The sequence below is a fragment of the Cannabis sativa genome, chromosome 9 (assembly GCF_029168945.1).
Source record: "Cannabis sativa cultivar Pink pepper isolate KNU-18-1 chromosome 9, ASM2916894v1, whole genome shotgun sequence".
Lineage (NCBI taxonomy): Eukaryota > Viridiplantae > Streptophyta > Magnoliopsida > Rosales > Cannabaceae > Cannabis > Cannabis sativa.
This window is the reverse complement of record NC_083609.1, coordinates 5,394,839-5,465,458: the sequence shown is the minus strand read 5'-3', so window position 1 is coordinate 5,465,458 and position 70,620 is coordinate 5,394,839. Positions and strand designations below refer to the sequence as shown.

At 31.9% G+C, this 70,620-nt stretch overlaps 11 protein-coding genes across 16 annotated transcripts in view; 3 read left to right on the top strand and 8 right to left on the bottom strand.

Moving 5' to 3' along the window:
• LOC115722753 (phospholipase D zeta 1) overlaps positions 1-3,966 on the bottom strand; it is a 9,234-nt gene extending 5,268 nt beyond the window's left edge. For 2 of the 4 annotated variants that reach the window (XM_030652054.2, XM_030652055.2), the window contains exons 1-7: positions 3,298-3,966; positions 2,636-2,737; positions 2,400-2,506; positions 2,152-2,293; positions 1,041-1,211; positions 623-796; positions 1-26 (exon numbers count right to left, since the gene is read on the bottom strand). The exon at positions 1-26 is cut by the window's left edge and continues 217 nt beyond it. In XM_030652054.2, the coding sequence (XP_030507914.2) occupies positions 1-26; positions 623-796; positions 1,041-1,211; positions 2,152-2,293; positions 2,400-2,506; positions 2,636-2,737; positions 3,298-3,513 (938 nt within the window). In that variant the 5' untranslated portion in view covers positions 3,514-3,966. Of the gene's footprint in view, positions 27-622; positions 797-1,040; positions 1,212-2,151; positions 2,294-2,399; positions 2,532-2,635; positions 2,744-3,297 lie in introns of those variants that run through there. The other 2 variants (XM_030652056.2, XM_030652057.2) reach the window with 2 other exon arrangements.
• A 660-nt stretch (positions 3,967-4,626) lies between these two features.
• On the bottom strand, positions 4,627-6,452 carry LOC115722755 (large ribosomal subunit protein eL19y). Its single transcript, XM_030652059.2, has 5 exons — positions 6,198-6,452; positions 5,559-5,681; positions 5,154-5,467; positions 4,977-5,029; positions 4,627-4,890 (listed from the first exon to the last, which is right to left on the bottom strand). Exons 1-5 carry the CDS (start codon positions 6,307-6,309, stop codon positions 4,866-4,868), a joined length of 627 nt encoding a protein of 208 aa, XP_030507919.1. The 5' UTR covers positions 6,310-6,452; the 3' UTR covers positions 4,627-4,865.
• A 2,493-nt stretch (positions 6,453-8,945) lies between these two features.
• LOC115724187 (uncharacterized) lies at positions 8,946-9,891 on the top strand. The gene has a single exon (XM_030653661.2). It carries the CDS (start codon positions 9,064-9,066, stop codon positions 9,661-9,663), a length of 600 nt encoding a protein of 199 aa, XP_030509521.2. The 5' UTR covers positions 8,946-9,063; the 3' UTR covers positions 9,664-9,891.
• Positions 9,892-11,872: 1,981 nt separating this feature from the next.
• LOC133031191 (uncharacterized) lies at positions 11,873-13,700 on the bottom strand. The gene is made up of 3 exons (XM_061104629.1): positions 12,847-13,700; positions 12,187-12,632; positions 11,873-12,081 (listed from the first exon to the last, which is right to left on the bottom strand). The coding sequence occupies exons 1-3, from the start codon at positions 13,698-13,700 to the stop codon at positions 11,873-11,875; spliced, it is 1,509 nt and encodes a 502-aa protein (XP_060960612.1).
• Positions 13,701-13,766: 66 nt separating this feature from the next.
• LOC133031190 (uncharacterized) lies at positions 13,767-14,222 on the bottom strand. Its single transcript, XM_061104628.1, has one exon. It carries the CDS (start codon positions 14,220-14,222, stop codon positions 13,767-13,769), a length of 456 nt encoding a protein of 151 aa, XP_060960611.1.
• Positions 14,223-32,400: 18,178 nt separating this feature from the next.
• Positions 32,401-34,063, bottom strand: LOC115723033 (ethylene-responsive transcription factor RAP2-3). The gene is made up of 2 exons (XM_030652431.2): positions 33,396-34,063; positions 32,401-33,300 (listed from the first exon to the last, which is right to left on the bottom strand). The coding sequence occupies exons 1-2, from the start codon at positions 33,610-33,612 to the stop codon at positions 32,588-32,590; spliced, it is 930 nt and encodes a 309-aa protein (XP_030508291.2). The 5' UTR covers positions 33,613-34,063; the 3' UTR covers positions 32,401-32,587.
• A 10,103-nt stretch (positions 34,064-44,166) lies between these two features.
• LOC115722525 (uncharacterized) lies at positions 44,167-46,804 on the bottom strand. The gene is made up of 3 exons (XM_030651757.2): positions 46,454-46,804; positions 45,044-46,335; positions 44,167-44,598 (listed from the first exon to the last, which is right to left on the bottom strand). The coding sequence occupies exons 2-3, from the start codon at positions 46,316-46,318 to the stop codon at positions 44,425-44,427; spliced, it is 1,449 nt and encodes a 482-aa protein (XP_030507617.2). The 5' UTR covers positions 46,319-46,335; positions 46,454-46,804; the 3' UTR covers positions 44,167-44,424.
• A 1,763-nt stretch (positions 46,805-48,567) lies between these two features.
• LOC115721907 (multiple organellar RNA editing factor 3, mitochondrial) lies at positions 48,568-51,602 on the bottom strand. Of its 3 annotated transcripts, none has more exons than XR_004012715.2 (5): positions 51,179-51,602; positions 50,996-51,093; positions 50,680-50,745; positions 50,139-50,582; positions 48,568-48,656 (listed from the first exon to the last, which is right to left on the bottom strand). XR_004012715.2 is itself a non-coding variant. In XM_030651010.2 (4 exons), exons 1-4 carry the CDS (start codon positions 51,538-51,540, stop codon positions 50,464-50,466), a joined length of 645 nt encoding a protein of 214 aa, XP_030506870.2. In that variant the 5' UTR covers positions 51,541-51,602; the 3' UTR covers positions 49,941-50,463. The 3 variants fall into 3 exon arrangements, 1 of the variants encoding a protein (XP_030506870.2); XR_004012714.2 differs by lacking the exon at positions 48,568-48,656 and adding an exon at positions 49,435-49,879; XM_030651010.2 differs by lacking the exon at positions 48,568-48,656 and having other exon boundaries at positions 49,941-50,582.
• An 885-nt stretch (positions 51,603-52,487) lies between these two features.
• On the bottom strand, positions 52,488-56,189 carry LOC115723504 (exopolygalacturonase-like). Its single transcript, XM_030653000.2, has 5 exons — positions 55,555-56,189; positions 53,738-54,052; positions 53,365-53,654; positions 53,030-53,252; positions 52,488-52,938 (listed from the first exon to the last, which is right to left on the bottom strand). Exons 1-5 carry the CDS (start codon positions 55,768-55,770, stop codon positions 52,708-52,710), a joined length of 1,275 nt encoding a protein of 424 aa, XP_030508860.2. The 5' UTR covers positions 55,771-56,189; the 3' UTR covers positions 52,488-52,707.
• A 4,205-nt stretch (positions 56,190-60,394) lies between these two features.
• On the top strand, positions 60,395-61,102 carry LOC133031189 (uncharacterized). The gene has a single exon (XM_061104627.1). The coding sequence runs from the start codon at positions 60,395-60,397 to the stop codon at positions 61,100-61,102; it is 708 nt and encodes a 235-aa protein (XP_060960610.1).
• Positions 61,103-61,236: 134 nt separating this feature from the next.
• Positions 61,237-63,858, top strand: LOC133031188 (uncharacterized). The gene has a single exon (XM_061104626.1). It carries the CDS (start codon positions 61,237-61,239, stop codon positions 63,856-63,858), a length of 2,622 nt encoding a protein of 873 aa, XP_060960609.1.
• Positions 63,859-70,620: the final 6,762 nt, after the last annotated feature.

Here is a 70,620-nt window from a genome sequence, read left to right as displayed (position 1 = left end):
CTAATATTTCGATTTCCACAAGTAACCTTTAGAACATATTCATTATTTGTTAGAAAATATCCAACCCACAGGAAAAAGTTAGTTTACGTAAAAGTTCAAACCAAATAAATAATTAACTACTTGCCAAGTTCCATTGTCATTCATGATGCAGTTCAAAGTTTCTAAACGCATAATAATAGGGTGAAAATATTAGCAGCCATACTGGGAGTATAAAATTGGGACCTAGTTAATATTTTCAACAAATACCTGACATATAGAACAATAAACCAGTATTATCTCACAAGAAACAGACTCAAACCCTCTCTTAACCAACATAATTTACAACTTGAGGCTTCAAATCCGCTTGACTATTCTTAATTAAAAATGTACTCTAACAGGAACTTGTAACCATGAATCAAGTTTAAATCCAAGAAAATTAGGGATCTATTAATATCATCAATAGAAACAAGGAATTCATTAAACCTACAAAGAGTGCAAGTTAATGAAAAAGCCTAACCGAGATGCACATTAACTTGTTTAATAATTTAGAGCAGACATCAATATGACATTTCAAATTCAGATACCAATACCATATGTAAGGCACTACACGCAAACCCAAACAGGAATTATAGATGTTGCTAACCTTAAATGAATGCCGTAGTGGATTAGGTTCTTTTATTTCTTTTGCCAAAGATACTCGACCATCGCCATTCCCATCCGATGCTGGCAGTACTTCAAAAACAATTATATCTAATGGCTGAGTATCAAAAGGATCTGCTAGTAAAGCCAAAAATCCAGGTTTTAGTACAGCCCAAACCTACACAACACCAAATCCAAAACGATGTCAAAGGAATAATATTTGCTTCTTTGGAATAACGATAGTATCATGCTTACAATTAATATTAACTTAATTAAACAATATATCTTATTGTGGTAACAAATTATACATACATCGACTAAAATGAAGCTTCTAAGCTACTAGCCACATGCAACAATCCTTCAGAAGAGTATGTCTAAAGGAGGAAAAAAAACAAAAACGACTTTCAAAACAGGATTATTACCTTTTGCCAGTTATCATTACAACAACTGAACCAATCACATGCACAACATTTTCTTGAATCATCATTATTTGGAATTTTTGGTAGATGTTTTACCATCACATAGTCCTCCTTTAACTTAGGACCATATTCTGGAGCAAATGATAACTTAGAAACCTCCAAAAATCTGCAAACCTGCAGTATAATATGGTTATAAGATCCAAATGTCATTCATTCATAATAATATCAATATTTTCATATGAAAGTCTTCCATAATTATGGAATTGTAACAAAATTTAAAGTATGTTGTTCATAGCTCCTAAAATTCTATTCTGCCTTAGAAAAGAATACATATATTAGAAAATGAAGCTCTCATATCTAGAAGATTATCAAGAAGTTCAGTATATATTGCTTTTTACAATAATTTTTTGTCATAAACAATACAACATTATGTTCAATCTAAGATGATATTAAATATTATTCTGAGTATTACTATTAGCATTAGTAACAGTATTGAACCGCTAAAATGCAACTTGGTCCTTTAAGATTCACCATTCGAGTCAACAAAGCCAATCAATGTACTCTAACTGCTTTATTTTTCTTTTTGAGCTAAACTTCTTTCACCATGAAAAGATCTTTAATTATCTTTTTGTTATTTAGGCTTTAACCAAAATAGGACCACAGATCACACCCTAAAAGAATGAGTAATGATAGACACATTCTTAATTTACACACTATGATGTGTATCTAATCTCGACCATAAAATTATATATGATGTTGTCCCTACTATCTATGGTTAAAATTAATTACACATTATAGTGTGTAATTTGATTATGCAAATTGGGAGTGTCTATCATTACTTAAAAAAAATACAATAGTTTGTGAATCCATTCTACCAAAAGTTCATCGCACCAGTATGAAAATTGGGAAGTGTAATTCTACCAACAATTACAACAATAGTTAGTGTGTAATTTGAGTATGCAAATTGGACTTTGCTAATGCATGATGTTTGCTGCACTAGTTCAATTTATCAACAAAATCGAATATAAGACAGTCATAGACCAAACCAAAACCAACATTTACAGTTAAACAAGAATCAGAATCCACTACCAAAAAGAATCAAACACAAGCATACCTCTCTAGAATTAACAATGTCCATATTTCCTAGAAAGTGATTCAAATACCCTTGCATTGCAACCTTTGATCGATCAGAAATGGACTCCTGCCTTCCCAAGGCTGGCCGAATGATTGGCAGAGCAGCACTAGATGGAACATCTCTGAACCAGGAACCAACTTATTAGTTCTCTACAATAAAAATTCCATAACATAATAGACATAATCATAGCATCCAGTTATAGTAATAAAGTTTAAGCATATTGTCACCTATTTTTAGCACTTTCATCATTTTGTAGAGGAATGGCCTCATCTTCATCATCTTGCACCACTGCTGAATGATCTCCTATTCCTAGATTTTGAAGCCATTCTTTAACCTTTAATATAATGTTCCAATGGAAACTACATCAAAATCCAAACCTTCACAGATAAATATTTAAGCTGGCCAAAGTTTTGCAGATGACTAAAAGAAAAATTACACCTGTTCACTTGTGAAAAGCACACACCTGTTCCTGCTTCTCCTGAATTTCCTCAATAAAAGCACGTTTCTTCAACGCAAAATGTAGGTAAAATACATGTGCAGCTTTCTTCAACAAGCGCCACGTAAACTAGTATACAAAAAGTAATATTAGTACAATAAAAAACACAACATGAACCTAATCTAACAAGGAAGAAGAACATTCACTGCAGAAAATCTCAAATCATAATTTCCTCAATACAACAAACAAGCCCATAATTATAATGATAAACCTCAAAAATAGATATCATCAAAACCAAATGCTTCAAAAAAAAATTAATAAAAAAAACTACTAAAACAAGAACAAATGCAAGTGCAGCCTAATAATTAGTACAAACTTCAATCATTTTGCATTCATTATACCTATTTTGTGGCAACACAAGTCTATAAATGGATAATTCTACCATAATGAAACAGTGATCTCACTGTGTCACCAGAAAGTGATGAGAACATTACCGCTAAATAACATAATGATATAAAATAGAAAAACATTATTTATCAAATTTCACTTATTTTATTCACAACTTTCTCGGCATCCAAAAACACACGTTCAAACCTAACCGACTACATCAAATAACCGAATTCAATCACAAACTGGAATAATCACTACGGATCTCGCGAATCAACAAAAATCAAGAAGGAGATCAAAACCTGTTTGTATTGAAACTCAATTGTGTAAGAGAGAAGCATGGGGCTAATATCACCAGCGTCAGGGCGAGACACGTCAACGATGATGGCCTTGGGAAGCTCATCGAAAATTCGAGTAGGTTCGGGACGGAGCGAGAAAGAGAAAGACAAAGCCGGCTCTGGTTGCATTTGGAAGTAGCGAGAGCCACTCCCGGACGTGATCAACTGCTCCGATTCCATATGATCTCTAGTCGAATTTGATTGTCTTCGTGATCGGTGGTTCGAATTCAAAATAAGAATTTAACAATAAATGTGAGATATATAAATATATAAATATATATATGTAGTGGTTCGAATGAAGAAAAGCGTTGGGTTGGATCGTGTAACTTGAAAGAAAGGAAGAAGAGAAGAAGAGTGAGGAAAGCCAACATTAGCAAGCAAAGACAGATATATAGAAATTGGAACTGAAATCAGAATTAGAATTCGTTGGTTTTTATGGAAAAAAGAAATACTAGTGTGTTGATGTGGCGTTCTGGGTGGTTCTTATTAATACAATGACCTTATTTAAAGTGTGTTTTTGTTCACTTATTATTTTATTAATTTTTTTTTTGTTTTTTTTTTCTTTATATATAATTCTTAGACCCTAGTTTTTAGTTTTGACAAAAATGGTGAATTCTCAAATGAACAAAAGAAGTAAAGAGCTTTAAAATGTTCAAGGGTCAAAGATGTTTAATTTGGTTTTTTTGTATGGAGAATTTCTCAAACGAAAATAATACTATGAATGCTGAAGAAAAAACACTGATCAATATTCATTTTATGTGTAAGCTTAGAATGTAGATTGTATTGAAAAGAGAAGAATGTACATATTGCATTCTTTTCATAATTTTGATGTGGTGAGGTTATAGGTGAAAATCCAAATTTTCAGTGTCTAGTTAGTTAAAAGATGACACCCATATCACATGTAACATAAACGAGGCATCGTTCTTTTTTTTTTTCCCTTAAAAACCGTTACATAAAAACATTAACAAGAGTAAAAACATATTAGTAGCAGAACTAATAAGAAGCCAATTCGTCCATTTTATCTTTATTCTTTAATGAGTACACTTATAACTAGCCGGTTTTTGTATGTACATCCATATTAGAGATCGGGATTCGAATTGGGCTAAAAAAACCTTATCCCAATAAAAGAAAAATGATTTAACGTGTACCATAAACAAGAAACGTGTCTTGTTAACATTTTTCCTTAATAAAAAAAGGCCATCATACCAAAATTTACTAGTTAGTTAGGAAGATTGAGTTAGTCTTTGTTCACTTCTATTCATAGAATCGTAAGTTGTTGTCAAATGCATAAAATCCCAAAATCAAAGTAGTAATTCTACCATTTAAAGAATCCATATCATTCTTAAAATCTCAAGAACACATAATCAAGCAGTTGTGAGAACAAAAACAAAATCACCAGACTTCATTAAGTTATGGTTTACATGAAAATAAACTATGCCATAAAAAAAGAAAACTTCTACTGACAAAAGTCAAGAGCGTTTTACATGTAAGACTTATATTCTTCAGTGCTCATATTAGGTGACTTTCACTAATCACTTCTTAGTTTTCTTGGAAACCCTACAAGAATCGAAATTAAAAAACCAATGTTAGATTGGCACCAAAATTGATAATATAACCAAATTCAAATCCAAGCAAACACTTACTCTGTTTGTTGGGGTGCAGGTGTGGGTGCAGCAGGTGCCTTTTCTCCAGGTCCCTATCAAATCCAACACAAATTTTGAATCAATAATTCAGATAGAGTTAAGAGTTAGAACATACACAACAAAGACCTAATGTTGAATTCAATCGAGAAGCAATTGGTTTTTTGAAATTAAGGGTACCTGTGCCAACCGCTCCTCACGACGGGCAAGCTTTCTCTCCCTGCTTGCCTTGTTCTTGGCACGCTTAGCCTCGAACTGATCAGACAGAGTCTTCTCTCTGGCCTTCTCAGCCTTTGACTTGTGAATACTCTCCATGAGCACTCTCTTGTTCTTAAAGACATTACCCTTAACCTTCATGTACATGTCATGGTACATGTGCTTGTCAATTTTCTTCGACTCACGGTACTTGCGAAGCAAACGCCTAAGTACACGCATCCTCCTCATCCAGAGGATTTTTGTGGGGAGCCTAGCCTCTCTGGTACCCTTACGCTTACCTAGAAACAATTAATAAGCAAACCATAAACCTCTCAAAATGTTACTCAAATTATTGAAAGAAACCAAAAACAGAATAAACAATAACCATACCATATCCAGAATGACGACCCTTCCTCTTGGCCTCCTTCATTCTACGAGCACGAGATCGAGAATGAATATTGGTTGGCTTTCTAAGAATGAAACCATCCTTAACAAGCTTCCTAACATTTTGCCCTGTAAAAATGGTAGTAAAAAATGGTTTAATCACAGAAACCAAAATTGCGAAATGCATCTTCAATCAGCACAGACAAAGATCCTAAAACTTCATAACTTACCCATGTTGCACTTATATCATAATATAAAAACAACATTAGACAACCCACTAACCTAAAGAAAATACCGATACCGAATTCTATCATAAACACGATACAACATCATATTCATATGATATAAACGAAAACAAAAGGGTCAAAATCTACAGTCCAAATTACTTATCAATGAATCTAATCAACGACCTATCTGAAAACACAAACCTCTCATTTCAGAACATTAAGCAATATACACCAAAACATTAAACACCATACTTCCTAAATAATCCTTCTCCAATAGCACAAACCACAGTTTAAAGGATTCTAAATCAGCTAAACAAGTACTCCATAAACAAAGTTCTTTACAGGTTTCAACACAATCCAGATCCAATAAAAGATATGACAAAAACCTAAGGTATAGAAATGAAGGAGAGGTACTCACTGGAATTGGCCATGGAGATTTCGCTGACTTCATTAGGGTCGAGCCAGACCTTCTTCTTTCCACACTTGAGGACGCTAGCGGAAAGCCGCTTCTGGAGCTTCAACGACACCATTGATACGATTCTGTGTGTCCTCTCTTTCTTCTTTCTCCGAAATGGCAACTGGAGGGTGCCCTTATCGCGAAGCGGAGATATTAGAGATTATATATTGAGCTTAGAGCTAGGGTTTTGAGCGACTGAGTCAGCCACTGAGTCCACGAACGATTTTGCCGTGTTAGAATGTTGGCTTAGTATAGCTGTGGCCCATAATACTGTGGGCTTTTTCCTTCGCCAACTTTTAAAGCCCAATTTAGATTTGAAGAGGGAAACTTACAAAAATACTAGAATTTTGGTTAACTTTTACAAAAATAATATCACACAGACAAGTTTTCAAAAATACGGTATTTTTATAAAATACAAGTAAAACACAAAGCAGAACAACTCAAAACAACAGTAGAACAACTAAAAAATATCAGTAGAATACTAATGAAAATTTAACACAGTATAATGCAGTATGAAACTTATAAAAAAATACAGTAAAAAAGTAAAAAATATTGCTTGGTAGTATTTTTGTAAAAAAATGACAAAAGTTAGTTTACCATCTAAATTTCCCTTTGAAAAACTTCATTAATAAGGGGGAAAGCATACCTCTTTTAAAAAAAAGGGAAAAGCATACAGAAATTTACACCCCATACTGTTTTTTTTCATTTTTTTTTACTGCGACACGGTAATGTTTACTTTAATACTATTTTTTTTTATTGTTATTGTAACTGTCATATATGTGTTAACTTGAGCATCTATTAAACAAATTTTATTATTTTTTTTAAGTTTAATAAATACATGATGTGACTTTATATTGTCACTTTTTTTCTTTTAAATAAAATTGTATAATATTTTAGAGATCATATAAATTTGTGATTTGATTTTGATAGATTTTTTTTATTTTTCTTTAAAAAAAATTGATGATAAAAAATTTGATACCATAAATATTAATACCCTTTCATTTCACTTTACTCTTACGTCCCCATTATTCTCTCTTCCTATTCATCATCTTCTTTTTCTTTTTTTCACTCTTTGCTTCCTCAAGTTCTCTCTATCTTTCTTTAATATGTGTTGTGGGCATTCTCTCTGAAATGGTCGAGAACGGGATAGGAGACCTCATCCTTGATTTAAAGAACCTTGGAAGTATCTAAAAGACAACATGAAAGCTTAGAAAAGAGCACCAACCACCGAGGTTTACATATGGCTTGGTGCGCTAAGCTTTGTTTATCCAATTCTGATTTTGTCTGGACCATTCGTCTAGTTTTGCATAGTGACTGAGAGCTATAAAGTTAGAAAAATTAAATTCACAACTTCATATTTTCACTTTTCTAGTAAAGTGACTTATTTGGAAATCGGGTACTTTCGAGTCTCCCATTTTCACAAAACAACATCTCAGAAAACTGATGACCAACTTTATCAAAACACCAAAATTGGCTAAGTGATGTCAATATATCACTTTTTCTTCAAAAAGTACATCCCACACACTATTTTTCCTTGGTCCAGCATCAAGGTTGACGTCACATGTCAACCTGAGCATTGGATATCCAATTAGTAGAGGTACCACATGTGTATTTTAATAAAATATGAAGTACCAAATGAGTATTTTAAAGGGTGTGCATAAATCAATCCAATCCAATAACAATCGATCGATTCAATTACAACTGACCGCAAAAGATTGGATGTCCAATTGTGATTGGATGGATAGGATGGGGTGTTCAAAAATCCAATATATCCAACATTCAATCAAATTACTTAATATTTTTATTTAGTTTAAATGAGTAATTTGATTTTATATTGTTATACATAAAAAAAATATATGTATATATGAAAATTAAAACGGATTCGATTTAAAAAATACTAAGTCTAAAATATTTGATAAACCCAAATTACTGCAATAAATATACATGAAATAACCAATCTAATCCAACATCCAAACGGATGCTGGATCGATTGGATGACTAAAATGAATTGGATCGAATCAGATAATAAAATCTAACATCTAATATATAATTAGATTGTATCTGGAGAAGCCTAAAAACATTATGGCATGTTTACTAATAAGTAATGGGAATCAATAGTAAGGTAATCATTCCCTTACATTTGTTTACTTGCATTATTAAAATTAGGAAAGGGAGAAGTTGATTAAATAAGGGAGAAAAGAAAGGGAGAACTTCTCCCACCAATTTTGTAAGGAATGCCATTAAGGGTAATGAATTTTTATTATTTTTATTTTATTTTTTAATATTAAATATATAATGACAATTTTGTCCTTTAAAATATGTCTTGCAAAATAACTACCATATAATATAGTTTAACTTAAAAGGGCAATTTAGTCAATTTAAGCATTCCGATTACGTTTCCTAATAAAGTAAACAAGATAAATCACAACTATTCCATTTCTAAAAAATTTTAGTAAACAACATATTACAAATATTGATTCCGATTATTTTTCATTTATTCCGTTACATTTCTCCATTAATTTATTCCGATTCTGATTACAGTATAGTAAACGTGCCATTAATGTAGTCCAATAAACACCCGTGACTATTTACCCCAAAATGAATGAAACTTTCCAATGTGTGGGCTGACTATTCAGCGGTCAAAATATTAGGCGTGCAAAACACGTGACTTCTAGATTTTTTTTGTTTATTCTCTCTCTCTATCCAGTATTCAGCTATTTCTTGAATTTTCCTCATTTTTTTATTCTACGTTCCATTTTCTCTTCTTATTTTTATTTCTCCCAAGACCTAATTATTCAATTTATTCCGATCTTAAATTTTCCCGATCATGGACATTACCATAATCACCGATACCGCCTCAATCGCCACGTCTCAGTATCTAGGGTTTCCGATTCCCCTCAATTTTTCCACCTCCAATCATCAATTTTCCCTTTCGGATTCCTCCTCCGATCAATCCTCACCATCCACCGGAACTCTCCAAATCTCCGCCGTAATTTGCCCCGTTGACGCCCTTGCTCCTCCGCCAGTGAAATCCAATTCGTTCAGAACCACCTCGCGTACGCTTCTCCGTAAGAAGAGGCGTATTAGGAGGAAATCCTTCAGCGGTGGAGACTCCGACGAAGGCAGCGAAGGGGACGATGGGTTGTTCGGTGGCGATGGACCTTTTTTCGGCGGAGGCGGCGGAGGTTTTGGAGGTAGCGGTGGTGGGGGTTGGAATTTCGATAGATATGGAGGGCATAATTGGGATGAATCGTGGTCTTCTTCGCCATCTGATCCAGCTTTCGATTTCGTTTATGAGGTAATTTCTTGGATAGTGCTTTCGAATTGCGTTCATTTTGCGTTCCAGAAAGTTTTTCGAATCGCTGCTGATGGAATCGGCGATGCCGATCGGGAAAAGGTGCCATTGAGACTGACTTCAGTTTGTTGATTCTGAATTCCAAAAATAGTTTTAATTCTCAAATTCAACGCTTAACAAATCTTTAAAAATTGGGAATTGATTCATTTGCCCATGTGGGTACTATGACATGATGATTATGATCTCGCTATCGAAAATTTGTATATATTATATGTAAATATAGATATTACTATTCCTGTTGTTCTATTTTCAATTTACATTGTATATTTGTTATATATTATGTGTTTTTAGTTCTTCTAATTTGTTTATTAGTCAATTCAATTACGTTAATGAGCTTTCTTACATATTGTTCGGTTTAAGTATATCGTGGTGAAAAGGAATTTAGTTCCTTGCACGAAAGAGATTTAAGATCTATAATAATGATAAGGAAAGTACCAATGTATGAGATAAATTGGCAATAACATAATGTTAATATGCTGTGTTTGTTCAATTGTTCTTGTGAGATTTTGGGTTGGATTGATTCTCATATTCTAATATGCTGGAAAAGGTAAGTGCTTCAATTGTTCTTGTGGGATTTTTTTGACTTGAAATTTTAAGATTTAGTATACAAATTATTAGATACCGATATTTCAAAAATAAATTGTCTGTGCTGTGAAAGAGATTGTTTAGTTTAGAGTTAACAATCTTGGTCCAATTGAGTTGGATTAAGGTAATTGAGCTGGATTAAGCTGTAGAAGATATGGCCTAGAAACACTATGATATGGCTTTTTTGTGTGGAGGGGAACTAAGATAGGCCTTATGTCTGTATTTGGGCCTTTTGACAAACACTATTGTATTTGGATTCTTCTTACATCAGTTTCAAGGTCTGTTTGGTTCATTTCGTTTCATTTTTTAAAGGAAATTTTGATACCAGTTATCGTAATTAATTATAATTTTGACTAACAAATTTATTAAAACACACACACAAAAAATTAGGAATTTTCAATATTTTTACGATTTTTAGATTTTTTTTTTTTTTTGAATGAAAGCAATCTTTATTAGACACATCCGCTAATACAACGGACTGAAGAGCAAGGGGAACATCGCTCTTAGTAAAAGACGATGTGACCAATAACAAGCACCACGTGTCATACAGTGTGCGGCTTTGTTAGCAGACCGTTTAACATGACCAATAGAAACATTACTTAAAGAAGATAAAATAAATTGACAATCATGAATAAATAAACCAAAAATAGAAGGCATAGAGACCGAACTAAGAATAGCTTGAAATGCAATCCGTCTTTAAAATGACATTTGACTTGTTATTCCTCTTTATCCAACTAAGTGCCTCCTTGACGCTTAGAATTTCTGCAATTTCGGGTCGGCAACTAACAAAAGAAATAGTTAAAAATGCCTCAATTATTCGACCATCACAGCCGCGTGCTACAAAATCAGTACCGATCTCATTTGTGTCTTAAAAAACTGCCCCATCCACATTAATTTTTATCTGTTCAGCAGCCGGTTTGGACACGTATTCTCTCGTGTCAGTACGATTAGACGGCAGGGAACCCGAGTCCAACCGCTTAGCCTGAGCACACAACCATTGTCGAAGAGTGGTACGAGCCAGCCAAACAACATCAGCAGCACTACAGCTTTTACCATTCCAAAGCATATCATTCCGAGCCTTCCAAATTGCCCAACCAACCATGACAACTTCTTCAACCAATCCCATATTTCCTACTGTCAACATTTCCATAAACCAGTCAAAGAAATTGGTTGATGCAGAGTGGCCAACACCTAACGCAGAGCGGAGCCAACAAGAATGAGCAAATGAGCATTGAACCAAAATATGGAAAATTGACTCTTCCCCATAGCTGCACAACACACAATGTAAATCCACAGGAATATGTTTACTATGAAGTTGAGTACATGTAGGCAAACAACCCGAAAGAGCTTTCCAAACAAAATGTAAAAGCTTGGGAGGGGCTTTAATCTTCCACAACATCTTCCAAACATCATCCTTCATAGATGAGTTCCAACTACCATTGACCGACTGTAAGTGATTATAGGAGCTTTTGACAGTAAAAAAACCAGTTGGATCCTTGTTCCAAAACCAACTATCACTCACAAGATTAACACTCAAATGCACCTGTTTGATGAGTTCAACATCACGGGAATCAAACAAATCCTCAATAAGCTCCAAGTCCCATTGTCTACTATCTGGCTTCATGAGTTGAGACACTTTGCAATTGGTCAAGGCCGGATGATTAGATACCACACAAGGATTAGCCTCAGACAAGAGCTAAGGTGTGTTAAGCACCTCAGTGTATGAACCAGATCCTATTCTTCTACGGGCACCATCTATGAGTAGCTTTTGTGACTCAAGGACATTGCGCCATATGAAGCTCGGATTGCCACCCAACTCAACCTCCAAGAATGAACAGTTAGGAAAATATCGAGCCTTATATATCCGACCCACAAGGGAATCCTGGTACAGAAGTAACCGCCAACCTTGCTTACCCAACAAAGATAGATTATACACACGCAAACTCCGAAAACCCATCCCACCAGAGTTCTTAGTCTTGCATAGTTTCCTCCAACTAAACTAGCTCACACCTTTCCTACTACTCGAACTCCACCAATACTTAGACATAAGGCTCTCCAGATGTGAACAAGTTTTCAAAGGCAATAAGAACACAGACATAGCAAAACTTGGCAAAGCTTGTGCTACAGTTTTTAATAGGACTTCACGCCCAGCAGTAGACAAGAAACGACCCTCCCAGCTTTGAATGCGCTTCTGCATCTTGTCTTTCAAAAACCCCAAAATGGCATCTTTATTTCTTCCCATGACACAAGGGAGGCCAAGATAAGTACTATGTTCATCTGCATGTCTCATTCTAAGGATCCCACACAATCGGTCCCGAGTAGCATTAGGCACATTAGTACTGAAGAAGACAGAGGACTTACTGAAATTAACTTGTTGAGCAGAAGCGATCTCAAATAGTTGAAGTAGATGTAATATATTCGAAACCTCTCTATCATTTGCACGACAATAGACATAACTATCATCCACAAAAAAGCATATGAGATATAACCAGAGCACCATTAGCAACCTTGCAACCTTTAAGCCTACCATCCCGCTCAAACTTCCGTATCAAAGATGAAAAGCCCTTAGCACAAATAAGAAATAAATAAGGTGATATAGGATCACCTTGTCTAATACCCCTCTCAGGAACAATTGGACCCAGCTCATGTTCGCCATGAATTATTTTATACCTCACAGAGCTAATTGTAGCAATAACAAGATCAATGAAACGCAAATCAAATCCCATCTTACTCATCATAGCTCGAAGAAAGCCCCACTCCACACGATCATAAGCTTTACTAAGATCAAGTTTGAGCGCCATAAATCCTTCTTTGCCTTTACGCTTTCTTTTGAGATATTCCATAACCTCAAACGCTATCATAATATTATCAGTAATAAGGCGATTTGAGATGAAAGCCAATTGGTTTGAAGATATGATCTGAGGCAACACTTCTTTTAAACGACTCGCAAGCACCTTAGATACTATCTTATACAAGACGTTGCACAAGGATATAGGCCGAAGGTCACCCATCGAAGTAGGTTGTTTCTTCTTCGGAATCAAAACAATATTCGTATCATTCAGTCCATCAGGAATACTACCATTCGCAAAGAATTGACAAACCTGGTTCACAACATCGCTATTAACTATTTCCCAGTATTTTTGAAAAAAGCTAGGGGTCATACCATCGGGACCAAGAGATTTATCAAGATGCATATTAAACAGAGCACTTCTAACTTCTTCTTCCAAAACCGGCCTAAGTAAAGACATATTCTGATCCATGGTGATCGACGGAGTAATCTCCTCTACCACAGTTGAGTAATCGGCCACATTTGAAGTAAATAAGTTAGTGAAATAATCAATCATAACATTCGGCAACTCATCCTCCCAAGTAACCCAGTTACCGACATCATTCATAAGCCGAGTTATAGTATTGTGTTTCTTTCTAGAAGTAGTTTTAGCATGAAAGTACTTACTGTTACTATCACCTTCTTGAAGCCACAATCGTTTCGAGCGTTGACGCCAAAACACTTCTCGTTGGTTCATAACTTCACTAAGATTCAATTCAGCCTCCCGAAACTTATGAATGGATATAGCATCACGCCCCTTTTTCTAATACTGAATTTCCCGCTTGCAATGGCTAATTCTTTGCTGAAAATTACTTGTATAATCTTGCCCCCACGCTTGAAGAGATTCCCCACAATATGAAATTTTCTTCATAACATGCTGACCTTCACAAAGGTCCCAACTATCTTTAACAACTTGGCGGCACAACGGTTCACGGAGCCAGGCATTTTCAAAACGGAATTGACGAAATGGCACCGTCACAGAACGTACCGTCGGCTCAAGAAGCAGTGGACAATGATCCAAAGCAGAGACTTCCAAGTTATGTAGCTGAGCCATACGAAACCTCTGGAACCAGTTAGAACAAACAAGAGCACGATCAAGACGAATTTCAATCCATGAATCAGTGCCTCTCCCACACTCCCAAGTGTAAAGATACCCGATTAACTCCATATCAACAAGATCACAGTCGGACAAAGCTTGATTAAAACTATCCACCAACATCTGTGGATATCTATTTCCTCCTCTTTTATCTACATGACTAGTAGTATTGTTTTAATCTCCAATGATGCACCAAGGAAGAGAAGATTCCGACTTTAACGATCTCAATAAATCCCATGTTTTATACCGAACAGCTCTATTAGGTTCTCCATAAAGACCCGTTAAACGCCAAGGAGAAGAAGCTACGTCCGAGATCTGAACATCAATGTGATGAAAAGAATAGCTAAGCAGCTGCACATCTCCATTATTACGCCAAAGCATGGCCACCCCACCACTATGTCCTCTCGTATCAACAGAATACAAACCATCGAACTCCACCGCAACCCGTAATCTTTCCAACTTGTCCTTACGACAGAGAGTTTCACACAAAAGTAGAAAATTGGGTTTCTTTTGGATAATAAGATCCACCAGGAATTGATAAACCCATGGGTTCCTAAGCCCACGACAATTCCAGCTAATGATACTCATAATGGGCGGTGGGTCTGGATCCCAGCACCCATCAAAGGCCCGTTCTTGGAGCCCGATTCTTGATTAACTTCAGCCACAGTCACATCCATACTACTATTATCCTTCTTGACTAGATCAATACACGACCCAATAGACTGTTGGCCCATAACTCGTTGACCCGATTGCACACCATCCCTTGTGTGCCTCTTTTTAGAATCCAATAATATGACGTCATCATTCGGATCATTAATATCAGTGTCATTAGCATTTATCTCATTCCCACTATGGTCAACACCAACATGATAACCCATATTTTTCTCCATAACCTTAGGAGAATTAAATTGAAGATATTCCCCCCCCCCCCATATTCAGGACCAAATTACCACAAAATCCTCCAACAACCTCCTCACTTCTCGACTACTGTTGTAACATCACCGGAGCAGTCGCCGCGCCACCCTTGAACCGGCCGACAAACATCTCGTCTATCTCATTCCCATCACGCAACCAGTGAGAGCCCACCAGGTTTTTCCTCCGTCGTGGTTAAGCCCTCATCCAAGCACCATGAGGCTTTATGATCATCTCGGCTGGTGTATTAAAAAGCTTATGACAAAATTTCTCAGAGTGGCCTATGATACCACAGATAAAACAAAACGTGGGGATATATTCATATTTGAATTTTTCCCAGAAACCGTCCTCCATTGCAGTCCGTCGGAGCTTCCTGCGTCTTTTCAAAGGAGCAGTGATGTCCAACGTAACCCGAACACGCATATAATCTCTCCACACATTCTGAAAATTCTTAGGGTCAGCCTTAACATACGTACCAATAAAATTACCCAACTTCTTCACAACACTCGCAGATTTAAACCCCGGTTGGAAGCCGTGGATTTGCACCCAGATGTCGAGATTGTTTAACACTACCCTTTTTGGATCATCTCCCCTTCTTAACTTCTGAAAAACAAACTGAACTCTATTAATCTACTACCCTTTCTAAATAAATTTCATAGAAAAATTGAAATAGATAACGGTTGGTGTCAATCTCCTTAGCATAAACCCCCTTACCTGGCTGCCACAAAGAGGCCATAACATGGCGCATAACTTCGAAGTCAATGGCTCTTCCAGTCAAAAATCGGCCCACAATACATAACTCATCATTCAAAACTTGATCATCAGGGACAAGAAAATCAATACCCAACTCCCCATCATCCTCTCCCTCAAGTGAAATATTCGCATATTGTTCTTCCACCTCCTGATAGGATGTACTACTAGAAGCCATAGCACTATTAGAACCGAAAACAAGACTCACCAAATTGAAAAGAATACTCTCACCATATCAATAGACAAGACATCAATGGGAATACCTAATTATTTTCAACACATAAAACTAAAAATTCAAACCCCATAAAACACTAATTGGAATTACCTAATAATAGTAAAATAGTAAAACACTAATTGTACTCTTGTTATTTTGTTGTTGATTTTTTGTTATTTGTATATTATTTTTTTTATGTTGTTTTGATGTTATTTTCTTGTTACTTTCATGTTAACTTTTTTTTATTTATTTTCTTGTATTTTTATAAAATACCGTAAAAATATAAAATAAAAAACTTTGACCGTAAATATGTAAAACATTCATAGAAAAATAGTGTTTTATATAATTATTCTAAATTTTAATATACCTACTTACTAATATTATTAATTTAAATAAAAAAAACTTCATAATTTGTTATAACATTTATAATACTCATTTTGATTTAATTCAAATTAATTTCTGTTAAATGTTGCTTCAAAATTTAATTTATTTCCCTTTTTGTATTGTCTTTTGAATTATAAAGGGCTCTTCCTTTTTTTACCCTTCTACATGAAATTTCAATATGGTTTACCTAACTCAAATTTCTAAAATTCACAAGTACATACCATTTGATATTTATTTTGTGATTTCCATTTGATATTTATTTTGTGATTTTTATATTTAGCTATGATTAAGTAGTTCATTTTATATTTTTACAAGGCTAATTAGTAATTTTTTCCCCCGAACTTTGACATATACCAAATCATGCCCCTTGAACTTTTTTGGCCGTTAAAAATTCCCCCTCAACTATTGAGATTGTTAGATTTAAGAACTTTTGTCTAATTTCATTCAATTTTACTGTTTCAGTGATTGTTTATGTACTAAACCATGCTCCCCAGACTTTGATATCTACCAAATCATGCCCCTCAAACTTTAATATGTACTAAATCATGTCCCTGAACTTTCATCCATGTTAGAATTTTTTTATTAAAATTAGACAAAAATCCTTAAATCTAACCATCTTAATAGTTCAGGGAATTTTTAACGGCCAAAAAAGTTCAAGGAGCATGATTTAGTTGTCAAAATTCGGAAGGAAAAATTACTAATTAGTCTTTTTATAATGTTCTTTATTACTTGAAAATTATTTATTTGGATACTATTTGGTATCAATTTTTAATGTTATCATTATATTTTAGCTCCTAAAAGAAATAATATAGACTACCAATTGCTATCAAATTACTAATCATTTCATAACAATTATTGTTGTTTTATTATTTTTTATTGTACTACACTGCTACACAATTAACAGAAGAAGTGGATACTATTTAGTATTCTAGATGTTACAATATTCTTCCCCAAGAGGACATATTACTTTTTCGTATCTTTCCTTATCTAATAATATAAGCTAGCATATTTAAGCTAAACTACTTAATACAATAAAATTTGATACTTAATGGTAACTAATGCAATTCTTACTAATCGGTATCCAAAATAATTACTACAATATTATATATAATCATATTAATTAGCTACTATTTTACAATGTGATACTAAAAATTTGAGCATCCTACCCAATTTAAAACAAAATATATATTCAACTCATTAAACATACAACCTGACAAATAACATGACTCCCTAACAAAATAGTAGGCAGCCCTATTAGCATATCGATAAATAAAGAAAACTAAAATATTCTTTAAATTAGATAATATCAAGCGACAATCCTCTACCAACAAACCAAACTGAGACGTCATATGAACAGAGCTATTAATTGCCCGAACCACAACTATCACATCTGTTTCAATGATCACATCCTCCTGGCCTTTCTTCTTTTATCCAGCTCAACGCTTCCTTCATCCCAATTACTTCAGCAATTTCAGGCAGAACAACACTAGAATCTGAAATGACTTCAATAAGCTAACCATTCTCATCACGGGCCACACACCCATAACCAAACCTTTGTTGAGCTTCAAAAATAACACCGTCGACATTAATCTTGATCTTACAATTAATCGGTTTACTCCAATGGTTGCTGCTAGAGGACACACCAATAGCAAATAGGGATTCTGGTGAGTGAGATTTAGCAACCCTCCATTGATCAAGGACTGACCTTGTCGACTTAACCACCTCCAAAGCAGAGCAGGGTTTTTGCTGCCAAAAGACCTCATTTCGTGTCTTTCAAATACTCCATGATACCATAGTAGCATCTATTAAAACATCACCTTGATTATCATCCAAAAGCTGGAAAAACCAGCTGCCAAAATCATCCACACCATAGTTCATTGCAGCAACAGAGAAAAACCAGCAAGATTGGCCAAAACGACAACTAAGAAGCACATGAAATATTGTCTCGTAATTGATATTACATAAAGGGCAGATGAGATCAACATTTACATGTTTGGTACTAAGTTGTACTTTAGTTGGAAGACACCCTGAGCAAGCTCTCCACAGAAAATGAAGAACCTTTGGCAGAACATCAAGCTTCCACAGTTTTTTCCAGCAACTCTCCTCTTGAAGATGTAGCCAATTTCCAAAAGCAACTTGAAGGTACTTGTACGCACTCTTGACTGTGTAAAAATCTAAAGTTTCTATTTTCCAATGCCATGAATCCATAACCATCGAACCACTCAGCTGAATACTCAATATTAATTGTGCATCCCACTCCCCAAACATGTCATCAATTACCTCAAGATCTCACAACCTTTCTCCCACCATCATCAAATTCGAGACCAATTTGTTTTCAAGGCCTAGATTAGCAGTAATACCATATGGATTACTGTCATGTGGTAGCCAAGGATCATGTGGGATACTAACAGTCGAGCCATTTCCAATCGATCTTCTTGCACCCTGCTGAACAAGAGATTGAGCTTCCCAAATACTCCGCCAAATGAAGCTAGGATTTTGGCCTAACTCAGCATTAAGAAAAGACCCATTTGGATAATACCGAGCTTTATAAATCCTTCCCACAAACGACCCTTCCTTAGTGAGCAATCTCCACCCTTATTTGCCTAAAAAAGAGAAATTATAATGCCTAAGATCCCTAAATCCCAACACACCATGCTTGTGTTGACATAGACGCCTCCAACTGACCCAACTAACACCCTTGCTCGAAGAGCTAGACTGAGCCTTCCACCAAAATTTCGCCATCATACCTTCAAGGCTTGCACAAATTTCTTTAGTTAGAAGAAATACACTCATTGCATAACATGGTAAAGCCTGAGCAACACCTCTTTACCAACTTTTGATAGAAATTTAAAGGTGAAATTATAAAAAATTTACCAAAAAAAAAAATAGTATATTATATATGTAATTATCCCTTTAATTGGGTAGTTTTATAAGTATGTTTTTTGAAATTTCCCTTGGAAAAATCACAAGCACATCATAAAACCCATCCAACTTCTTTTCTTTTTTGCTAAAAACATCTTTTACTTCTTACTCATTTATATTTCTACTCTCTAGTCTCTTGTTTCTCCTAACTTCAGCTTAAACCGCCCAAAGAAACACAACTAATAATTTACAATTTAAATTAGTTGTTATTCTTCTTCTTGTTTAGATAACTAATTAGTCACGCACATCATAATCTCTAGCACATTCCCAATTTGATTCTTTTCATTGCTCAACTTTTACTTTATTGGATAAAAAAAGACATGATTGAACTGCCTGAAATTATGCTTCGTTTACTTAATTACCTTTTTTCCATTGGGGGAGGTTAAAAGTAATGAAAGATAATTAAAAACATTGCATTTTGATAATTTTGATTCTCTTATACTGGTCATGAAAAGGAGTTATCACATATTTGGCCACACACAACATAGCATATTCAACTTTCAATTTGATATTATTTAATGGATAATTATACTTTATTATATATATTTTCCCTTGTTTCACAAGTCTAGCTGAGTCATCTTATATTATCAACCTAATCCTTAAAACATATCATATGCTATTTATTTGCAGGCTTTATATTATTACTTATTGTAATGCCTATTTGATTTTGTGCGATACTCACTATAAAATAAACAAGTGTTTAATTGGATAATTTTATTATAATTAAACTAATTACTTAATATGGGACCCTATACTTGGATTCTAAGGACAAACCTTCAGCTTTGGTTCATGAACCTTCTCCTTATTTTAAGCTCAAAATATTGTTTCATCGTTTTAATTGAGTGTTCCATCAACTTGCTTATTTATTTTATACACTTGCATATATATTATATATACCATATTATATTGACTTGTAATAGTTTTTTTTTTTAAAAAAAATAGAAAAAAAAAAAATAAAAGTCTTATCTGATATAAATAGTTTCATGGATGCCAAATTGTTCAAAATAGAAAAAAAAAATAAAAATCTTTTTCATTTTTGTCTCCAAATTGTGCCTTGTAAAATGAGAATAGAAACATTCTTTTCCCTTAATATATGTTAATAAGTGATATAATAAAGAATAAGACATTTTTTTTCTTGCTGGGATTATACTATTTTGTCGATCTTGAAACCAATTTAGTATCTTGTTGTTTACTTAATACTATTTTGAATAATAATTGAGAAATTAATAATTAATTATACACTCTATTTAGATATTATTATATAAATATGTATTTAATTTATATCATATAATTAAAAATGATGTGGTTCTTACAATGTATTACCCGTATTATTACTTTATTATAAGGACTTTTTTCATAAATGTACAACAAAAATAACATAATTACAAAAAATGTGCAAAAATAAAATTATTTTAAAAGCTTATATATTTTGAAAATTATTACTTGAAACCATACATTTTAATCATTAAATAATAAACTATGTTTATTAAAACTCAAAATAAACAATTTCGTAAAATTAATTGAACAGTTTTATAAAAATAAACAAGTTAATTTTTTTTATTAAAAGATAAATGTTTATTATCTATTTTAGTATGAATTATTATAATTTAATAAGATTTTTTTTTTAATAAAATACAATATCAAAATTATAAACATTAATGTATATAAATATAAATCAATACTTAAAATTACTAAAAATAAACATGACACATAGAATGATAAAATAATTAGATATCTGAATATTATTATTTTGTTTATTAAATTAGTATGTTTAATAAATTGAAAACAAAATAAACATATATATACAAAGTATTTTATATTATTATAGTATGTTTATTATTATTGTAAACATTAAAATAGACATAGACAATTTATACTATACTAAAATAAGTATATTTTTTTTCTATTGTTTCTGTATTATGATTATTTTCTAATAAATTAGTGAACGAATTTTCTATTGAAGTATAATTCTTACATCAAAAAATAAATAAACAAACATAACTTTATAAACTCCAAAAACTATTTAATTAGAAAAAATAAACATGACACAATAAACAAAGAAAAAGATAAAGATAAACAATTTTTATATATATATATTATTTATTTTCTAAAAAATTACTAAAAAAATAAACATAACACACATAGAGTGATATAATAAACTTATGTGAATATTATTATTTTGTTTATTAAATTAGTATGTTTAATTAATAGAAAATAAAATAAACACATATATAAAATGTTTTATATTATTGGTATGTTTTTTATTATAATTGTAAACATAAAAATAAACATAGTCAATATTACCATGTATATAATAATCAATAATTATTACCACATTTATATATTATAAAAGAAATTAAAAAAAAAGTTTTTAATTATATATAAAAATGTATGAGAAAATGATAATAAGTTTTTTTGCACATATTTTGTAATTAATTAAAATAATGTATACAAAATTGTAAAATGCCCTTATTATAACATCTAATATATAAATGAAATCAAAAGTGTATATTTTCACTAATTTTGATAAATAATTTATTTTGACAAAAATTAAAAAAAAAAATGCTTTAAATTCGTCTTAGTTGGTAATTTATTGGGCATTTTACAATTTTGTATACATTATTTTAATTAATTACAAAATATGTGTAAAAAAACTTATTATCATTTTCTCATACACTTTTATATATAATTAAAAACTTTTTTTCAATTTTTATTATAATATATATATGGTAATAATTATTGATTAGTATATATATGGTAATATTGGTTATGTTTATTTTTATGTTTACAATTATAATAAACATACTAATAATATAAAACATTTTATATATGTGTTTATTGGCTATGTTTATTTTTATGTTTACAATTATAATAAACATACTAATAATATAAAATATTTTATAATCTATTAATTAAGCATACTAATTTAATAAACAAAATAATAATATTCACATAAGTTTATTATATCACTCTACGTGTGTTATGTTTATTTTTTTAGTAATTTTTTAGAAAATAAATAATATATATATATAAAATTATTTATCTTTATCTTTTTCTTTGTTTATTAATTGTGTCGTGTTTATTTTTTTTAATTAAATAATTTTTGGAATTTATAAAGTTATGTTTGTTTATTTATTTTTTGATGTAAGAATTATACTTCAATAAAAAACTTGTTCACTAACTCATTAGAAAATAATCAATATATAGAAACAATAGAAAGAAAATATACTTATTTTAGTATAGTATAAATTGACTATGTCTATTTTTATGTTTACAATTATAATAAACATACTAATAATATAAAATACTTTGTATATATATGTTTATTTTGTTTTCTATTTATTAAACATACTACTTTAATAAACAAAATAATGATATTCACATATGTTTATTACATCACTCTACGTGTCATGTTTATTTTTAGTAATTTTAAGTATTGATTTATATTTATATACATTAATGTTTATAATTTTGATATTGTATTTTATTAAAAAAAATCTTATTAAATTATAACAATTCATACTAAAATAGATAATAAACATTTATCTTTTAATAAAAAAATATTTAACTTATTTATTTTTATAAAACCGTTTAATTAATTTTACGAAATTGTTTATTTTGAGGTTTAATAAACATATTAAAAATGTATGGTTTCATGTAATAAATTTTCAAAATGTATAAATTTTTAAAATAATTTTTTTTTGCACATTTTTTGTAATTATTTTATTTTTGTTGTACATTTATAAAAAAAGCCCTAATTTATTTGTGAGGCTTTGATTGTGGATCTTGGTAATATTTATTTATTTATTTTTTTGTCAAGCGATCTGCTAATAAAATAAAGTTGCACATTTTTTGGCGCGATCTAATTCTCTTGTTGAGGTTGATCGTATTTTTAGTAACGTTTCTTTACCTACTATAATAACTTTTTTGTTTTTGGAAGATTTGAATTAATGAAGTTTCATTATTATTCAAAAAAAAAAAAAACAAGAAAATATACTTTTAAATTTTTTTATTAATAAAATACATCTATCAAAATTAGTAAAGGGTTAAGCGATAATACTTAAATTATTTAAATTGTTACACTTTCATGCCCATTTTATTTTGTGGTTATAATACAAAAAAAAAATATATATATATTTTGTTGCAATTAAGTATAAAAAATATTAAATACAAAAATAAAAAATTATTAAATATATATTACCACATCATTGTTTTAACAACAAATATTAACTTTTTGTTTTATTACTGCAAAAAAAAAAAAAAAAATTGAGTAATATTAAAGTGGAAGAATGAAATTTTTTTAAGTATTATTGACGCAAATATCTCATTAGTAAAATGTACAACTTTCAATTAAATCTAATTTACAATATGCAAGATTAAATTGACATTAATTCAGCATACTATAAATAATATTTTTTTTTTTTGGGCTAAATATAATTAAGCTGGTCACAAGAGATAAAGTATCATACTATAATCCCATAAAGTAACTTTTTGTTTAATTATAACTTTATAAGAAATATTGAAATCCTCAAAATTTTTATTATATTTGACTTGGTTATCTTCAAACAATACCAAATTATTATTATTATTATTATTATTATTATTATTATTATTATTATTATTATTATTTAAGGATAGTCTAAAAACTAATCTCTAGTATCAATACTTTGCTAGAGACTAAGAGGTTTCAAAATTTCTTCATATACTTTTTTTCTTTTTTCCGTTTGTATGGTTCTTTCATCATATACTTTTAAACACATGTCACATTTTTTTTTTGTTGTGACTTATTTCATTTAAACCTTAATATACATATGATTATGTACGAGTCTTATGACCATGCAAGAGAATACATGAATTAGGTCAAATTAAACAGTTTCTTCACTATTTTCTAGGGAAACAAACAGGTGGACAAGTTAACATTGGTTTTTTCAGATTTTCCAAAGTATATATATAACCCAATTTCATGTTTCTAAGTTGGCTGGCTGTGATAATAACATGGGAAGGAATGATGATGAGATTCAAACTAAAGATCAATCAGTTTACTTCTTCTTTCTTTTTCAACTCATACGTACGTTGAATTATTATTAAAGAATATATATAAGTTTTTTGCTCTACATCAATATTCAATAAAGTTGCTCGTTTTGGTCCAAAGTAAAAGAATATAAGTATATATATTCTATTAGTCACACTGATGAATGAACGAGACTAAATAATATATAATTAGGTAAAAGATGCACCAAAATATATATCAAATTATTCATTTTATTGAATTTTTCACATATATAGGGGACCTGCATTGTCCCCAAAAGTTAAACACTAACACATCGATTAACTCCATTAAAATTCTAGATTAATTTGTATTTGAACTATCCTTTAATTTGATATAAAGAAAGAGTTAGTACTCATCGGTTATTATTACTACTATAAAAGGGCTTACTTCCATTGGTTCTCAAATCGGTTTTTTGGAAAGATTATCGCTAATAAATACTACAAAATTTTTTACTTTTAGTCACAATAAAACTTGTGACTAAAAGTAAAAAAAATTGTGACTAATTATAAATTATTATTCTTGTGTTGTAACTAAAATGTCCGTGGCTAAATGTATTAGTCACAAAAATTACAATTTGTTGTGACTAAATGTATTTTTTGTCACAATACTTGTTGTGATTAAAATTAAATTAGTGGCAACTTGTGTCTAAATGCTATATTTTACTTCCATTGGTTCTCAAATCGATTTTTTGAAAGACTGTCGCTAATAAAATTACGCGACTGTTTAGAACCGTCGACTATAATTGAATATTCTCGACGATTTTAAACAACTGTAAGAAATCTACAACAATTTAATATAGTCATTCAAAAATTGATTAGGATTTTTAATTGGGTATCCTAGATGGTTTAAAATCGTAGGGGATACTCAATTTTTGTAATAAAAACCCCAAAATCAGATCTATCTCATTTTCATTTCAAATTTTTTTTCTCTCTCTCTCCAATTTCTCTTGTCCCTCTCCACCGACGGAGCACAGCAGCAGCCACCAATCATACAGAGCCACCATCACTCGCACCAACTGGTCCACCTCCCAGTCAGCACCACCACCAGTCACACCATCATCTCGGTGTCCCCTCCAACTACTAGCGCAACCACCGTTCGTCAATATCATTTTCAGATAATCTCTATTGTCTTTCATTTGTATTTATTTATTGTGTTATTCTTTGAATTGAGACGTGTATGAGTTTATTATTGTGAATATATTTTTTTATAAATCTTTGAATATATATACATGAATGCATAGGTAGATAATGAAACTAAATTAAGTATTAGTTAATAAAAAAAATTTGTTTGGTTACTGAAAAGATTATATTCCTGTATATATAATTAATATTAATATCTTGTCTGTATGAATTCAAGGAATGGTGGATTCGAAGGAGTTTGCAGTGGGAATATTGAAGAAAACAATGGAGGGTCGATAGGAAAAACAAAGAAGAGCTTCACAACTTTTGGTTACAAATTTTGGACCACAAATTAATTTTTGATTTAAAACTGTCGGCTAAATTATTACAAACAGTTTAAAATAATGGTCAATAATACTATAGCCGACTGTTTAAAACTGTTAGTTATAGTGACCACTATTATCGACTGTTTTAAACAATCTGTAATAATTTTCGCCGATTATTTTTAATCGATGCCTATTTTATCCAATTTTACGATGGTCAAATAGGGGATGATTATATAAACCAACGATAATACATTACCCCGACTGTTTAAAACAGTCAAGAAATTTACTTTTTGTAGTAATGTATATTAATATATATGTATTTATATATATGTTGGGAGGTAAAACCAAGTCCTAAAAGGAGTAAATGACCCAAGAGATTAAAAGGAAAAAAAGTCCAAACCAAAAGTGGGCCTCCATTACAAGCTAACAAAGGACAAAACTACATTTCTGAGGTAATGTATCTTAGACAAACTAAAAAAATTAGGTAACTCAAAATCCGTGATAAGTAATTAAACATCTCATTTAAGGGAACGGTAATGCTAGACGAGCTAAGATACTATGTGTTATGCCCATATTTTGAGCACTAAATATGGACATGGCATGTGTCAAACAATTTTAAAAGAAAGAATAAAATAATAAATGCGAGAAATGAATGAATATTCTACCTCAAAAATAAGCTACGAAGTAAGGGATGGGATGAACTCGCAAAGTACTATCAACATAATGATTTACGAGGATGAGAAGATCACAAGTTAAATCCTTGTGACATGGCTAGAAAGGGTAGATAACGAGTTCTTCCAGAGCTTGCAACTCATTGACCCGCATACTTGTGAGTATGTTGAAAGACTAAGAGAAATAAGCATGATAAAACTTATTTCGAGAGACCAAGTCTAAAGAGCTGTCTTGGAAGTCTATAGCGAGGACAAATACAGTAGAACCTCTATTCAAGAATAGACTTGGGACTAAACAAATTATATTCTAATTGAGAGGTTATAACTAAATAGAGTTATACTAGAAAAAAATAATTAAAATACTATAAAATATCAATGTAACAATAATTACAATAAATAATTATTAATACTATATTATAATAGAATTATTTTAAAGTAAATATAATGGTAATACATATGTTACAATTTGGAATAAAATTATTAATTTTATGTAAATAAATTTACAAAACATATCTATATATTTTATTAAGATGTAATTATTCTTATATAGAGGTATACTTTGTTAATACAGGACTTAGAAAATGTATAACTAATTACAATTTAGAGGTTATTCTTATTTATAACTGGCCCAAATTGGGACTTGATTTTTTTTATAACAAATTAGAGGTTATTATTGAATAGAGTATTCTTAAATAGAAGTTCTACTGTACTTAAACTAACATCTCGCAGAATACAACCAACTATCTCTAAGCATCACCAAGTAATGCAAGCCATAACTAGAATGCATTATTTTGGTAAAAGCAAAACTGCTTCCAGAAAAGAAAAAATGAGGTTACTAGTAGTTATTTTATTTTATCCACTTATTGTAAATATAAAATGTGAGGATTATTTACTTTCATGAACGGTTGCCAAGATAATAAGATCAAAGAAGAATAACTGTTATTTCTAGATACCCTATAAATAGGGACAGAAGCTAAAGGGAAAATGATCGATCATTTTTTAGAAGGAGAGATCCAATCAGATTGAGTGAATATTCATATTTATTCCTCTGTACTCAAAGTAATTTCTCAAAAGAAATCCAGAAATAATATTAGCTCGTAAAGTATGTAGATTTAACTACAAAACCACGTAAAAAACTTTGTGTTCTTTGTATATTTATAAGTTATAAGTATTAATTCTTTATTTACAAGACTTCATTTATTGTTAACAAAATTTTAAGTTAACAGTTTGGTGCTAAACAAAAGAGATTACCTTTTAATTCGGCTAATAACATGGCTTCTACTGCTTTTGACTTACTTCATTTCGATATTTGGGGACCTTTTCGCACGATAAACATAGAATGTTATCGATATTTTCTCACAATTGTTGATGATCATACTAGATTTATTTGGGTTTACTTGCTTAAAAATAAATCTTAGTCAACACTATCATACCTCAGTTTTATGCTTATGTACTAAATCAGTTTTCTACCTCCATCAAAGGGATAAGATGTGACAATGCAAAAGAACTAAACTTGCCCTCTTTCTTTACAACCAAAGGTATTTCCTTATCACTCATGTATTGAAAGACCTCAACAAAACTCTATTGTTGAAAGAAAGCATCAACATATATTGAATGTCACTCGTTCTCTTACTTTTCAATCTCGCTTATCTCTTGGATATTAGAGTTATTTTATTAATGTTGCTGTGTATTTAATGAACCACACACCATCTATTTTACTTCAATTTAAATCTTCCTTGAGTTGTTGTACAACATGTTACCTTCTTTTGATCATCTCTGTATCTTTGGTTATCTAGCATATGTTTCCACATTGGACAACTCAAGGTACAAATTTTCTCTGAGATCTCGGGCTTGTGTGTTCATTGGATACCCGATTGGTATGAAAGCTTATACTTTACTTGATCTTGAAACTCACCAAAAATTTCACTCAAGAGATGTCATTTTTTATGAACATATTTTTCCTCTTAAAAATACATGTTTTAATGATTTTTTTTCTCAAACTAACGTCTCAACTAATGATACATCACAAGTCCCTTCCCAAGCGGTGGCACTGGTGCCCACAATAGTGCTTATTCCAACCACTGTCCACCCTTCACTGCTGCCCAAACAAGTGGTCATTCCAGCCATTTTAAATACAATAGTACTGCCACCACTAGCGGCTGCTTCAGCCCCTTCGAGTGGCCCCAATGTCACAAAAAATATGTTTATTTGTCCACCTCATCTCCAAGACTGTCTTTATGAATTTTCTACTTCACATCACATCTCAAATTTCATCTCTTATGACAAGTTTTCTCCTAATTTTTGTGCTGCCATTTATTTAAGTGTTTATTTGGTTTCAAAGCCAACCAGTTATTTCTAAGCTTCTAAATTTCTCGTGTGGATAAAAGCTATGGATACTGAAACTATTGCACTTACAGTTACAACCAATAAAACTTAGATTGTTGTCTCTCTTCCTGTTGGCCACCATTTCATTGGTTGCAAATGGATATATAAAATAAAATATAATGCCCAAGGTAAAATTAAAAGTTATAAAGTTTGCTTGGTAACTAAAGGGTACTCCCAACAACTTAGGATAGATCACCTAGAAACTTTTACTCCGGTAGCAAAGCTTAACACTCTAAAAATTCTTCTTGCACTTGTTGCCATTAACAATTGGCCATTATATCAAATGGACATTAACAATGCTTTCTTCCATGGAGATCTCACTGAGGAAGGTTACATGGTGCTTCCCCTAGGCTACAAACATCAAGGAAAACTCCCTTCTAATGCTGTATGTAAACTACATAAGAACATCTATGGCCTTAAACATGCATCCCAATAGTGGTATGCTTAACTAAGTTCTACCTTGGTAACTGAAGGGTTCAAACAATCCTCTTCGGATCACTCCTTGTTTATTCGATCTTCTAACAGCATTTTCCTTCCTGTTTTAGGTTATGTTTTGAAATTTTAATTGCTAGCAATAACTCTAATGATGTTGAATTGTTTAAAAGACAACTTGCCTCCAAATTTAAACTCAAAGATCTTGGTCCTTTGAGTCTCTTCCTTGGACTAGAAATTGGCAGGTCCACCGATGGTATTTCAGTCTCTCAAAGACCCTTTATTTTACAACTTTTAACTAACATAGGTTATATTGGTGCCAAACCCGCTTCCACTGCAATGGAACCCAACACTCACCTAAGCAAGGACACATGGGAGTTACTTTCTGACCCAAGCTATAGAAGTTTGATTGGAAAGATCATTAATTACTTAACCATAACTAGACCTGATATTTCTTATGTTGTTAACTGGTTAAGTCAATTCCTTTTGGCTTCGTGACAACCTCATCTTCACGCCGCTTAACACATCCTTCAATACCTGAAGGGCTCTCTGGGCCAAGGACTGATCTTTCACTCCACTTCTTCTACACAACTCAAGGCCTATATTGAGAGTAATCTGTCCGTCAATGAGGTACAATTTAAAGTCTTTTTTAATGCCGACTGGTGTACATGCCATGATACTCGACGCTTTTTCGCAAGTTACTATTATTCCTTAGTTTCTTGGAAGTCTAAGAAGCAAAACACTGTCTCTTGGTCTTCTATAGAAGCAGAATACCGTGTTATGGCCAACACAACTTGTGAATTGCTATAATTACTTGCCATACTGAAAGACTTTAGGGTCAATCATTCACACCCAGTCCTTACGTATTGTGACCACAAAGCTACCATTCATATTTCTTAAAACCCAGTTTTTTATGAACGGACCAAACATGTCGACATTGATTGTCATATCGTCCGTGAACGGGTGCAAAGCGGTCAGTTGAAGCTCCTTCACGTCAACACCAAACACAACCTTACCGATCTCCTTACCAAGTCTCTTTTTCTATCCCATTTCAAGGATTTATTTTCTAAGATGAATATCACAAATTTGTACACTTCATCTTGAGGGGACATATTAGGTATTAAATAATTATGTTTAATGCTTGGGGTATAGAGATTGAGATATTCCTAGTTGAGTTTGGTGAGTGTTCTAAGGTTGGATATCTCCCCTTATATAAAGTCACTTTTATTGTAACATTAATTAATTTTCATTTTTCAGATAATAAAAGAATTTTTTCTCTATTAGAAAGTAGGGGTGTCCATTCGATCTGATTCACATAATTTTGCTCATAGTGCATCTGATCCGCACTAATTAAGTGCGAATTTCATATTTTGGATCTAATCCAATCCGCATATCCCCTCAAATCCAATCCAATCTAATCCTCAAAAGTGCGGATTAAATCAATTATTTTTTATTTGTTACTTTTTAGTATTAAATTATTTAATATTTATTAAAAAAAATATGTGTTTTCACATTATTAACAACAAAATAAAATAAATTATTGTTGTTTTACATCTCAACAACAAACTAAAACAAATAAAACGAAAAATAAAAAATTTAAAGCACAAAGAATAAAATTATGTATAAAAAAATATAAAATTTTATTTTAGATTATATTTTGTAGGAATTTATTCCCTGTTTTGCCTACACACAGCAGAGAAATAATCAATATTACCAAGGTCAATTTCGACCTTTCACCCTGAGTCAAACCCTTTGTTGACTCCCTGAACGACACCCCCTTTTAGTTTAAGCTACAAGTCGTTTTATTACAAGAAACCCTAATTGTAAATCAGACATATATATATACTCTTTTTCCCTCAATCACACACGACAGAACCTAGAAAATAAACCCTAGCAGAGAACTCTTTCTTCTTCGTGGTTCTTCTCTAAAGAACACGAAGACTGCCCTCCAAAACCAATAAAACCTAGATCAACAATACCCTTCCCAGATTGATTCAAACCCTAGAAAATACAAACACACATACACATATAGAAATGCAGTAAAGAAAACAAAGGAAAGAGTGCACCGAATTTATAGAGGTTCCCCAAAAATTGTTGTTGGGTACATCCTCTTCGAGCTCGCCTCAGATTGCTTGTTTCCACTATAGATCTTCAAAGATCAAAGAGTTACAATGATAGATTCCAAATTACAGGTACGATTGGTAATCTATATGTGTTTACAGTTATTAGTTTCTCTCCTTTTTCTCTCTGCCTAGTATTAATCTCTTCTTCTTCTTCCATCTGCATGTACAATCTTCCTGGAGTTGATGTTGGACCTCCGAGCCCTAACCTTAGGGCTCCAAAACTTACCCAATGTAAGTCTCTTCAAACTTTCAAGGCTGATCTGATTTTTTCATGTGTGTACTGCTCTGGTTTTCTGAGTTTTGATCTGGTCTTCATTCTTCTCTTATGAGATTTTTCGGCTTTTTATGTGTTGTAGTGGAATACAGAGAACAAAAGAGTTAGTTACAAAGTTTAACAAACTTTGTAACTAACTTGCTGATCTGTCCTAAGTATTTAGAGGTCGAAGCTTAGTCCTTTAACTGTACGTAATCTTTGTGTATATGTTGATCTTAGCAGTGTACAGGGCATGTGGGAATTTATTTTAACATATATTTTTTTTTTGATAAATAAGAATGAAATATACATTTAATCTACTATATTTTGAAATATATTTGTATCATATATATTAGATTTTTAAATTAATATTTTTTATATTAAAATATTAATTATATATATAATTTTTTTAAATATATATAAATATTTATAAATTGAATTAGATAGTTACTTTTAAATATCAATCAACATCTAATTTGTATAAGTGCAGAAATTTTCTATATAAGTATAAATATCATCACTTTATAAATTAAATTGAATTAAATTATACCAATTAATTGTATTAAATTAAGTATTTTATAAAGGAAAAAAAGATTAATTATACAGACGTGAAAGGGAGTTGAGTATTTTATTATAGAAAAGTAGAGCAGTACAATCAATGCAGATACATGAACCGACATCATAAGCAAAATCCAAGGTTTAGAAAAAGCTCACACAACGACAAAAGACCAATGCTGATATTTACATGCAAATCTCTCACAAGCTAAAACTTTTTTATTTTTATTTTTCTTATTTATATATATTATACAGAATTAGAGTTCATAAAAAAATATTAAAAATACATAATTAAGACAATAATAATAATCATAATACACGCAACGACCGCAAATATTACGTCATTTTTGACATAATAATAATTATTAATAATATTATTATGTTTCTCAAATCCTAATAATATAAGATTCTTTGGTGGCGGTGTTGCTGATGCGTTACGACGTCGTCTAACATCCACAAACTCATAACCGACTCGGCTCCCTCCTCTTCCACCACCTCCTGACTAGTAGTACCGCTTCCACTCATCATCTGGCTCGGCTCAGCCGCCACGTCAGCTAATTCCATACCCAGTAGCGATTCCAGGCTCAAAATTTGCTCATCCAGCTCAATCTCGCTCGGCTCCATTACCGCTTCCTCATCTTTACAATAAAACCCATCCGGTAGTACTAATTCGTTCTCAAACATCGGTGCAAAAGCAGTACTCGCGTACGACGTCGTTTGGGGCTGATCAGTACTCATCATCATCTCTGCAGAAACAACACACTGCTTCTTCAACGGCGGCGTATCCGAAGCCGGTTGTTGTTCGGCGGCGAAATTGAGCTTAGCCTTATCGCCACGAATTCGTTTAGCGGCTTCATCATAAGCTCTGGCGGCTTGTTCAGCTGTATTATATGTACCGAGCCAGACTCGAGAACCTTTGTGTGGGTCCCGAATTTCAGCGGCCCATTTCCCCCATGGCCTCTGTCTTATTCCTCTGTACACATTTTTTCGAGCTCGCCTACTCTTCGTCTTAGTACTACTACTGCTACTATTGTTATCACCTTCATCGTCTTCTTCTTTAACTCGATTATTTAACTTCTCAGCTTTATTATCTTTCTTTATTACCACTATGGAATCAAAATACCCACAAACCAAAACCATTAAAATATACTCTAAAAATGAAAAGTTTGATAATAACAAGAAAGAAAAGGAAAAGTAGTACCTTTGGTGGTGGGTCGTTTAGGATTTTGAGATGTAATCACGTGATGAAACAGGTTGTTGGAGTGTTGTTGTGGTTCAGTGCTGCTGCCATTGAAGTAGTTACTGTCGAGGCCAAAAAGTTCAGAGATGGTGTCAAGGTCGGACCAGAGGTCCTCTTTTGTCAGCTTCCGGCCACGCTTTCCGTCGACGAAGTCGGAAATAATAGCACCTCCGCACATTGTTTTGGTGCCACTTTTTTTTTTTGGGAGTGGAAAAGAAGAGAGAGAAAGAAAGAGAAAAGGTTAAGATCGGTTCTGTCTTTTCTCAATGAGAAGCACTAGATTTATAGAAGCAACGGTTATGAGTGTTATGACTAGTCCTGTATGAGCCTCGTTTTTTCACACGGCACGAGTTAGGGAGACACGAACAAAGTATTGTTATTGGACACAATTGGTGTTTAATATTTTCAAAGCATGGGTAGCGATAATCTCTACAAGTGATTATATTAATGCTTAATTAGATTAATAGTATATAAATACATAAGAAAGTACTAGACACTACTAATACCTTTTAACATTTATCGACAAGAATACTATTTGGCACAAAAAATAAAAAATATAAGTTTAGCTCTATACGGTACAATATTATAAATTCGCATAAATTAGCAGAAGAAAGAAAATAAACTTAAGCATCCCAAACTCAAAACCCTACATATAAACACAAATAAATGAACTCAAACACATAAGTGGTTAAAAATTATTATAATTTAATAATAAAATAATACACATATATATTTAAAGGACTTTTTTTATTTTTACACTTTAAAATAATTATTTTTTATATTTTTACGAAATTCTATATAGAAACTCTTATTACAACTAGCGCTGCAACATAAATTGCAACAAAAAATCGTATAGAAACTCCTACTGCAACTAGTGCTGCAACCATTTTAGAAACTCAAACCGTAAATTTAAATAAAAAATTTAAAAAAATAGTAAATGGAGTAATTCTCTTATATTTAATAGTAAATATATAAATTCTAATTATATTTTTTTATATGATTATGTGAAATATATAATTGAAAAATTATATAAAAGAAATAGACACTAAAAAATACATATAAGTGATTAATTCATGGTCACTTAATTCATTAATTATAAAAAATAGTAAAAAAATAAGTCTAAATTTAAGCTCGTATAAATAAAATAATGAGTTATTATGAAAAATTAGTCGGCTCAAATAAAATATAGCACAAATCCAAGCACATTACGAAAATATAAATTTACAGAGAGTGCCGAACTTACCTTTTAAAATAAAAATAATTACATAAAGTATTAATTTTGTAATTTTTTTTACATATTTACCTTTAAAGTTTTTTTTTAATAATCTTACAACATTCTATATAAATTTTAAAAAATAATAAAAATTACATAAAAGTAATAAAAAAATAATACACAAATAAAAAAAAATTAACAATAATAAAATAACAATAATATAATATAAAAATATACTAACAAATTATATTTTATGTAAATAAAATTATAAAAATTATAAAAATATTAAGAATTTTGTACTAATCCTAATTTTATATTTTGTATATTTTTTAAAAAATTATTTCTTTAAAATATTAATATAACTTATATATTTTTGTTTGATTAGGAGACAGCATGACACTATATTATTGCGAACATTTTAAAAGTATTGGCCGCCCGACCCGATAGACATGTATTTACAACTATGGTTATCACTCCCTCGTCCTGACACTGTAAGACAAATCATGATAAGTTTTGTGGTGGGCCCACCTTTTCTTTTTGAGTCTGACCCATCATCACACGGCACAGATAGAATCAACAAATTGTTATTGGAATTGTAAGGTGCATAATTAAATGCTAAATTTTAATATTATTTTGTAGTTTTTATTTTGTAAAAATTATTAATTGAATCTTTTATTTTATTAATTAATAAAATAGATTATATTTTTTAAAATAGTATAAATAAAATGAACTGATTTTGATATAGCTTTGACTATATCAAAATAGACTATTGGTGGGCATCATAAATCCTAGTAGCAATACTAAAAAAAAAGAGCAATTTGTGGCGAAACCCCCTTATGTTTTGATTTTTATACACTTAACCCCCTTATCTTTATTTTTGGTGGCAAAACCCCCTTATGTTTTAATTTTTATACACTTAACCCCTTTATCTTTTTTTTTTGTGGCAAAACCCCCTTATGTTTTAATTTTTATACACTTAACCCCCTTATCTTTTTTTGGTGGCAAAACCCCCTTATGTTTATTTTTCTTTGCGAATTTGACACGCCAGTTAAATATTACCGTTAAATATCAACTGGATGACCACTGTATACACCTTTGTATAAGTAACGGTAAAACCTCGAAGTCGATACAGTAGTAATCCGGTTAGTATTTAACGGTAATATTTAACTAAAACTTTAAATTTGCAAAGAAAAGTAAACTGAAGGGTTTTGCCACCAAAACAAAAGATAGATGGGTTAAGTGTATAAAAATTAAAACATAAGGGGGTTTTGCCACCAAAAAAAAAGATAAGGGGGTTAAGTGTATAAAAATTAAAACATAAGGGGGTTTTGCCACAAAAAATAAAGATAAGGGGGTTAAGTGTATAAAAATCAAAACATAAGAGGGTTTCGCCGCAAATTGCTCAAAAAAAAATAGGATTTTTGCCTTTCAATTATGATTCTTATGGAATTTTATCCTACGAATTAGTTTTTAATTTTTTTGAAAAATATTTCCCCAAACTTTGAAAATAATTACAAATTTGCTTATTCTATTGCATTTTTTTCATGTTTGCAAACATTTTCTTGATGTAAGACTAATTTATAGTAATTTAAGAGTCTAAATAAAAAATAATTAAATAAATAGTATTAATATTCTAAGTTGTAGCCAATTAGCATAAATTATTTAAAAGGATATTAGTGGTAAAATCATTTATATTTTATATTTTTTAACAATTAAATACCTGAATTGATATTTTAGTGGCAAAATTACTCAAACTTTCTTTCTGTTAACTATTTACTCATTTCGTCTAAAAGACTATGTTAAGTGTCACGGTAGACATGCTACAGTGTACACAAATGTACATGTGATAAATTTTTAGTTGTCATGTGTATATTTGTGTACACTATGACATGTTTACCGTGACATTTAATATAATCTTTTAGACGAAATAGGTAAATAATTAACAGAAAAAAAATTTAAATAATTTTACCACCAAGAAAAAAGGATTCAGTTAGTCAAGTGTTAAAAAATCTACAACACAAGTAATTTGCAACTAATATCTCTTATTTAAATAAACTCTTCTACTTTATTCATATCCCGTAGTCTGTGGTAACATCTATAGATTATCTCAAAAAGAGATGCAAAGATAAATATTATAATTACTTTTATAATTTTTTTTGAAGATAATTATTTTTATAGTTTAAAGTGATTTTTTTTTTTAAAAAAACAATAATTTAAGACACAAAATCCTACATATATATGATGATTGTGGGCGTAAAAATCCTATTTATTATATATAAATAATAAATAATAATAAAGAAAAAAAGTTGATTTGGGAGGGGACTGTGGAAGGATGCGTGGGTGTACAGAATGGACTATGTTGGAGGTGGCTAATTAGCTAAAGTAACCGTACGATATGAGAAGTTGAGGAGAGATATGGGGCCAGTAGGTGGGCAAGTAGTTGAGGTTACAAATGACGTGGCTGTGTTTGATTGGTTGGACTAGCGACGGACTGTTACTTTTGCCGCGTGGCGGCACAGTTGATTCATTATAAAGCAGCGCTTGTCAATTGTCGTCATTGCTGTCTATTTTACTATAATTTAGTGTTAATTTTTCAATAAATATTATTTTGGACTCTGTATTTAATAAAAATTACTGATTGATTTTATTTTGTTATATGACAAAATAGACTCTGTATTTTTTAAAATGGTAAAATTAAAGCTCTGAACATTTTTTTGTCAAAATAAAATTTAATAATTATCCGATCTAAAGGTGTTATACAAAACTGTTTACATTTTCAGTATCGGTTTGTATTTTCAGGTTGTTTATATTAAAAAAAAATTGTCAAAAATTAAGCTCAGGGTCCTATTTGTACTATTTTGAAAAATACTTGGTCTATTTTGTCATTTAACAAAACATATGATCCAATTAATAACTTTTGCAAAACACAGGGTCCAAAATAGTATTTACCCTTCATTTTTTCACCATTTTTAGGGGAAAAAGAAGTTACTTTAATCTCCATCTTTTTCGTTCACAGTAATTCTAGACATGATCAAGAATAAGTAGAAAAAAAAAAGAATAAAATATATATGACTTTTCATTAAAATATAGATGTGTATGACTTTAGATATATCATTTTTGTAGGGGTTTATTGGATCACATCTAATAAATTTAGATCCAATTGATCTAATCTAATTATTTATTAGATATTAAATTTTATCATTCGATCTAATCCAATCGAGTCATCTAATCCGATCCAATAGATGTATTGGATTGGATCGATTCTAACCATTAAATGTATTGAGTGGTTTTCTATTAGATCTGATTGGATCCATGCAATCTATTTTAGCTACTATTTAAGTTGATTTCATTAAAATAAAAAATATATGTATAAAAAAACATAATTTAAAACTTAATAATCTAACATACATAATAAACATTAGTTTAGTCCAACTTAATTCTGATAATCTCATAATAAAATCACTAAAAAGTTAAATTTATTCCATACGCATTGACGATTTTATTATCGTTTAGAAAGATAAAAATTAATATTTTAGATCTAAAGTTTTTTTTAATATCATGTGTTAAATGTATATTAAATCAATATATATTTTTAAATAAAATATATTAAATATATAAAATTATAAATGTATTTTAAAATATATAAATATAATTTGATGACCATTGGATAATAATTGGATCAATTTGGTCGGCTATCATTGAATCAGATGTCCTATCCAACAATTGATGCATTTCGATTGGTTTTACATCCGATCTGATCTAATTATGAATAGATATCCGATTCTGTTGGATTGCTCGGTTGTAATTGGATCGGATGACTTTCGGCATGGGCGGACCCACATAGAGGCGAGGTGGGGTAGTCGCTCCCTTGAAAAAACAATAGGGAAAAAAAATATATATCCATTTTAGTTAGTTACAACATATATTTATAAATAAAAGTGATATCTATGAACATAAAATAAGCTTTGGTATAATGATAAAGTTATTTCATGCATATAAAGGAGGTTGTGAGTTCTAATCCTAATAAAAGCATATTTACTTTAGTGTTTATATTTTACTTTTTGAACCTTTACCAATAATTTAGTTTTTTCATTAGTTTTGTCTTTTGGCATGGTTCTTTAGTCTTGTCTTTTGACATGATTTTTTAGTCTTTTTCTTTTAGTTTTTTCTGGTTCGAGTCTTGTCTTTTGGCATGGGTTGTGTAGCTCAGAATCATCATGCTGCTATAGTAGAAGCATTCAAGAAGGAGAAGATCGGATGTGTTCAACCCAAAATTGCTGAGATAATAGGCATTAAAGAAGCATTGAGTTGGATTGCAACTCATTCGTGGGATAGAGTCATGTTGGAAATAGATAGCTTGGTGTGTGTCCAAGCGATTTAGAGCGGTATTTTATGCCTTCACAATTTGTGTTTTGTAAAACGATCTGCAAATAAGTTGGCTCATTGCTTGGCAAGAGACTCTTGTTTTTCTACAGGTCGTGTGCTTCAGTTGGACGACTGTTTCTCTAAAGTGCGTTCTATTATTTTGAACGAATTTATTAATTAATAGATCTTATAATTTTTATTCAAAAATAATTTACATAAATGATATTGTAATTATAACGAATATTGTTATAAGAAAATATTTTAATATGTAATAGTTAGTATTTTAATGATATTCTAATGATATTTTAATGATATTCTAATAAAGCTGAAGTGCTTCTGAAAACCATAGGATAGTTAGTATTTTTTAAGAAGAAAAAAAATAGTTAGTATCATTTATTTTTTTATATTATTAAAAATAATACAGAAGCAAGCTAAAATTGTTGTTTTTCTATTTTTTTAGGAGAAATTAAAGCCAAAAATGTTTGAAAAAGCAGGACAAATTTTGGAGATATTAAATTATGTAGGAAGGAATTTATATGTTATATTTCGTCACACACTACATGCCATAGGGCAATGAAGAGAGAGCGAGCTGGCTTTTGGGAAGCAGATAAGGAGGGAAAGGCTTTCTGTTTTTGCTGCCCAATTCCTCAAATGGCATTTTCCCGAGAAACAAACAACAACTCCTCCATACTGTTGCCTCAGCTTTCTCTGACCTTTACCTCAATCGTTCCTATTCCCTCACTCACATTGTCATCGTTTTCTTTGTTTTTGTTTTTATTTTTATTAGGATATGATATATATGCACACATTTCATGGCCATTTCCCCTATTTTTCTATTATATAATATATAGTGAGTGGGTTGCAAAATTGATGAGTTATTAATTTATAAGACTATAGTTTTTTGTTAAACGAAAAAAGTCGTACCAGCTGACACTTGAGTTACTTTGGGTTTGGTTTGGGGTTATGTTTGGCTGAGAGGAAAATAATGAAAAAGAGAAAATATATCAGAGAAAATGAAAAGGAGAAGGGTATGTTTGAGAGAGGGAAAAAGGGCATGACAAAAAGGTGTAGAATGAAAATAAGATTTCAAAGATTGAAATTGTATTTTCTTTTTTACCCTAGTGGGCTTTTTGTAATTATTTAATATTACATGTAAAATTTAAGAAAATTTCGAATAATTTTAAGTGTTAAAAGATAAAATGTTTTGTCACTTGTTATTATCTTCTGTTAGTATTACTATAGACTCATGGTTCCCTTTGGAGAAATCGTTTTGTCCAAAGTTTTTGCAGCTTAAGGTTCCTCCTAGGACGAATGATTTAAGCGTGCTTTGTCCAAGTGTCTTCTAACATGCATGCAAATGAGGTTGAAGAAGGTTGCGTGAGTCGAATTGTTGGGAATGTGGTGGGGAGGAAGTTTATTTCTTCTCAAAGTTGGATTGAGAAGTTATTAGTTTTTAGTTATGGATGATATGTGTAGAGTGGTGCTGATTTATTGGTCCATTTAGTCAGGGCCGGCCCTAAAAATATATGGGCTCAAGATGAATTAAAATTTGGGGCCTTCAAAATTATATTAAAAAAAATATCAAAAGATGAGTGTTATGGGATTTGAACCCATGAACTTGAACATTATGCAATTCACCTCAATAAATTAAATTTTACTTAAATAAAAGCCTAACAATTTTTTTTTATTTTTTTATTTTGGGCCCCTGGAAAGTGTGGGCCCTAGACACGGGCCTAGCCCGCTTATGCCTAGGGCCGGCCCTGCATTTTTTTTTTGTGAAAATTACATGAAATATGGGATTTCATAATAAAGTTAGAAAAATATGGCATTTTTAGGTTTGCCACTCTTCTATGACATTTTTTCACATTTAAGATTTTTTATGGTATTTGATATGCCATATTTTTATAAACTTATTATCCAATCCCATATTTTATGTTTTTGTTTTTAGCTTAATTAGTTTTATTTATTTTTTAATTTATTTTACACTTACATTTTAGGGTTTCTTTTTATTTGAAAAATTTACACCAAATACTACATTTTTTTTTTTCAAACATTACATTTTTAATTTGACAAGAACATTTTACTTTTATACTTTTATTAATTTTTTTGTCTTTTTTATATATTTTTTAGTCAATTTTGGCTCTCTTTTTTCTTTTCAACTTTTAAGTCCTACTTTTTTTTTTCTTTCTTTCGCTTATCTCTCTCTATTTTTTTTTTTTAATTTCTGCTTGTGTCTCTCTCTCTTTTTTTTAATTTTTTTTCTCAACCTAATTTTTTTCTCTTAATATATATAATAAGTGTACATTTTTATATTTCATTTTTTTTTACAAAAATTAAACTTGTTTTTTATTTAAACTACTATTTGTTTTTTTTTTTTGTTAAAAACTAATTATTTCATTAAAAACAACAGAAAAAAAACCAGTTTCATCAACATCATCCTGAAAAAAAAAAAACAATATAAAAAATCATAATCTAAAAAGAATCTAAACTTTAAAAACTAGTTTCATCAACATTGAAAGAAACTAATAATTTCATTTAAAGAATACAAAAAATAGTTTCATCAACAAGATAATGAAAAAAATTACAATCTAAAGACGATACTAACTTTAAAAACCAGTTTCATCAATATTAAAAGAAACGAATTGTTTCATTAAAAGAGACAAAAAAAAAATAGTTTCATCAATAACATAATAAAAAATACACAATGCCTAATAACTAAACTCTTACAAATTAACGATACTAAATTTAAAAACCAGTTTCGAACATATAAATTTTATATCAATACCTAATAATCAAACTTCTAACTTCATTCTTTATTTTGACATTTAATTTTTTATTTGCTTGCTCAAAAATTAAAGTTAATTTAAACATACAATATGCAACAAGTATAACAAAGAGAATCATAAATTAAAATCAAAGAGAAAAAAAAATAAACAAAGAAAATTAAAGAGACAAAAGTGCAATAAAAACCATAAAAGAATAACAAAAAAAAAAACAGTGGAATGTGAGAAACCAGTTAGTAAAACAACTAAAATAAAAACAAACAAATAAAAACCAGTTTCTTGAAATAAATTAATAAAAAATGAATAAAACGCAATTATGAACAACAATAAAAAAAAATAGTTATAAAAACTAGTTACTTAAAAAAACCAGTTATGAAAATAATAAAATAATATGTGTGTCAGAAACTGATTAATTAAAATAAATTAAAAATTGTTGCTCAAATATCATACAATAATAAAACTGGTTTTATACAAACTAAAAAAATATATAATAATATCATAAAAATTGAGCAACCCCATTACAGAACAGTTAAAACCTGTTAAACCAGTTTCGACATGTGAAACCAGTTTTGACGTTATAAAAAATCATAACAAAATACAAATGTTAATAATAAAGTTAATTGAAACCAGTTTCATCAGACAATCAAATAAAAACATACACACACACAAATATACAAAAAAAAAAAAAAATACTAATCACAAATATAATCAAAACAACACATAATGCCTACCAATAATTTAATAACAAAATATAAGTGTAAGTTTCCAACCTAGAAACAAAATAATAAAAAAGTAACTTGAAAAAAAATTCTAATAACATAATGAAACTATTTTTTTTATTCTTTTAATGAAATTAATAGTTTCTTTCAATGTTGATGAAACTGATTTTTAAAGTTTATATTATCTTCAGATTATAATTTTTTATATTGTTTTTTCTTCAGGATGATGTTGATGAAACTGGTTTTTTTTTTTTTCTGCTGCTTTTAATGAAATAATTAGTTTTTAACAAAAAAACAAAGAAAAAAAAATAGTAGTTAAATAAAAAAAAAAAAACAAGTTTAATTTCTGTAAAAAAAAAATAATATCTATAGTTGAGATCATTTTTTATTTATTTTAGTATTTTATTTTTTTAAAAAAATAAAAAATAAATAAAAAAAAACACAAATTTAAAGTTTTTTATGGCATTCCTCAAGACTTTTTCCCATATTTGTAAGTTTTTTTAAAAAAATGTCATATTTAGTGTAATTAAGTTTTTATGCCATATATATCAAAACTTATCTTTATTTTCCCATATTTTTGTAAATAGCCCTTTTTTTTTTTTTTAGCAAGGCCGGCCCTGCATTTAGTTTGCGATTGGTGTGAAAATGTGAAAGTCTTTATCAATAGTTGAAAGCTCAAGTCGTGGGCATATTCTGTCGTTGAGACCATCACGTGAGGGTGACGAAAGTGAGCTATGAACAAAACTCATTGTAGGCATCAAAGGCTGATCGAAGAGAATAGGAAGTTTGGTTATAGTTTTGTAGCTAGTGATGGCGCTGATCGACTGGTGGCAACAAAGGCTCGGGTTCTGGAAGGCGTGGCGAATGCAGTGTTAGTTGTACTTATTTTGTGTTGTTATCTATTCTTAACGAAGATTATTTTGTTCAAAATAAATAAATAAAGGGTAATTAATACCATTTTAGATACGTGTTTTTCAAAAATTATCAATTTAACTCTCTATTTTGTTAAATTATAAAATAGACCATATATTTTTTAAAATTGTATAAATAAGAAAACTGATTTTTTATTAAAATAAACCTTAATAATAATTATGATAAAACTAATTACATTTTCTATATATGTTCATATTATAAATTGTTTTAAAATTAGTTATATTAAAAAATTAAATTATTAATAATTGAGCTCAATGCCCTATTTTTACTATTTTAAAAAATATAAGATCTATTTTGTTATTTAACAAAACAAAAAATTCAATTAATAATTTTTGTATTTTCTAAAATTGTATAAATAAGACCCGAATTGATTTTTTATCAAAATAAAACTTAATAATAATCATGACAAAACTAATTACATTTTCTATATATGTTCATAATATAAATTGTTTTACAATTGGTTATATTAAAAAATAAAATTATTAATAATTAAACTCAAGGTCCTATTTTTACCATTTTAAAAAATATAAGATCTATTTGTCATTTAACAAAACAAAAAATTCAATTAGTAACTTTTGCAAAAAGGTCCAAAATAATATTTACTCTTAAATAAATAGTTCGTCATGGATTAAATTGGGAGCTTTCTTATGAGGTGGACAACAAATAACAACAGTGATAATCACACGGACAAAAAAAGAGGGTAAAAAAGAAACTAACAATTTAGTGTAAGCACAAACAATTACCACTCACATCAAAGAAATAACTAAAGTACATCATCATACAAAAAAAATACATCCATAAGACCAAAGAGTATAAAAAAGAATGAAAAAAAATTGTCCAGGTATTCAACCAAGAAATTTATATTTTCCCCATATTTTTTTTTGGGGGTAGTAACATGGAAAATGGTATAAATTCGAGATAGTAATAACACTAAACATAATGAAATGAAGTTTGGAAAGAATAATGAAGAAAAATCTCTAGTCTGCTAACTTGGTCAAGCGGTGAACAGTGCTTCTTGCAACCCTGTTACTAGGATCAATCTTAAGAACAGCCCTCAGATCTTCTGCCCCAAGTCTGTATTTTTCCATGCTTTCATATAAGAGAGCACGCTGTACAAGAACAGATACATTTGCACCATCTTGTTCCAACACCTACATAAAATTCAAATATATGTTATAATCTCACTCGTTCTTACAAGGAAGTCAAAATATAATGTCATCTAATGAATCTTGTCCTGTCCCAGAATAAAAGATTCAAATTTCAAGATAGTTAAAAAAAACAGTCAGTTAACATGAAAATAGCCACTCATGTTTATAAATTGGAGTACCGAGTCTACATACAAGTAGCTATGATATGATACATATGAGCAACTTTCATGTTTTGACAAAGTCAGTGTCCTGCTAATCCATAAGTAATTCGATCCACCTTAATAAATACCAGAATCAAATCAATCAAGTGGAAAATCTATAAGTTTTGTATGATCACATGAAAATACATTTCATATTCAGATTACAGGAAAAGCACCATACACACACAAAAGAAAGAAATTAGAAACACAAGAATTATTAAGAGCTACAAAGAACAAAATCAAATTACCTTTGTACAGTCTGCCACAGCTTTCTTATACTCCCCAACTTCTTTGTAACATGAAGCTCTGCTCGATAAGACCTCCGCGAAAGTAGCATTGTTGTCACCTGCTTTTTCAAGAAGAATGACAGCCCAAGAAAGCCATTTGATGGCATCAGCATACTGTCCTTGCTTGTAGTTATCCATTCCTTTATTCTTCGCCATGGACGAGTTTACACCAGAAGGAGGCGGCGGAAGTCCATCAAGTTCAGTGGTGGTACCACCATCATCTCCTTCGAAATGGGGTTCGAATCCCCAACTATCCATCTCCGATGTTTGCTGTCCGGATCCATTTGAAGTTGATTGATTGAAGCTTTCAGTTAAATTAACCTTGGTCGTGGGAAATAACATGTCAAGAGGATCACTAACAGGTGATTGCGTGGAATTCTGAGTTGGAAGCTTAACAAAATCATCCATATTCAAACCAGTCTGAAAAGTGTTGTTGGTATTTGGATTTGATTCTGGTTTAGTAGTAGCATTCTGGAAATTCCCAAAAATATCATCATTAGTATTATTATTATTATTAACCTTCGCATTGTTGGTCTTCTTCGAATTGAGATCAGCAGATGGTTTTGGAGCAAAGTTAAGCAAAGAACCAAATGGGTCTTTTGAGTTCATTCCACCACCACCACCACCACCACCAATACCAACACCAAAGCCTCCACCGCCGAGATTTTGAGTTCGATTGTTATTATTAGCATTGGCATTGCTACTAATATTCCCTGAAGCTCCCCAATTCAAACCAGTTTTCACCGGACCAGGATTAGTTTTCGGAAGCGAATCAGCCACATTTCCCATTGAAAATGTGTTCTTGTTAGATACCGGTGTTGAATTCTTCAAAGGAACATTGGTACTATTACTACTCTTGCCCTGACCCAAAGCAGAACCAACCAAATCCCCAAACAAATTAGGGTTTTTATCTACAATCCCAATACCTGCCACAGACGAAGAACCAGTCGAAGGGGTGGACGAAGTCCAACTCTTTCCAAGTATATCGCCCACCATGGATGTGGGTCCGTTAGGCAATCCAGGTCGGGTCACCTGAGCCGGCGATGGCTGGTGTGTCCACGAGGGCTTGTTGGGTTGCCATGCTGGTTTCGGTTGGGCAGAAGAATACGAAGAATAAGACGAAGAAGAAGAAGAATACGAAGGATTGTTGTTGTTCTTCTTGTCGTTAAGGGATTTGGGTCTTGATGATCCCAACCCCAGATCGAAATCAAAGTTCTTTCCGTAATTCGAATTCATTGCTTCTCTTTATTTTTCTGCAGATGCAATTCAATTCAAATCAAATTGAAGAAAAGAGAGGAAAATAAAGTGAGTCTGTGAATGGGATCTAATGTAAGAGAAAGGAGATCAAGTATATAAGATCAAAGAACGTACCTGGAGATGGAGCAGAAATGGGTATGGCGGAGAGGAGGGTAGTAATGGTGAAGAAGAAGAGAGAATATAATTATTGGTTGGTAGTGCCTGATTGACGCGGAAAGGCACTCACCATCTTCAATGGAAATGAATGCTTTTTTTTTTGTTTTCTTTTTTTTTTTGGTATCATTTAATTTCTTTTTTTCTTTCAAATTTCATATAATTTTGCCTCTAATTTAAATTTCTTTTTGAGTCCCACCACGTAAACTTTTTTTTTAACTTTTCATAATTTAATATAATTTTGCCTATGATTTAGATGTAATTTTGCTACGAATTTCACTCCATGCCCCTTGTTAATTATTACTGTTATTATTAGTAAGTTTCCATAAATTCTTAACAGTGGTTTGACTTTTATGTCTGATCAAGACTTGCCGGCTGTTTCTCGACCTTAGAGTGTGATTCTAGTCGAATCTTGTTGATTCCTACAATTTTTTCGATTTTGTTGAGGTTGTTGCTTTTCATCTGCTTAAGTGTTCTTTTCTTTTCTGTCTTCTTTCTTATATGACTATGGGGTTACTCGAGGTTTTGGTGCTGCATGTGTCGCTGACGACTGTCATACTTTTTTTTTTTGGTCAGCTGCCAAGGGTTTTGGTTTGGCTGGCTTTGACTTCTAGGTTTGAGATTTTGGAGTTGTTTGAGAGACTCGGATTAGTGTTGGATCTGGGGTTCGTAATTCAATTTTCACGGTGGTTGTAGGGATAGGCTGGTGGGGTGGTTGTTGAGTCCGCATGGTGGTCTTTGGATTAGGTTTTGTGGCTTTAGAGTGCCTCGGAGATTTGAGTTGCTCATTGACTCAGAATTAGATATTCGTTGTTGTTAATCTTAGTGTTATGTTTAATTTTATTTTCAATAATAATGTTACTACACTACCTTGTTACTGTTATGGTAATATGATTTTGTTTATTTATAGTAGGAGATTTTAGTTTTTTTTTTTTATTGACATTAGAAGAATCTCAATTGACTCAAAAAATACGTTTGTGCTAGTAACATGAATATCCTTATCCATGTGCAGATCTTGAGGATTATTAAATTTTTATTAGTATTATAGTTTATAGTGCAATTGTTTGTTACTATTGTTATTGTTATGGTTGGTCGTTTGGTGATATTTTTTTATCCTAGATTGAATAACAGAATTGTCATTATTCAATCTTTATTGGAAGATTTTCAAAAATTTGCTCTGGGCTTAATTATTATAAAAATTAAATATTTGTACTTACTTTACATAAAAAAAATTATTGGTATTTTAGTTGAATGTGATACTATAATTTTCATTCATATTTTTATCTAGTTGATTCTCAATTTTAAGTATTATATGTTCTACATGTATTATTATTATTATTAATAAAAAATTGAAATATGTGTTATTTGCATGTATGCTCTTAACCTTTGCTCATTGGTCATCACCTAAAATTACCACTTGAGAAAGATAGTATTTTTTAGTTAGTTAGACCTCTATTTTGATAATTATTTTTCCAAAAAGAAAAGAGCTATTTTGATATTAAATAAAAATTGAGATGTGTTCAAAATAAAAATAAAAATAAAAATAAAAATAAAAATTGAGATGTGCATGTGACTGAATCATATTTTATTAATTAAGTTTAACAAAAGTTATTTACAAAACAGGTTAAAACAATTTTGAAAGCGCAATAAAATTTTCTTTCTAAGATAAGAAAACAACTAGTTAGTATTACTTCTCTCAAAAATTTCAGGAAATTTCATTAAATCTTTTTTTTATTTTTTGAATGGAAGATGTGATATTATTATTAACCAACAAAATCAGTTACCAAACAAGGTAACAAATCGGTAGGAATAAATTCCATACCGAAACGACGACCAGGAAATAATATGGAAGCTCTTGCAAAGTTATGAGCTACCACATTAGCTGATCGTTTCACAAACAACACGGAGACAAAAGGCAAATCAATAATGAGTTGCTTACAAATAGAAGTAACTTGACCAAAAGGAGAGATCATTTGAATAGAGCTTCGCAGTGCTTGAATAACCACTAGGCAGTTAGTTTCAATGACCACTCTTTGCCATGCATTTTCTTTGGTCCAACTCAAAGCTTCACGTACTCCGATAGCTTCAGCCAATTCGGGTGTAGCATTCCCCTCGAAAAGATCCATTCGGCCTTGAACTAGAAAGCCATGGTGGTCACGAGCCACTAAGCCAATTCCGACACATTTTTAATTTTTAAATGTTCATCATTTTTAATTTTTAATACCCTAAAAAAAACCATTTTAATACAAACAAATAATTAATTTTTATATTAATAGATAATATATCCGACACATTTAATATTTAAACGTTTCCAAAATATTCTTTTTAAGAAGGTACTAGTTTTAGCATAATATCTCATTATAACCTATAAATCATTCATGCAATTAAGCCAATTATTCTAACCAGTCTAGTCCTAGTTACTCCATTAATACTATGTTTGGTAAGAACCATAGAAAAATTTGGAAGAAAAAAATAATATTTTTCTTTTACATTGTTTGGTAAACAAGGATAGAAAGTGTTCTTATATGAAAATTACTACCTTATTTATATAATTTTAATTTTAAAAATTATTAGTGAGAGTAATTTAATAAATTTACATATGTATAATTGTTATCTTTCATTTTCTCTTCAGGACATTTTTCTCTTTCACCAATTTCCCTCTCATACCAAACACACTAATTTTTATATTCTCTCCACTTTTCTTTCCTTCTATTTTTCCACTATACCAAACATAGGGTAAAGCTTGTTCTAATTTCAAACATGATTAAAAAAAGCTCAAAAATCCAAATCCTGTCCACAATGGCAAACATTTTATAAAAATAGGAGCTGTTTGATATCTAGAAAAGCCAGAGAGTTAAACATCTTTCTTTTTTTCAAAAATGGTATCTTTTATCAACACTAACATGTCTGGAACTGTAAGCCTTAACAGAAAACTGATTGGCACAGACAGCTTACTCAGAAGATAGAGATGACTGGTAAACTAAACCATATACTCCTAGCTCTGTCACATAATAGATCATATATCAAATCAAACTATTCCATTATGTCCATGTAGACAGATAAGAAAGTATTCTGCAAGATTTCATTCAAAACAAACATCAAGCAAAGTTGCAGAAAGAAGCATTATACTCTTCATCAGCTCTAGACTCTGTTCAGCACAGGTAGGTGAAATTAGCAGATTTGAGCAGACCAAGCACTTATGAAATTAGTATAATTTTAGCCAATGTTGAAAACACCATAAAGTTTAAAGTAACAAACCATCATTTTCAACACTAGAAATCTTATCCCGCTACACCACTCCGAGCATATGAATGAAATCATTCAAAGATGATGAAAGGCAAAAAATTGATAGGAGAGGAGTCTTGATAGTTTAAGGTTATTCCAATTCTACAGTTGAAAGCAAAAAGAAGTAAAATTTCACAAATAAATAAGAGAAGAAGAAGCACCATTACTTGCAAATATTCACCTCTATTAACTTGAACAAAAGCAGATAGCATGTTTAAGTTCATCTTACATAGTTAAGAGAATTTTAAACAAAGATCTAAGAAGTAAAGTTCATAATTCAATATCTTAACTACTAAAATATTTGTTGAAAATCTCAAAAATTATTTGTAAGACATTTACTTATTTCGTGTAGAAGACCTACCAAGTCAACCTCGAGCGTCACCCTGAGCAACTGTTGATGCACAGTCCAACTCCATTTTCTTCAATTACAGAGTGTACTGCATAATTTGTTTTTTGCTCATGTTCTAACATAGTTTGTAATGGTTGAACCCTTTAAATAACACATGTTTTCAGCCAAGGAAGAATGCCCCATGTACAGTAAAGCATGATAATCTTGATCACGAAACTGCTGTATTTGTTTTCCAGCCACATAAGAATATTTCAAGCTATTGTTGATTCCATAAAAGTGGTCAAAAGGAGTTGGAGTGTATTTCAACTCATCAGAGTTTTGTTTTGAGTCTCTCCTTTCACCCTGTTCTACGCCTATCATTCCTCACTCGAGGCCTGTTCCGAGATGGTTGCTGTTGTCTATCAGTGAACCTGAACTGTGGTCTAGGTATGACTTTCCCATCAATGAACAAATCTCCTAAATTCAGCGGAAAAGAAAAATCAGTACTTACAGAAAAGACTAGCCCCAAAAAATATTATAAACTCCAAAAACTTAAATTCATTGACAAACTCACCTCCATAATCTTTGTTGGGAACGTCAAGATATGAATCCGGTAAAACCCAAAGAACACCAGGTTGTGCTATCCAACCAAAATAACAGATCAGACAAATTCTAGAAAAGAGTATATTGCAAAGCTTTAAATCATCATATAACATGAAAGACCAAGATAACCAATACATTCAATGAAAATGATAAAAATAAGATCAAAGCACAGAACACCATAAACTCAAAATCTTATCAACAGAATAACATCTCTTAAACATAAATGGTTAAATGAAGCCATTAATAACAACAAAAATTACAAAAGCAATGTAGTAATATTAATATACCTTTAAGCTTGATGGAAAACTCCTCTGAAATCAAAGCACCAAAACCAGTATACGTAGAAGTGGAAACAGAGTAAATCTTCTTCATTGCCTCCTCCTCACTGAAACATACAAAAATAAATCCATTTAAATACTCTCTTATTTGTCCTCGAATTTCAATGATTAACAATAGAGTTAGCGTACTACCTTCCCAGAACCGAAGCAAGGGTTTTGACGAAAGAATTGACCATTTCATCTTCGGAGGGTTTGGGGTCGTTGGCGAACTCCATTACAACAAGCCAGTGCTCGTAGTCACAGCCATCGAGAAGAATGGTTTCTTTAGGCGGGCGGTTGGTCCAGTTTGGAGAAGGGTCGTTCAGCGGCGAGTATCCAGAGCCGGAAGTCTTGAACCGGAGCGGCATTTTGACTGAGTCGGGGATGAGTTGGGATTGTTGGTTGAGAAGCGCCAAAGCAAAGCGATTGCGAAGCGAGAGTGAGGTAGAATAAAAGGGAGAATACGTCCTAGTGAGGATGGACCCTAAGCTACGCCTGGCGGCGGAGTACGCCATTGTTGATGCTTGGAAGCTGAGTTGAGTTGAGTCTCGTTCTGAAACGTGAAATGAGAAATAGTTGTCGTTTAATGTTTTATTAAAAAGAATAGTTGTCGTTTATTTTTTTTGGTAGAAAGTTGTCGTTTAGTTAAACAGTACCAAAAGAGTACTATTTGTCGTTAAACTTGAACCGGCTGCATCAAACGACATGTTCTTCAATATTATTTTATGGTAGTTTTATAACATTTAATTTTAACTAATATATAATAATTAAAATATGCCATAAAAAATATATTTAAAAATTACTTAAGTGAAAAAAATCTTATATGTTATATACGTTATTTCTATTTTTTTTAAAAGAATAATTTCTAGTCTAAAAACTAAAATTAAGAAAAATAAATGCTATAATTTTTAAATTTTTTATATTTAATTTAATTACTTTACTAATTCTTTCCTCATTTTAAGCTTAAAAAATATAACTTTTCTTTTTAAATTTTAGCAACTAATTAAGTCATCCCAACTATCATAAACATATTTTAATTGTTATATATAATAAACATTTTAATTAAAACTAGGCCAATATGGTGACATGTATCATTTTAATCAAACTTAATATATACTTGATCTAACAAGGAGTGAACTCTAACAAATTATTAACTTAATATTTATTTTACCACCAAATAAATATTTTATGTTACAAATTAAATTAACTAGTTCAATTTTTTTTCTATTATTATTTTTGTAAATTGGTAATTAATTTTTATTTATGTTATATGTGCATTTTAGAGAAATACTAGAGGCACCCATGGTGTTCAAAATTACATAAAGTGTCATATTACTGTTAGAAAATTAAGTGTGGAGTTCCACATATTTAAAGTTAATAACTATAATGAAACATTATTGTCACAATTGTTATAGTATTTAATATAACTGATACTTAATAATAAACATCTAGTTAGTATAGATGAATTATTATGGATCCAATTTTTCATTTAGAACAAAAATCCTCATCATTTTCACCCTTGTACATTATACACAATCAAATCAATCTCAAATATTAGTAAGTAGTTGAATAACATATATATTTATATGTAGATCATCATCAGGAGGGGTCATCAGGAGGAGGAATTAAATTCATCTTATATAATTAATTGCTTAATGAATTAATTAATAATATCAATGCAACTAATTATGACAAGTTACACGTGGGCTTTGTAAGCCACCAAAAGTGCTGACTCTTGCATTGGCACACGTGGCAGTGATGGGTCCATTTCCTATATGTTTCAAATTGATGTTGAATAGGTGAATATTCTCACACTGATATTGTGGGCTACACATCAAATTCACACCCACTTCTGAGCTCGAAGTTCCTCTTATGTTTATGTATTGAATGTTACTAATCTTTACTCGAGATGGCTTCACAAACAAAACAAAATTAAAATATTATTAACACATAATTTATTAGGATTAATTAATTAATTAATTAATAATTAATCTAAGTGTATACCTGTTTCTTGCAACCACTTGGACAATATCCTTGGTCGATGATGATGGGGTTTCTTACATTATCCATAACTAGGTCTTGGAAAATCATACCAGTTGCTAAACTTGGAGTTGAACCTGGCCATGTCTTGATTCTAATTCCATTATCTGTTTTCAAAAATGTGGTGTTCTTTACTGTAATTCCTCTAACATCTTCCTCATTCTCATATTTTCCCAGGCTACCAATGCTGCATGTCTCACCATTAAAAAAAAATAGTCAAATTTTATACTAAAATTCACTTTTCTTAAATGAAATTTTTAGAGTGAAGCATTCAAAGCTATATTTTAAGGTAGAATTACCTAATGCCATGTCCAGGGCCACAAGTAACTTTGTTGATGGCAACATCGGTGGAGCCCTTGATCATACCAATGCAATCATCACCAGTAGCAATGATAGTTTTGCTTACTTTGACATTGATTGAGGTACTAATATGAACTCCATCAGTATTTGGGCTATCACCTGGGGCAACTATATGAAGCCTCTTTAGCCTAATGTTCTGAGAATTTGTTATGAATATGTGAACCCCTTTGCTATCTGCTGATGTAAACCCTCTCAAGATAGCATTTGACACTTTATTCAACTTTATGTTCTGCATTATTATTATTTAATTAATTCAATATATTCATAACAAGAAGAAAACAAAAACTAGAAATTAATAATATTTTCTCTTACAGAGGGGAGTTGAACACAGTCATTGTTGTTTTTGCAGTCGTTATATTTCCAAGCAGATTCACCTTGGCCATCGAAAGCGCCACCACCGGTGACGATTAATCCGTCGATGTTTTCGAATTGAAACCATGCAGGTTCTTCATAGAGGGAAATATCTGTATCACCTTTTAATGTGCCTGAAACTTGAACAATTATAGGGCTTGGACCAATGCATGGCCCTGCAAATATGAGTGGTCCTAGAGCATAAACCCCTGGTGGGATGAGAACTCTGGCTCTTCCTTTGAAGTGGCATGCTGCAACCCATGTTTTCATGAAAGCCTGCATTATATTTTTCATTATAAACTTCTTACTTCTTATCCAAATAAATTTTATTAGGAATTGCTATATAGTCTTAGAGGATTACTACACCTTATTATAATAATTAGACTAATTAGAATTTTTGCATTCTGTTTGACATGTATCAAATTAAGTCCTTTGAATTTTTTTAGCGGTTGAAAATTCTCTTAAACTATTGTGATTGTTGGATTTAAAGACATTTCTCTAATTTCATTTAATTTTACTAATTTTGTGTGATTGTCCATGTACTAAATCATGTTTCCTAAACTTTGATATATATCTACCAATTCATGCCCCATAAACTTTGAATTGTAACAAATCAAGTCCCCTCATCTTTCATCTATGTTAGACTTTCCTTACTAAAATTAGAAAAAAGTCATTAAATCTAACAATGTTAATAGTTTAAAAGGATTTTTAACGGTCTTGAAAGTTTAAGGGGTATGATTTGGTAAATGTTTTAGTTCAAGAGTAAAACTCCTAATTAATCTAATAATTACTTAATACAAGTATGACAATATATCTAGTTTTGTAAATGGTTTGTTTTTATTGTTTTTGTAAGGCCAATGTGGCTAGTTTTTTTGTATGGCCAATGTGGCTAGTTTTCTTTGTACGGCCAATGTGGTTAGTTTTGGTTTTGTAAGGCCAGTATGGCTATTTTTGTTTTGTAAGGCTAGTATGGCTAGTTTTTGGTTTTGTAAGGCCAGTATGGCTAGTTTTAATCTTGTAAGTGTAATCACCGTCTGGAATGGAGATGAAAATAGATAAGTATCTACGTCAGAGAATTCTATGTGACTATTTATATAAAATTTCATATTTTATTTTATTTTATTTATAAGGAAAATTTCATTTTTTTATTAAATATTTATTATGTATTAATTAATTTCTCTTTATTTTGCAGGTGTTTTACTAGTGGTTCGGAAGTGACAACTCTCAGTTTTGAGGTTTTCTTTTCTGATATTATGGTTTTATTGTCTAGCTCTCCTAGGGTATCTCTGCATGCTCTTAGGATAGACAATAAACTATTATAGATGGAAGAAAATTCTCCTCTCTTGTGTAATCCTTTGTTACGCTTTGTTATTTTAACTTTGTATCGGTTACCCTACAAAAAAAAAAAAAAAAAAAAAAAAAAGTATGACAATGTGCTAGCTAGACATGCTAGTTTTAGCCGGCCCTTATCAGTTACATATTTTTCTTATAACATGTTATGATATTTTTTTTAATAAAATTTTTGCCCTTACTAGAAATCTCAAGAGGAAAAAAGACTGCCAAGGATATTGTCTTTGATTAAGACAAGGAGGGTAGCTAGGCTACTAAATCTTATATGCCCATCTTCCAAATAGTGGAATGACACCTCTAAGAAATCATTACAATGAAAGATAACATTTTCTAACAACAATATCTAATAGAGAGTTACAATAATGCTATTTCAATCATTCTTGGAATAAGTTTCTGATCAAACAAAACAAATATATACATTTCCTTACCTGTGTATTATCTTTTCTTCCATTTGGGATGGCTCCAAAGTTCTTGACATTAAATATTTTCTCACCAGGAACAGCTTTACTGCCCAATCTGGTACCCCTTAACGTATCACGACTTGGAGGCAATAGTGGTTTTTTGGCCTCACAATTGATCACAGCATAAAGACAAAAAGATATGATCAGACTGATAATGGTATGGCAAATTTTTAATCTAGACATTATTAATAATTATATATATATATATGGATATAAACTAAATTGAAAAGAGTTCTTAATTTTTAGTTCCTATAATCATTTCTTCATTACCAGAATTAAAAAGCCTCCCTAGCTAGGAGGCTAGCGCGTTTATTAAAAAAAGTAAAGTAATAAAATAAAAATATATATCCAAATAATTTGAGGGTGACCTCTTTTTGTGACTCAATTAAAATCTTATACATATAATCCCTTGTTTTGGGTAAAGATATTGTTACTATAATGCTAATTTCGGAGGTGTTTTAACTCTACGGAACATATTGATCATTGAGTTGGTTTAATCTTTTTTGGCTAAAGTTAGTGATTTTAGCCTATTTCTTCTCATTGAAACTTTCTGTCTTGGCCACAAATTTAACTACAAAATCTCTGATGATTAGATTCAGCAGTCAACTTAATATAGAATGTTTATTGAGGTTATATTAATATATACATAATATTTTGATTTAGTTGTTAATTTATTTATATGCCTGAAAAGAAATTAACCAATTAAATATCATGGCATTATCTAGTTAAATTACTATTGGTGAATTTAGAAATTGTCTCTTTGGCATGCAGAAACTTCAAATGCAAACTCAAATGACTATATAAATATTAGAGAGTACATTGATAATATATGAAACTAAATACCATATACAAGATGCATAAAGACTGATGGACACAACAATCTGGTACAAAATCTATACAAATTTAGTGAAAAACTTTTATTTTTGGTGTACAACTCTAATAATTCACACAAAATATCACATAATTTTTTTTTTTTTTTTATAAAATTAATATATTTTACTTAAAAGATGTCACATTTTATATTATTTATATTAATAACCTAAAATATCTACTTTATGATTTATCATGCTTGCTAGTAAGAATTTAAAATATTAAAATAATTTAGTAAAATAAAATATTTATTATAATTTTTTTTAACAATGAATTTAATATTTTACTATTAAATTATTATTTTACTTAATATTTATTTTTATTTATGTTATTTTTTTTAGTTTTATAATTTAGTGTTATATTATTTTTTTATTTTATTTAATATTATTATTTTTGTTATTATTATATTATATTTTTAACTATGTTAGAATTTTAAAGTTATTATTTTTGTGATAAATATTAATTTAAAAACTAAAATGTAAGATTAGTTTTTAAAATTAAACAAAATAAGAGCTAAAAATTATGATGGTGGTGGGGATGATCGGGGATGGTGGAGATGATGATAGTGGTAGGGATGCCCAGGTTTTGGTGGAGAATAAGAGAAAGAAAAAGATGATGAAGAAGAAAAGAGAGAAAGAAATGGGGAAAAAGGAGCTTTGGTTCGAATTTTGTTGATTTAACTTTTGCTGGTAAAGTTAGGCTCGCCGGCAAAAGTTTTAACCTAAACTAAAACTGAAATGCAACATTTTATTTAATGCAAAATATTTTGCCAGCGAGCTTAACCTTGCCGGAAAAACTTTTTCACCTAATTTTTTGTGCACGTTTTTACTGCGCATGAATTAAATTGCTAAAAATTTCACAATTTTTGCCAGCGCATTTACTCGCACGGAAAAGGTGAAAAATATTTATTAACTTTTGCTTACAAAAGTGAAATCAAATCGCCAAAACTTACCTCCTTTTGGCAGTTGGTTTACCGTCCACTTTTTACCAGTGAAATTACTTTATTTCGCTGGCATAGGTCACTTATGCCAACAAAATAACTCGCTGGTATAGAAGTTTCCCAAAGTGAAATAGGGGATAATTTTGCCACCTTTTGCCAGGGAGGTTAATGAACCGCCGACAAAAGTTAACTTTTATCGGCATAGTTCATAAAATGCGTCAGCAAAAGCCCTTTTTCTTGTAGTGTCTTCAAATTCAATTGTTATATTTTAATTAATTGTGATAATGAGAGTAATTCGAATTCAAAGTTTAAATCTACGAATAAAAAACATACTAGTTTGAACTTATATATATATATATTAAATATGTATGTAAATTATATATTAAATATATAATTAAAACACACATGTATATATATAAAACTCTCTTCATTGAGTTGGCCAGATTAGTTCGAGTTGACATTATTTTTAACCTGTTCAATATAAAGATTGGGTGGGTTATATTTTCCTCCAATTTTTATTTTTTGTCGTGTTATCTTAGTTTGGTTCGGAGAGGTTATTCAAGTTGGGTGGTTTATAAAAGTTCATGTACACCCATACCTGGTATACTGTGATGTGTGATTTAATAAAAAATTATGTTACAAATACAAAATGAGAAACTGTCTTCCCATTTAATCAAATTGCTTGAAGTAGGAATCAACTTCGACCCTAGACCCTAGACCCGAACCTCAGACCCAATCGTGATCCCGACCCTAACCCTGACCCAAACCTGTACCTCAGAGCTCGAGCCAAACTAGGACCTCGAACCCATACCCCAGAGCCCAGACCTTAGACCCCAAACCCCGATATATCTCGACCTGGACCTAAACCTTGACCCGAACCCCAAACCTTGTGTTGAAAAATCTTTTACGAGAATCTTATTTACCACTCACGTATGCTGGATTAATTCTAATAACATTCTAATAAAGAATTTCCTAAAACAATAAAGCAACACATAAATGGATTAGTAGATCCTTACAGTGGTTCCAACATAATGTATTGTCTCCTTCCGTTCGGATATCTAGCCCTTGATTCTTGTCTGTAGCAGAGCATTATCAAGATCTGAACCTGAATCTTCTCATCATTCGATTGTGTTGATCACAGTCTTCTACAAAGGCCTGAGTATCACCTGGAATAATGTGGGCATAAAATTTACATTTTTTCTCTACGCAATGTCAAAAAAAAAACCTTTGCTATGAAACTCAAAAGTTTTGATATAGCCGACTGTGCAAAATCATTGCCAATAATAGTTTGCCAACAGTTTTTCACTGTCGGGAAAATTTTCCCAACATTTTTCCACCGATACCTATTCTATCCAATTTTACGATGGTCGAATAGGCATTGGCCTTAGAGACCGTAAAGAGTCACTTAGATGTACTACTGGCCCTAAAGATTTGCTAGCATCTAATGGCTCTAAAGTCACTCAGTGCTACTGCAAGAATCCATATAATGGAATTGGAATACATGAAATCCATTTTATGTATTTGTTCCTTATCAGATTTTACCATTTTTTGTTTAAAGGACAATAGTTTATTGTCACTAGTGTCACCAATCAATAAGTTGATTATATTATCCAAATTATAACAAGTTGAGTTCCTTAAAACCCTTCCACTATATGACATGTAGTATTATGACTTGTCTGATGAGAAACAACATCGATATTTCCTATGTAGATGATAATAGAACATCTCTTGGAGTCAATTTTGATAACTTCTCTTCTACTACAAGTCTTCTACGCATTTGTACAAATATAGGTACATCCAAACTACTATAATTAATTAATTGTTCTAGCTTTCATTCTTTATTACTAAGGTCATGAGTAAGGGAACTCTTAGATTTTATATAATGAGGTAAATTATAGTAGCTTAGTATAATATGCAAGTTATGATTTAAAAGTGGCGAATGAAATGGATGAGAAAAATGAATTCTCTTAAAGAAATTGACTCAGTGGAGGTTTCAGGCCAAAGGGTGAGTGGGGCTACGTCAGAATCTCAGATGGTGACGAAGAAGGGGACCGTTGGTACAAAGGACAAGGGGAGTGGGCAAAAACGTAAAGATGTTCATGGTGGCACGTCCACTATCCCCATGGCTGATCTGCAGTGTACGGGAAAAGATATTGCAAAGGTGACAGATGGTATTTCGTTGCAACCTGATACGCTTGTGCGAAATGTGGAAAACGTGGGCAATAGGCAACTGGAAATGGTTACTAATGAAGTTGGGCCTAATTATTTGAATATTCCTACTCCAGACTTTTCGTTAGGGCATGAAGATAGTGATTCGATTCTGGATATTGGGCCTACTATTGCCCAAACTTTGGATATACCCCACTCGTGGTTATGTAGATCCCAAAGGCCTCATGACTTTCCAGAGCCCACCCCAATTAGATGGCCCAATGACGATCTTGAAGCCCAAAAGATGTTCTTTCAACTTTATGGACCGGATGCTACTGATATGTACAAGGCCCAACCCTCTCTTATTTGCAACCCCCCAGATTTATCAATGATGATAATTCATTTATTGGGAACCAAGAAAAGAAAGCCCCATACATGGTATCACCCCTATCCCGCTGTTACCAATTTCCAGTTACCAGCTTGCCCTGTTTCGGAGGAGAAGAACGATGGAGAGAGCCTCTCACAAGCAGAACCTGTGGAAATGAAGAAGTTCAATATGGGTGCTCATGATAATTCGGGTAGTCGTACCAGGAAAAGCTCAAGAAGAAGTGCTTGGAAGTCTAATTCGGGGGCTACGACTTCAAACATAGGATCGGGGGTCAAGACTCGACGAGGAAGACGAAATGCAGAGAATCAGTATGGAGAGATTAATGGCGATGGAACTCAACTGGCTCAATTTTCGGGTAATTTGGAGGTGGTGTTACAAGAGGGTATCGTTAGTGAAACTCATTCGGTTCAAAATTTTGGCAAGGGCGAGGAGGCGGCCTCAAGCATGCCCCCACCATCATCATGAGGTGTCTATCCTGGAATTTTCGTGGGATTCGTAGGCCCACGACGGAGAGAACCCTTCGGGGTTTAATCCATGATACGGATGCGGAAGCTGTCTTTCTTGCTGAAACAAAGGTTGGTCTTGATGATATGTATGCTTTTATGAATCGGTTGGGTTTTTTAAATGTGATTGGTATTCCTTCTGTGGGAATTGGGGGGGGCTTTTGTCTTGCTTGGAGACAGGCGGGTTTGATTGAGGTTCAGCATATTTTTGAAACGGGGTTCCATGTTATCATTCCGGAGATGCACGGTCTACCGAAGTGGCCTTTGTTCTGTATCTATGGAACTCCCTATGTGGAGAAAAAGGAGGAGTTTTGGAAGTGGTTGACGGACACGGTTGCAGACTGCGGGGAGCCATGGGTGGTGATAGGTGATCTTAATGTCATTTTGGATGAATCCGAGAAGAGGGGGGGTAGGAAATTCTTGCCCCGTGAGGGGACTTTCTTGTGTAATTTCTTGGATGATACGGGGGGTGTTGATCTGGGTTTCCAAGGGGTTCGATGTACCTGGCAGAATGCGAGAAAAGGGATCAAAAATGTTCGGAAGCGCCTTGATAGGGGCTTAGTTGATTCCTCATGGTGCATTAACTTTCCTAATGCTAAAGTTATAAATCTTCCTATCCTTGGATCGGATCACTCTCCAATTCTTTTGATGGATAGAGGCGAGTAGAGAAAACTGAATTATCCTTTCCGCTTCCTTGAAGTGTGGACGTCGAGTTCGGAATGCGAGAAGGTTGTGGAATCTACTTGGAATTTTGAAGTCAGGGGTAGGAAGAATGAAAGATTACCTCTGAAGTCTGTAAGATGGTGCAAGGTTTTTTTGAAGACCAATCGGTTTGTCCTAACTTTAATCATACCTTTTTGTGTTTGATTCCTAAGATTACTAATGCCTCTCGATTTGATCAATTTCGGCCTATTAGCCTATGTAATTTCTGCTATAAAATCATCTCTCGTATCCTAACGGACAGATTGAAAAAAGTTATTGACAGATTAGTCTCCCCTTTCCAGTCTGCTTTCGTCCCGGGTAGATGGATAGCGGAATGTTCTATCATGGCTCAAGAGGTTCTTCAAAGTTTTAAGAGAAAGAAAGGAAAACATGGGGTGATGGCGATAAAAACTGATATGAGTAAAGTGTATGACCGCTTGGAATGGACCTTCCTCCTTCGGGTTTGGAAAGCAAATGGATTCAGCGATCATGTATGCTCTATCATCATGACTTGTGTGACCTCGGTCACTTATTCGGTCCTCCTTAATGGGGCCCCTTTGACTCCCTTCAATCCTAAACGGGGCCTTCGTCAAGGGGACCCGCTATCTCCGTTTCTTTTCATCCTGTGTAGCGAGGTCTTATCGAAGCTAATCCTTAGAGCTGAGATTAATGGGGAGTGGAATGGGGTAAAGGTGTCTCGAATGGCAACTCCGATTACACACCTATTTTATGCCGATGATGCAATCTTTTTCTGTAAGGCGAATGGCTCGAATGCGAATGCTCTTATGCAATGTATCTCTCAATACGAAGATTGGTCTGGCCAAAAGGTGAACAAACAAAAGAGTGGAGTGGTTTTTTCTCCTAATACCTCTCAAAGGTGCAAGGATGAGTTGAAGAACATGATCGGTATGAACTGCCTTCGGAGGGACGAGAAGTACTTGGATAATCCTTTTTTCTTTTCTGCTAACAAGAGAAAGGATTTCAATTTTCTTAAAGAGAAAATGATGTCTCGGTTGGAAGGATGGAGAGCAAAAAATTTGTCTCAGGCGGGTAGAACGACCTTGGTTGGCTCGGTCCTTCAGAGTATTCCGGGGTATTTTATGTCCACAGCCTTGGTCCCTAAAGCTCTTTGTGAAGAGTTGGATAGGATTGTTGCTCGTTTCTGGTGGGTGGGGAATTCGGCTAAGGATAGATACAGAGCTTTTAAAAGTTGGCAGGAGATTTGCCAACCCAAGCGTTGTGGTGGTTTGGGTTTGAGAAGATTTAGTGACATTAATAAGGCTATGTTGGCCAAGCTTTGTTGGATGGTTCTTACGGGCATGGATAAGGCTTGGGTTAAGTTGATGGAGGCTAGATATTGTCATGTTGCGGATGCTTGGAGAGTGGAGAAAAGAGCTGGTGATTCGAGAGCTTGGCTGGGAATTATAGAGGCTACAAATATATGTACTGCTGGGGCTGGTGTTTTGATTGGCGGTGGGGAGTCAGATCTTTGGGAGAGACCGTGCGTCCCTGGGAAATCTATGGAGGAGGTTCGAGATAGTTTCCATTACTCTAGAAGACATGCTTTTATTAGGGTCTCGGATCTTTTCATGGAAGGCTCTAGAGTGTGGAATGAAGAATTGATAAGGGAAAGTTTCGATGAAGAAGTGGCAATGTCCATTTTGCGAATCAGGCCTTTGGAGACTAGTGAAGACATCATTTTTTGGAAAGGATCAAAGTCAGGGGTGTATACTGTCAAAAGCGGGTATTGGTTAAGTCAACACAGTAGATTCAAGAATCCTAATCGCGTTTGGGAAAAGCTTTGGCGGTCTAAGATTCATCAAAGATTAAAGCTTTTTCTTTGGAAAACATGGTCCGATGTTCTGCCTTCGAAACAACGTTTAGGATTGGTTGATAACACTTGTTCCCTCTGTCATGTGGCTTCAGAATCTGCTCTTCATCTTTTTGGTTCCTGCAGTGTGGTTCGTGCGGCTTGGTTTCAGAGTCGATGGGGCATTCGTTTGGAAGATTTTCAATGGGAAACAATTATGGACTTTGGAGAATGGTGGTCTCAAGTGAGCGATGAGGACCTTCAATTGTTTGCTGCTTGCCTCTGTGAAACGGTATGGCATTGGAGGAATAAGGTAATTTTTAAAGGTAGCACATTCTCTTTAACGGGATTGATAAAGGACATTCGAAAAAGAGTTAAGGAGATGGAGTTGAGAGATGTTCCTCTGGAAGTGGCTGATCGAGTTTATTTCCATGTCCCGGTTGTGGAGAACCTGGATGAAATGCAGTGCTTTCACTGTGATGCTTCTATTCTTGATGATGCTGCTGGTGTGGCGGCTGTGGAAGTGGTTGAACCAAATGTGGGTGATTCCTGGGTGGCTTCTGAGTTCCACACGGTCTCGGGGATTCTTGAAGGGGAATTATTGGCCATTCTGCTAGCGTTGAAAGTAGCTCGAGAGCAGGGTGTAAGGAAGATCAAAATCCTTTCGGATTCCAAGGTGGCAATCATGGCTTTGAACAATGACTGTTTGCCTTATGCTTGGGGCACTTATCCTGTTTTTGAATCTTGTCGATGTGTTTGTAAGTGTTTTGATCTTGTTGTTTTTGCCCATTGCCCTCGGTCTTTGAACGGTGTGGCTGATGCGGTTGCGGGTTGGGCGAGATGTGCCAAGTCCTGCACTTCGGGTCTGCTCAAAGTTGTTGCCCCTTCGGTAGCTTTGAGTTTGTTGTAGTTCCTTTTTGCTTTCAATAAAGTTTGGTTCCTTATCAAAAAAAAAAATAAAATAAAATAAATAAAGAAATTGACTCACTATCTCGTACTGTATGAGGCAGCTTCAGAGAGATATATATACTGTTTTTCAATATAGCTAGTCACATAATTTACTTCTAGATAAGATAGAACAATATCTTTGCATGCAAAAGAAATTGTTAGTTAAAGTAAAAGGTCTATTTTGGTAAAAGCTAGAATTATGAGGAATAAGATTCCAAAATTAGTCCCACTGGCCACTGTCACATCCATTGCCTTTGATATTATCTTTTGAATCAAATAGTTAATTTTCAAGATATTAAGCTAGCTATCACGTCCAAAAATGTTGCAAGTGAATATATTTCATACAAATTAAACAGATGGAAAGTTTAATATATAAAGCACAAAGTTAGTGTCATTATTTTTTTTTTTTAAAAAAATAGCATCATCTTTCATTCCATGTCTTACTTAGCAGAATTAATAATAAAAATTCCTTAGAAATGGTTAGCATTTATATGGCTCACGTGGGGGAGGAATTTTTTTTTTAGTCATCTGTATTAGTTTAATTAAAACTGCCATTATAAAAATTTTACTTTTAGTCACAACAAAATTTGTGACTAAAATAAAATAGTTGTGACTAATTACAAATTAATATTTCTATGTTGTGACTAAAAAGTCTGTGGCTAAAAGTATTAATCACAAAAATTACAAATTATTGTGACTAAATGTGTTTTTAGTCATAATACTTGTTGTGACTAAAACTAAATTAGTGATAACTTGTGTTTAAATACTATGTTTTAGTCACAAGTAATTTTTTGTTGCGACTAAAAGTTATATACATTTTAGTCACAAAAAATTTATATTATAACTAAAAAACTGTTACTAAAAGTAGCTGTCTTTTGTATTGTACATGTTACAGACAATCAACAAAATCCACTCTCAACACCCCTTTACAACTCTCCTCTTTTACATATTACATAAAATTATCTCTTATACCCAAGCATTAAAAGTAAGAATGTAAATTTCTTTTCGAAGCTCACTACCTTAGTTTCTTTGAATCCAATTGAGAATACCTTTATATTGGTATTGATTAGAGCCAAACATCTTTTGGAGACACATCTTGTTGTAGGGACATTGAAAAAATAGGTGAAGATGTGTCTCATTCATCAAGCCACAAATCAAGCAAGTCGGCTCTACATTAATTGGATAACCATGTTATATTTGTCTTTAATTAGGCACTGCCAGACTGCTAACTAGGTTATATACCTATGTTTCAAGATGTTATATCTCTTCCAAATAGAAGAGGTACTCAACTTTTGTTCCCTATAATCACTACAAAAAACAACTATTTTTAGTAACAAATTTTTAATCACAACATAATTTTTTTGTGACTAAAAGTCACATTTACTCACAACAAAAAGTTACTTGTGACTAAAACATAGTTTTTAGATACAAGTTGTAACTAATTTACTTTTAGTCACAACAAGTATTGTGACTAAAAGTACATTTAGTTACAACAAATTGTAATTTTTGTGACTAATACCTTTAGCCACGGACTTTTTAGTCACAATATAAAATTGATGATTTATAATTAGTCACAATTTTTTTACTTTTATTTTCACAAATTTCATTGTGACTAAAAGCAATTTTTTTTAGTGAATATTTATTCACTTGTATTTTTGAGATATAGTTATCAACTCCAGAAAGATGGAACCTGGGAAATTTCTTAATATTGATAAAGAAAGTTCTTACAAGATTACAGGCTTGACAAGTTGAGATTGGTAATGCATCCAGGCCCAATCTAGCGAAACTCAAAGAAGAGGCTGAAGTGCAAAAATACTATAATAAATGTCTACTCCCAAAAGAAATTTGCTAAAGCGGAAAAGATGATAAAATGAGCCTGTCAATCCTAAGAGTGTGCTTCGAAGCACAAGTTGAGTTTCCAAATTTTGACTTCTAACATAAGATGCAAATCAAACTCATCTTCCAACAGTCAAATAATCTCTTTAGCTTGGACTAGACAATCACTACAAGATATGTCACTTTTACCAGCATAGTTCGCTACTGCGCTGGTAAAAGTTACTTTTACTAGTATTTCGCAAACTGCGCTGGTAAAAATGTCAAAGTTTTACCAGCGCACATTTACAGTGGCTAAAATCTAACTTTAACCAGCGTATTTACGCGCTGAGAAAAGTCATTTTTACCAGCACTTTTCATTTTGTGCTAGCAAAAATTCTAATACCAACGTTGATTTTGCCAACACATTAGAAGTAAATCTATTTTACGGCCAATGCAATACCAAACTTTTGCTAGCGCATCAGTGACATTTCTTGTAGTGAATTGTCAAACCAATTTGTGCCTCCTATTCCTTTTAGGGGGCGGTTACTGCTCAAAAGACAAGCCTCGCCTTTGCTTCAAACTCCTAAGTAGAATTCTTATTCCTTTGAGTTAAACTCAAAACGATCATAGCGCGGATCCCCTTACCTACATAGCCATTCTTGCAGACACGGGCATGGTTGTTTTGCGAGATTTCGCAAACTGTGTGGATCAAACATCTCTTCTGCTTGATAGGTGGTAGAAAAATTTGCTTGCAAACGATTGTTGAATTTGTTATTGAGAGGCTGACTCAATAACAAATTCAATGAAGGCATTATGATTGGTCTGAGAAAGTTTGTTTGCTAGCAAATCATACATCACTCTCTAGAACTTTAGGTCTGGCAATGAAGACATTATGATTGGTCTGAGAAGGTTTGTTTCCTCCACTTATCTGGTTTAGGTCTGACCCTATGAAGTTTTCACCAAATCTATTGTAACACACTACAAAAGAGTGACCATACTTTCTACAGACCAGGCAAGTTGGTTGAGTTGTATTGGTGTGACCTCTTCCATAAAATTTTCTAGGATTGCCACGAGGGCCTGCAAATCAACCTCCACTACCAGAATACTGATTTTGATTGCTGTGATTATTTGAGCCACGACCACGTCTTGCTGTGTTAGATCCAAAGTTGCTTTTGGTAGCAATGTTAGCTTAAGGATTAGTAGGGTTGTTTGGTTTGTTGCTGATGGTAAGTGTCTGTAACCTTTTGATTTTGTTGTCAAAACTCAAAAGTATATCTTGCGATTTCTTACCAAGTTGTGCTTAGTTTTGCTTCAATTTGGACCACGATCGAAAGGTACTCTGCATCCAGGCCAGATAACAAATTTGCTTTAAGGTGTGCCTCTGGATAAGGATCACTTGCAAGAGCAAGAATGTCATACCGATTTTTCTTTTGTCGTAGATATTTCCCATTGGGGTTGAACCTTTGGGAACAGTCTGAATCAAGGTCCTTGTGTCATCCATCTTCGATTTGGAATATGCTCCATAAAGGCTTTCCAAAGCTCTCTAGAGACCTACTGCAGAAGTGGATCCCATAGCTTCAGTGACAATTCTTTCGGTCATAGAGCTGTAAAGCCAACCCATGAGTAGTTGGTCATTAATGATCCATTGTTCATACTAGTTTCTAACTCACCTTTGTATTTAGCTTCACCAGCAATAGGAATAAATTCTGGTGGGCACATTTTAGTGCCATTGAGATATCCATGCCACATGTGTCCACGAACAATGGTGGACACCATCATCTTCCACAAGGTAAAATTATTTCTATCCAGTTTTAAAGAAAATGGTTGGTTTAGGGTGGTAATTAGTTGTTGAGAAAAAGTGTTTGGAAGCTGAGATGGGGATGCACCATTTCTGTTGGTGCTATCAGAAGAGGAGTTTTGAGATCCTCCTTTGACAGGTTGCTGTTCTTGTGGAGTAGCCATTGATAGAGGTCAATATTTTTCTCTGATACCAAGTTTAATTTTAGAGAATTTAAGTAAAAAAATTTCTCAATCCATTTTCAGGATGAGCCAGAGCCTTACTTTTATAGAGAAAAGAAATTGTACGTTACAAAAGGTAAGAAGAGCAACAACTATATTATGACTGATAGTTATAATGGGAGAATATTCTAACAGAATTGGAGAAAAGGCTAATAATTACACTCTAAAAATTAGACCACAATAATATGAATGACACATGTCACTACAAGAAATGTCACTTGCGCTGGTAAAATAGAATTTACTTGTGATGTGTTGGCAAAAGGGGATTGGCAAATCAATATTGGTATTAGAATTTTTGCCAGCATAAAGTGAAAAGTGTTGGTAAAAATGACTTTTCCCAGCGCGTAAATGCGCTGGTAAAAGTTAGATTTTAGCCACTGTAAATGTACGTGGGTAAAACTTTGACCTCTTTGCCAGCGCAGTTTGTGAAATGTGTTGGTAAAAGTATTATTTTTACCAGCGCAGTAGCCAACTGTGCTGATAAAAGTGACATTTCTTGTATTGTGTCCTAAAATAGAGAGAATAATCCAATACACCCCTAGTCTGATCTTCATATGGACCTGCAGACCAATCTATAATATATATGATAATATAAATATATATAGGAATTTATATATCAGTCAAGTTGTTAAATTGGTACGTTACCAATGGCAAGTTGAATAGTGTAATAAATAAAGTGAGCAGAACATGATTCTTTTAAGATATGTTTGTGATTAATTACTATTTACCGATATTATTCATTTACAAAAGAGAAAGAGCAATAATGGGTGAAATATCTAGAGATGTTTAAAATTATTACTTTAGCAAAAAGGGTTTGTGTGTAAGTTTTATTTCGTTTTCTAGAATAATATTATGCATGGGACCAGTTTAATTAACTAATAAAAGAACACATAATATTGGAAAAGAGCGCTATAGAATAATTTTCAAAACAAACTTTTATTATAATAAACTAAACTATATAAAATAGAATAAAGTTCAAATCTACAAAGATATAGCTAATAAATATCTATGAATAGAATAGGAAAATTAAGATTATGCCATCTATATAGCTAGTGCTCAGTCACTAATTAAAAACCCCCACTATAAAAAGAGGTAGCTAGCTATATATTACACATAAACCAATATAACACAACATAAAAATATCTATTGTGTAGAGAATAACATATTACTCCAATATATTATCTCTTTAATAATTTGTTGTTAGTATGGGAATTGATGAGATTGAGAGAGATCGTCTAGCTAAGATAGGAGCTGAAGGGTTTGCTATGATAGATGAGTTGTATGGGCGACCCGGCAGGCGACCAAGGAGGAATAATAATGGTTATGGTTCTTATGCTTATACAAGCCAAGGACCACCACCACCACCACAGCCACATGTATCTCAGCCACCACCACCACCACATTATAATCACTATCCTCATCATCAGCCTCAGGGTCAGGGTCAGGGGTATAATAGTAATAATTACCAACAAGTACTACTTCCCATGATGATGAGAAACCAGCAGGTGCTGCCGGAGCCACCCAAAAAGCATGGTGTCTTTATGATTTATAAGAATCAGCAGGGTGCCTATTAAAATCATATTATATATTCCACTACTTTATAACTATTGTATATTATATATTGTTAAGCTATATATTTATCAGATCGGTAATGCATGTTTGAAGACGAAGTATAGTTCGATCAGTACGTAGTTAATATTATGGGGTAATTATGTCTAGCGTTTCAAAATCAATGCATGCATGCATATATATATATATATATGTATATATATGCAGCCTAGTTTATTATTGTAATCAACTTCATATATATATATGATCGATCCCTCCTTTTTATATATATATATATGTTAAATTCAAGTATCATGTTATAGCAGTTAAATATATATATAGTAGTCTTTCCTATGAGTTACTATACTAAAAATAATCTCCTACAAATATATATGCACATTTGACAGTGGTAGCTACATCAGTGTTTTGTGGAATTTATATGACAGTTATTAAGTATTAACCCATAATACGGTTTTGGTAACTAGGTAACTAGGTAAATGCAATTTTTGATAATTTTTTTTTTCTAAAAGTTACTCTTTACATTTACTTCTTTTTTTTTTTTTTTTTTTTTTAATTGTAACTATTTGAGCAATCTTAGAGGGTGCAACATTATGCTAAATTATTAGTATAGAATTTCCATACTATCATACTCCAAGAACACCAAATTGCACGTTGTGCACACCAAATTATGCAATATTAGTAATGTTGGATTTTGAATTAATTTACACTAAATAATTGGTGCATATTTTTTTTTTTCATTCTCTCTTTTAATTTGTTTTAAAAATAATTATAAATTATTTGTTGACATTAATATACATAATTATATCATAAATTACTAATTAATATTTGTTTAGTAATTAAAAATTCACAAACAAGACATAGTCTTATTTAGAATTTTAATTGATTAATTAAAACCAATTAATGTAATCTACAAGAAATATTATCTCAACTAATGTAGGGACCATGAGCCTATATAATCAAGCTTTCAATAAGTAGTTCTAGAATTTATTGAGTAAATTCTCTATCTTATTAATTCCTCTCGACTCTACTATAAATTCAATAATATTGTACTCCTGATTACATAGAATGCTCTATTCACTAACAATAGATATGGTATAATTATCCATTGTCCAAATAATCAAAGATCCTCTATAGATGATTTACATCGAGTAAGGACAAATTTACCGTTCTACCCCTCAATGTATTTTATCCTTAAAACACTTAGTTTTCTATAAATGATATTTTATTAAACTAATATAATAACTGAAATAAGAACTCTTCCATTTATGTCTGTTAAGCCAAACATAAAGGAAATTATCATTTTACTTTTAAATAGTTATAG

Coding starts and splice junctions, on each gene's coding strand:
- LOC133031189 (XM_061104627.1), top strand. CDS start 60,395: ATGAGGTGTCTATCCTGGAATTTTCGTGGGATTCGTAGGCCCACGACG.
- LOC115722755 (XM_030652059.2), bottom strand. CDS start 6,309: ATGGTGTCGTTGAAGCTCCAGAAGCGGCTTTCCGCTAGCGTCCTCAAG. Junction 5,682..6,197: donor AATCTCCATGGCCAATTCCA/GTGAGTACCTCT, acceptor CCATTTTTACAG/GGCAAAATGTTAGGAAGCTT. Junction 5,468..5,558: donor GGGTCGTCATTCTGGATATG/GTATGGTTATTG, acceptor AATTGTTTCTAG/GTAAGCGTAAGGGTACCAGA.
- LOC115723033 (XM_030652431.2), bottom strand. CDS start 33,612: ATGTGCGGAGGTGCTATTATTTCCGACTTCGTCGACGGAAAGCGTGGC. Junction 33,301..33,395: donor TAAACGACCCACCACCAAAG/GTACTACTTTTC, acceptor TTGATTCCATAG/TGGTAATAAAGAAAGATAAT.
- LOC133031191 (XM_061104629.1), bottom strand. CDS start 13,700: ATGAACCAACGAGAAGTGTTTTGGCGTCAACGCTCGAAACGATTGTGG. Junction 12,633..12,846: donor GCTACAATTAGCTCTGTGAG/GTATAAAATAAT, acceptor TGTGGATGATAG/TTATGTCTATTGTCGTGCAA. Junction 12,082..12,186: donor GAGTTCGAGTAGTAGGAAAG/GTGTGAGCTAGT, acceptor TGGGTAAGCAAG/GTTGGCGGTTACTTCTGTAC.
- LOC115723504 (XM_030653000.2), bottom strand. CDS start 55,770: ATGTCTAGATTAAAAATTTGCCATACCATTATCAGTCTGATCATATCT. Junction 53,655..53,737: donor ACTGTGTTCAACTCCCCTCT/GTAAGAGAAAAT, acceptor ATAATAATGCAG/AACATAAAGTTGAATAAAGT. Junction 52,939..53,029: donor CAAGTGGTTGCAAGAAACAG/GTATACACTTAG, acceptor TTGTTTGTGAAG/CCATCTCGAGTAAAGATTAG.
- LOC133031190 (XM_061104628.1), bottom strand. CDS start 14,222: ATGTTGGTGGATAGTTTTAATCAAGCTTTGTCCGACTGTGATCTTGTT.
- LOC115722525 (XM_030651757.2), bottom strand. CDS start 46,318: ATGAATTCGAATTACGGAAAGAACTTTGATTTCGATCTGGGGTTGGGA. Junction 44,599..45,043: donor CTGTGGCAGACTGTACAAAG/GTAATTTGATTT, acceptor AATTTTATGTAG/GTGTTGGAACAAGATGGTGC.
- LOC115721907 (XM_030651010.2), bottom strand. CDS start 51,540: ATGGCGTACTCCGCCGCCAGGCGTAGCTTAGGGTCCATCCTCACTAGG. Junction 51,094..51,178: donor CTTGCTTCGGTTCTGGGAAG/GTAGTACGCTAA, acceptor TGTATGTTTCAG/TGAGGAGGAGGCAATGAAGA. Junction 50,746..50,995: donor GTTTTCCATCAAGCTTAAAG/GTATATTAATAT, acceptor TTGGTTGGATAG/CACAACCTGGTGTTCTTTGG.
- LOC115724187 (XM_030653661.2), top strand. CDS start 9,064: ATGGACATTACCATAATCACCGATACCGCCTCAATCGCCACGTCTCAG.
- LOC133031188 (XM_061104626.1), top strand. CDS start 61,237: ATGGTGCAAGGTTTTTTTGAAGACCAATCGGTTTGTCCTAACTTTAAT.